We start from the raw sequence: 72,089 nt of genomic DNA on the forward strand, positions 1-72,089 counted from the left end.
CAACTGTACAGTATAGAAATTCCCCTTATTTTACCAATTTTATCACTACAAAGCCTACCCAAAATGACGCATCGATATCCCAGCGGGAATCCGCATTAGGACCGTGGTGACGGGTCATGATGGCTTCAGTACAAATAGGTCACTCTTCGCGTCAGAAATGGCATTCGCGAGGACGATAAACAAAGAGGGTAGACTAACATTTTTAATAAACATAGATATATTATTAATTCTTGTTATAAGGATATTATAAGAAAGAGAGGATGGATAATTGTCTAAGTGCAAATATGTAGATATGTGCAAGTAAATTATATAGCGAGTAGTAAATTTACATCTTCTTGTCAAACAAGCTAATTAGCCCTAAGTCAAACTACAGAGTTTGCGGATTACAATCCAAATTTCCATAGCTGTGTTGTTATGGCGTTGTTTACCCCTGATTTGTCTTTGCATATGAACGCTCATGGCTATGCGTTTGCGTTAGAGGGTATTATTTTGGAAAAGGTATGTCACACCTTGAAATTGACAACTGCTATATTAAGGAGAATTTGTACCTGCGAACGTATAATACAAAAGTTGTCAACATCTCATTGTTTTCTGTCTGACAGTTTTTCGTTTGGCAATTTTTTTTCATTTTCCATTTGATAATTGTGGTTTTGAGTACACGATGGAAGGCAGAGGAAACATCACCATGAACTTGATATAAAGGTTAGCGAGTATATTATTTGAATGAGAGGCTATTTGTTCGTGCGAAAACCATTTTCGCGATCTACTGATGTTAAGCCTAATTCTTTTCAAACTTGGATAAGATTCGGTAAAAATTTGTAGATTAGATTGGTGATGTAAACATAACTGACTTACTAATTTCATACCCGACATGGGCGACTTTCTTATAAGCAACTGGTTGAAGTAATCATACGGAAGCATTAAAAATTAAGTTTAATCAACAATTCATTTCGTGAAAATTTCTCTTTCCGCCAACTCATCAAACATCCGACAGACGTTTACCGAACTCGACTTGCTTTATTTATCATTTTTTGTTTCTTTGAATTAGATTCCCATTTTTAATAGTATTATAGTATCACGTGAAAGAACTGTAAGACTCTCGATATTCATGGTTGTCAGAGCAAATCTGCTGGCATTTTTATAACGTTCTATTGAGGCATTTCAAATTAGCGTTGTGGGTAAAAAAAAGTTCATTCTTTGTTTGAATCATGAACTTAGTAAATAGTGAACTTCATGAATCATTCTCAAATACAGCAAATTGATTCGGTTCACTTTTAATGTTTTAAATCATCTGCAGTTAATCAAGCAAAGTGCATTAGGGGAACGTATAAATTTCAATGTTTAAAATACCAAACTTCATAAATATATAGGAAAAGTTGTTGCAGACGGGTGCTGAAGCATAATGTAAATTAACAACGGAAATTCATCAATTTTTCAAGAACAACAACAGGAACGCCATGGAACGATTGTTATTCTCCGTTTTAAAAATACTCCGTATATTAAATATAATTTCAAGATGACTGTTATCAAAAATCTTTTGCCTTATAATCAGAGATATTCGCTCAACACTTGATAGCTGAGTTCGATTACATTGAAATTTACACATAGACTAATTCAAATACTTGCTGAGAGTATTAGTTTTCTGCTTTCCCAAATACTTATTCTGTGCTTACAAAAACTTGGAATTTACATGCCATATATATTCAATGACTCTCGTAAGTTACACTTGTCTATATACTTACTTATAAATTCCACTGAAATATTTGGTTTTTAGCATACCTCGAACAAGACCCGTGTTTCCACCGTGAATAATTTATGCCTTTAGACGGTAATATTTACAATCTTTCTCGAAGCGTTCAAGCACGAAACGCACGTATTTTGTTGAGTGGCACGTGCAATATTTTCTTGAAATATCGCCATTGTGCTGGTACGGCCTCGGTAATAAATCTTATAAGAAATAAATTTTCAAACTTGACTGAGCATAGATACTCTGATATTTTTCAATTCAATGTTTTGATGTTACTAAACTTTTTTCTAATAAACAGGCCATTAAACCGCGGGTGCATCTTACAAAAGCTTTGTTAAGCGCTGAATCTTGTTTATTTGCGACACAAAAGCCTTGAAAAACTTTTCAAAACATCTGTAAATAGTATGTCGAATGATAACAAATTTTACTTTATTTCCAGAAGTAATAATTTCTGTGCTGTAACTGTATTTTATTTTTAATATCCAATACGTTTTTATTTCCAAACTCACAGCTGAAATATTTTGCGTCTCAAATTTACCCTTATTTCTTAAAATTATATAAATGCAAAATTGTACCTAGCTTGGACAAAATTCATCTATTACAAAAATTCCTGAAGCCATAATAGTCATATTTTAGTTTCTAATTGATTTGTATTCACAAAATTACAGTTAATTTAACCTCTTCAAAAAAATCAGCTATTTCCATACAAATCGCCTAAAAATATAAGAGTGTAAAATAAAACATGTGTATACCTAGCTCAAATGAAATATAATTGTTTCTCTACTTGCTGGCATATTTTGTTCATGAGAGTAGATAATTTCCATCAAAAATTCCTGAGGGTTTTTCAATGCGTATAGCTTTAGCGTATGTGCGCTCAAGAAACGGGAATACATTCAAGCATTGAAAATCATAAATTTTAAAGCCAATATTTCAAAACCGAGAACGAATCTAATTCTAGTTTGAACTTTTACTTCCCATCTGATGTTTTTCCGATTATCGAGAACTCGCAATTTGTTTTTGTTCTTTGAAAAACCTCTTTATCCCAGACCACAATAATCATCCCTTTTTAGTTTAGTAGACTAATTATTTCTGCGCGGAAAGTCGGGTTTGACATTTCAAATCGATTTCCGTGATGTAAAATACATTTTGGAATTCTGGCATTGATTTTTAGGGAAACAGGTTAGACTGTTTGTTCAATTAGTAAATTATTTATTCATTTCAAATAGACTTATTTTTTCGAAGACTGTTTGAAGTAACGGTGAATTTGTGACAAGGCCAAGACTGCACTCTTAACTTAAAGCCTCAATTATGAACGGAAAGCATCGGGAATTCCCTAACCGATCAGTTTTCTAACTTTAACTGGTATGCGAACTTCTAAATATTTGTAGGAATCCACGTAATAATTTGATCAATTTCATTTTTATATATTATGACCTGCATTTGAAATTTTCATTCCAATTTAAATTATTATATTCAGGCTTTCTGAATTGACCTTTACTCTAACAACGCTTCCACGTCGGGTCACTGAAAATTTTGACTGAATCATCAAATGTATATAGAAAAATAGAAATAAATAAACACACTTACACTCTTGTAAACTCAGATATATAAGTCGTACGGATAACATTTCATTGTCGTTTTTGTCATTGTCGAAAAAAATTTTCGTCCATTTTGATTGAAATGAAGCTAATATTGTACCTTGCACCAAGAATGTTGGGTATCATAACAGTTTTATAATTTTTTACTTACAGATATATAATATAGTTAAGTATTCAGTTAAATTAGTTCAGTATTCACAGTTGGAAGGGGATTCATCAACATGCTATCTGTTCTGTTTATCTTGGTTCTGATGACTGGAACGTCTATGGCAGTTGACGGTAAGATGAATTTTATTATATGAATGTACAATTGTATATCAGAACTGCTTTCTTTGGGGCAGAATCAAAGAGAACTACTATTTGACTTTTCAGTTATTTGCAAAAAAACACACTTTTCTATCTAAATAAATTTTATTAGCCAAGCACTAACTCATTGTCTTGTTATGGTAATAGAGCATTCCAAGACATTTCGGTCTGATTTTAGAACTGCTGTTCAAACCTAACGTTCATATTTTACTTGTACCTAAAATATTGAATTCCATCCTTTAAACTTATATTTAAATACAGTGAACTCCAAAAAGATTTGCTTTAATAATATACCTTTTCAATTTGGCTCGTAAAGAGAGCAAAACTCCCTATAGAATCATTCATAAGCAACACATTGCACAATATTATGAGTCCGAAGCGAATTCGTGTTCTTCCTATTTACTATACATATTAAAGTGGCACATGGGACATTTTACCCTCATTTTTTCATGCCGATACATAATAATAGTAATTCTAATAACTTCGATGGTAGCATTTTTCAATACTAAGTTTAGCTTGTATTTATTTTTTCTGCTCTGGATGTCAGCAATTCTAAATATTTATTAAATTGGGTTCAATACGTGATGGATATATTACTGATGGTAAGTTTTATTTGTACTCGGAAATTTTTTTTTTAACAACCACGCAGAATTGCAGAATTCTTAAACATTTAGCATTTGTACTGATATCATTATAAATATATTTCCATTTTTTTTTATAATTTGAAATACTCGTTTCCATTCTTAGCATCTGCCATTTCTTATATTTCTTCCAAGAAGTGATATCGTATGTTAGGAACGAAATAACCACAAACATACGTCTAATTCAATTCCGTCTTCAATTTATCGCTTGAAATATCTGACTGACTTTCCCACACCTTGGTTTTACTCCCAAGAGCATCGTAATTCTTATATAGAACAGATTGTCACGTACACTTATATTATTTTAATCGCTCCCTGATGGATTCTTTTGGAATCTATCAGTATTCAGAGAAATTTGTTGAAATATTGAAAATTTGAAATATTACATCGTCACAGAGTTATGAGAACGGATCGTTTACCGTGTGAACAACTGAAAATCAGCATAAACATTCAGACTAAAACCCACTCTTTGTGCAATTTGGGATAACTGTTTTGACCAAGGTGCTTTAACCCACGTTGTAAATTGCTCTAAATACAAAAGTAGTAAGGTTTTCGACATTACATGCGCTGAAATATTACCACACATAAATCCTCCATGCAGTATTCGTGCTTAATAAAAATGGTAAGCTAAAACAATGAGAGGCTTGGACAGGCCTGCGTCTACGAATAATTTGTGAATTTGTTTTTTCCTGGCTTTAAAAATTAGAGCTTTAACTTCAGTACTCAAATGTTTCGTATTCAAATCCGACTTCGACTTAACTCAAGAGCATACATTGAGTTCAAATTCGGGATAAAACTGTTGTCAATTACTGGCTTAATCGCGCATGTCGGTGCTCGATAACCAGTATTTGTTCCCTCGCCTCCCTTCAACATAAATGCCATTATTACTTTTACTGCATTCTGTGTGCAGCGAGTGCATTTTATGTATTGTGGAGAAATTAACTACTGATTACAGATTGCTCAAGATTAAAATCACATAATTTATCATTTTTAAAGCATGAGTGTAATGCACTTTTGTTGAGAAATAAATATACGCTAATTCAAAAAGGGCTCAAAAACAGAAATACTATGAAGCACATTTATCCATATTGCCATTACTAATCCACGATAAAGCCAATTTAAATCTTTAGTCTAGAGTTGGCCAATTGACCAATTTTACCATTTCCATAACGTTCCAACTAATCACATGGGACTTACAAACAAATCGTCTCGCTCGTTTAAATTTTGATTGACAACGAAACTCAGCAATTACATGAGAAGTAGGGAGAAAACAATGATGAAATTTCACGGAATAGCGATTTCATGTATTATTAAAGAGCGGATTAAGCGATTTCGTTCTGCGATATATTGATTAAAGTCTGCAGTATCTGATTACGTGGATTCTGCTTAAATAGTTTAGTAATTTCAAGAATTTTCATCTCACTCGAGGTAAAGATGTAGGCGCAATTATTTATAGAGTGAATACCTCATACGTTGCAATCATAATTATTCATCAACAAAATATAAGCAACAATTAGAAAAAAAATTGTAGAGAATCACACACAAAAACGATGCAATTTCCACAAATTAAAGATAAATAATAAATGTTTTAATTCATTCAAATAGTATTACTGAATTAGATATTACTCATTTTATTATCACATTGTTTTATTCAATGAACACCAAAAAACTGCTCTGAAAACTGTAATAAAGTATTCCAGTGACAAAGGGTGCCTGAGAAATATTAACTAAATAGTACGTCTGAAAAATTCAACTGGAAATCCCTTCTTATATTATTTCTATTAGTAAAACGGTTCGATTCCCACTTTTGTCCAAATAATCATCGATTTTTCATCGGCGTTGTAGACAAAGCATAAATAAAACTCGAGGTTTCAACTATTTCTGTTGATCTGAACCATAATAGAGCTTTTCCATAATCAACAGAGGCAAATGTATATTTTCGATTTTATCTGAATTCAATTTCAAGCAGAGTAACCGTCTTGTTCATTTGTTATTGGACTATTTTAAAAATTATATTTGTATAACAATAAAGATATAGAATGACCATTTTTTTTTGATTTTACCGAAATATGAATGAATATGCGCCGTTGATTAAACTTTATTATTACTAAGAACTTTTCTACGCAAAATATATTAATATATTATCTTTACGTTTGGTTTTTCATTTCTCTTCTGCCTATTAGAAAGAAACCGTGCTTATTCAGCAAAATTCAGCACTCCAGCACCTCGGAAGCAAATTATTATGTATTTTTGGTAGTTCTACCATGCAATTCCAGAAAACAATACTGAAAGTTTTAAAACTTAATTTTGTGACTGAGTTAATTTAATTCACATTGATTTCAGCGAATGACTCATCATTTGGGAGTAGTAATATAGTCGCAACATTACATTTGCTAGCAGGTCTAGCCACAGCAGAATCATTATACAAGCATTAAGGGAACATAACATTTTAAAAGTTGATAGGACTAATCTACTTCGATGACATCATCTCAAAATTACTTTTTGGCTGCGCGATAGCCTAGCGGTGAAAACGTTAAAATTAACTTTGTTGGCATCGCAGTTTACATACCTCACCTCGGGTACAAGCCTCATGCTCCCCACGTCACCCATGGTTGTGATAATTTGGGTAGACAATGCTCAACTGGAGAGATATCTTGTCTTTAAAATAACTGTTGTCCCCTACATATCGTGCGACATCAGTGACAGCGTGTGCAAATCCTTGTTCCTAGAAAAAGGTGCGAGTAAACGTTGGATAAAAAAAAAGCCAAACTATTGACAATATCTTCCTAAAAATGTTGGTAAATTTTCAGATTGTGAAGTCACTGAAGAAAATACAAATACGTTTAAAGTTTACTACGGATGGCCATTTACTTACAGATGTGTGAATATATTCACTGATATCAATTATGATTATGATTTGGAAAATTATGGCGATTACACGGTGAGCATCCTATTACAATATTGCATACAGATTTTTATTTTTTTAGGAAGTGATGTATTTTCAAATTTAAGGATTGATAGATATTTTTCTATTAGCGATAAACTATTCGACCTTATATAAATGCGTTACGCATTTGACCAATCATCAGCACTGGTATATAAACTACTTTATGTATAATCAAAAACAATTAATTTGAGTTAAAAGATTCAGGGGAGAGTTTAGGGACTGACTATGTGTCTTGCGAGAATCATTACCTAGGTTGTGAAAGGATCAGAACTACCAAAGTATTTTATTGTTTTGAAATGTAAAACGCTCATATTGGATCCCATATGACGCATATACTGTTGCCAAATCACATAACATCGTCAAATTCCTTTTATATTTTCCACAATGTCTAACCTGTCCAAATTTTAGCTATGCGGATAAATAGAACAAATACCCTACAACACTTTTATCTAATATTTCAACATTTTGATGCTAAAATGTTATTTCTTATTTTAGTGTGTCATTACTGAGGTGGAGTCTGGTAAAGTATTATGGAAAACAGCATTCACTGGTTCTCTCTATGATGACACTTTTGAGGGCGAAGTTGATTTTACATTTGATAATATTGATCAAACCACGCCAACAGAATACAGGACAAATCTGCAGGTAAACTAGAAGAACAAATCATATAAAATAATATGTTAAGGAACCTGATCTACAGGTAAACTAAAGAACGAAAATAACACGTTACCAAATCAGAATTTTTTACCACGACCTAAATTTTCAAGTTTATATTAGTTTGTTTTAGAAAATATTTCATAGAATTTTTCAGAAGCAAATACAAAAGAGTACTCGTCACTACTTATTGGCAAAAAGAGTCATTCCAGTTATCAAATTTGTTTCAGTGAATCTTTCATAAACTGATAAAAAGCAGCATTATCTACAGTTGTTGCTATACATCATATAAGCCAGATTTGTGTCAGATTTACCATAACTGGATGGTAAGGCAAGTTGATAACAGTTTAGTGCTATAGCACAGTATGGATCAGAATTCGTTGCAGGAAAGTGACTGTCTTGGTGTTTAGAGTCCGTTTAGCTTTGTTTCCGGGGCCAGAAAGCGTTTGCCCCAGTATTGGGAATTTATCCAAGTACTATTGGGGTGGGAGCACTATCGTCCGGCGCAACGACCCGGTGCAACCATCAAATTCATTATATAACATCCGCTTTTTTATACTCAAATCTTTTCCTTACATTTCCCTCGCGGGTAGCGTAGCGACCTTCCCCTGGATCTTACGATCATGGTATTCTTAGAGTTCATGCTAATGTTGTATGACCATAAAAAAATTGTTCACTTTAATATTAATATAACACTAAATAAATTAAGAATTTTTTATAATTATCAATTTAAATCTTAATTCTTTTTAATACTTTTGTATGTACTTTGGTATCGGTTGCTGTTTATTTTTTCAAGAATCTACTATTATACTTCATTGTTTAATTCAGAATGCTTCATCTTGTTGGATCGAACATTTTACCCTTGAACCATTAGAACTGCCGATAGAAACTTGCGAAGAAAATCTGAGTTATAATTTCACTCATAATTTCGATAAATCGGTTGGATCGACGTTCAACTGTCTCTGTGATGGTAAGTGTAACTTATTAAAGTGTTCTTCTTCTTCTTCTCTTGGGATAAACAAAAAATCAATACTTGATGCCAGTTATTCTTCATTAAATTGTTGAAGCAGAAATACTTAATATATACATATGTATTTTTTATGACTAGAAAAAAAATGAAACTAGGTAACAACAAGGGATCATGTACATACTGTGATTTTGAATGCAACCATGCTACAAGTGCCTGAGCCATGAGTCGAAATTTAGTCAAGTACGGTAACTGGCACCTTTCAGTGTTCAATCGAGACATCGCATTCCCTATTACATTGTCCCAAGTCAAATCGAGTGGCTTCTGTTTAAATTCATAAATCGAGTCATAAATGATTTTATACACAATGATAAAATGGATAACCAGCTTTCGTTCCTCACAGTTTCCCTTCCTCGGTTGAAATGTATGATTATCTTTTTTTCTTCCTATTTTGGGTAAAACTGACTTTTTATGTATTGGAAAAAATAAAACTGAATTGATAAATATCAGTTACACTGACTCTAATGACTTGGAATCGTATTGCGCCAAACCAGACATTTTTCTGAAATTAAACTAAAATTTGATCATGTGTCGACAACTTTTATCTTATAGCATCAACACGACCTCTCTTAATATATTATTTTAAAAAACTATCGACTTTTTGATTTTTGTCAGCTCAATATCAATTGGTGTGACGGAAATTTCTTAGCAATTTTAAAGATTCTTTTAAACTTATCATCATTTTTTAATTTTAAGTCAAGCGATTCTCTTCGTCAGTTTATGAAGTCCGACAGAAGCCGGGTCAATGACTCTCGAGTATCTATACCTACTATAACTATTGATCTATCTGACAGAACACAGTTAAACATAAGTCATGCAGAAGGTAACGCATGTCGTTTGAGGTATAAATCTCTCAAACAAACCCACGAATTTTCAAAGGTCAGATGAATAACTGGTTCAGATTTGCTTGACTTTTCTAATTAACAATACGTTATTTATTTCAGTTCCGCGAGATTCCAATGCACCTATGGAGTTGGTTAATGACGATACTGTAAGTCAAAATGGAGGAACACGAATCTACTGGCTTTACAATTGTGGAAAGGAGCTTCCAGACAATGCTGCTATGAACTACGACAAAACTTCACTGGTGAGTTGATGAATAGCCATCGTCAAATATGACAATTATGAAAAATTTCCTTCAAACTTAGAACAAACAACCAAAGTCTTGAGCAAGCTACAAACAGCGGAGGATTTACTAAATATATCTTAATTTTTCATTTAAATATTGTTCGTCTAAATCTAGTTAACGTTTGAGTCACAAAATTAAAAATAAACAGCTGTTGGAAATATAAGACTGATGCCCGAAACGTCAACTTTTTCTGTAAAATTCTGAAAAATGAGGTTTAGTATTTTTTTTCTTTTTTCTTGAACTGTAATTTAATTTAATTATTATTGTCTTGATTTGCTGAGAGATTTGGCACTAACTGTTCTCCATATACTGGTTTATTATTTATATGAACGTAATTATTTATTTTATAGATTTTAACAAATATTTCATACCAAGCCAATCCGGGAGTTTATACTTGCGTTGTCGAACACAATAATATGAAAAGATACAGAATTCATCGCAAGATATGCGTAAGAGGTATGTATTCGTTTCGTAACCAAAGAGAATCCCAGTTCGGGAAAAACTTTGATGTTTTCGAGAGGAAATACTAGAATATTTCTTTGCAGTTTCACTCACATTATCTAGTTTTTTTCAAGTATTATTTATAATAAATATTTGTGTATTGTAATACATGTGTATTACGCACATTATTATAAACCATTGAAACCAAACAAATATTATATTTTATTGTAATTGTAATGGAAACAGACGAAGTTATTTAAAGTCTTGGCAATAAAACAAAATACCAAGGGTTTGATCTTTAGTGAAAAAACTGTTTACAATGACAGTATTCTTCTTCGCAGGATGAATATGAAAATACTATCATATTAAATTGAACATCTTCGGAAATATTTACTTTCATATTTTTATATATATAAAACATTTTTGTGTGTTGAAATAAAAGGGGAATACACACATTGTTAAGTTATATACTAACTAATTATAAAGTGTTAGTTGCATTAAAAACTGACTAAGCTATTGAAGAATGAACAAATACCAGAAACAGAATTTGTATGCATAGTGGAGAGGGGGATGAAAAGTTTCAAAATAAGCAAAAGGGGACATTATCAAAAAAGACAGGAAACCACTGTCTTATGTGCTATCAAAATAAACATAAAATAATGAGGATAATTTATTACATCTGAATCCTAATTCAGAAAAAATATCTCGACCCGTCACAATATCATGTGACAATGGGAGAGCGGTGATTGGTGAAGACATCGAAATCGTTTGCCACGTTGATGCGGGAGTCGGACAAGACACGAGTATTGCATTCTATGGGAGATTCAATAAGGTCAGTATTTTTGTATTGCAGAGGTATAGTATGTAATTCCTGAGTAGCGTATTCCCAACAACTCTGTTCTCTCTGTGGATGTGTTAATAGGTCCCTAATTACTGACTGCATGAGAGTAGCCATGTATGATACAAAAACAAATACAAATGCTTTTTTTTTACATTTTTCAGGGAGTGGTTGTCAGAACTCCCAAAATTTTCGTAGTTTGAAACGCTTATTAGACCCTTAAAACTCTTGAAATCCCATGTTTGCCGGTCGGATCCGCTAGCTATTACGTTCGAACTTGGCTATTATAAATTTCAGAACCTGGCTGCGTTCCTGGTACTGTAGATATAAGATACTGTATAATCAAAACTGCTATATACAGTGGTTTACCAACCTCGCATCACTGTTTCACAAATTTTATTATGTGACGATTTGTCTCACCTAAGTTAGACTTTGTCAAGCAATTTTTAACAATCATTGGAAACTGCTGTGGAAAATTTCTGATAATGAATGCCAGATATTTGAGTCATGAATTCTATTGCTATTTTTATCCCCAATTTTATTTTATTTTTATAGTTGAATGTGACCGGAGAGATCGATTACACTAAAAAGAATTCGTCATGCGTATCGTTTGCCAACAGAGGTTCACACAGTTCAGAAGATAAAAGATTCTCATGTGTGCTGTGAGTTTTTTAATGTATTATTCGAAAAAAAGTACATATATACACTTAGGTATAAATAACATAACGCTACTCTCAAGTAGCTGAAAACTTAGTCTTAAATGTATATTTGAAATTTTCACTTCCATCCTTCAAATAGATTACAGTTGAGGTTCGCAAATCTCGACAATACAAATGTTCTAATCTTTCCAAACACCCTAAAAAGTATTAATAAAATACACAATATTATCTATATTTGGGGTGGAAAAGTAAAAGCAATATTCTATAATAAATTATGCGAAAATCCTTACACTTACAGAGTTTCCCAAAAACTTCTCTGTTCACTAATTCTTCTGACATACTTTTACAGTACAGTTAATTGTAAGAATCTGCGATAACGATATCAATTAAACCAAATTAAAATTAAATTATATTAAATCAGGTATATACTGTACCAGGTAGAACAATATTGCCATAAATTGTAAGACAAAACACAATTAAATAGCTAACTGCAGAAATATGAAATTTGTATCAATTTGCAGGAACATTGACGGCGAAGGGAAAAGAAAATGCTTTTATCGACCCCCATCTGATGAAGAGATAAAACAACAACGAACTTCACTCACGATGCGCTATAAAATAAAGTACGTCAAGTTTCTAAATCTTTTATTCGTTCAACAACGAAATTCGTTCAGATGTCGAATATTACGAATTTTTAATGCGTCGAATTCATGCAACACCGTGAGAGATCGGGGTGATAGAGTAGCGAGAGTAGCGACTCCGAGTTTAAAAAGTTTTAACCCAAAACGGTTCCATCTGGGACTCATTTTCTTCTGTTTAATTTTTAGATACTTTATATAGTGAATACTTTTGCATACATTCCGTTTGAATTTGTATGAAATGAAAATTACGAATCTTCAGTTGTATTCATGCTAATTATTTTTTGTCAATATAAGAGTTTGTACCTTATATTTATATTGTTGCAAATGGCAAAAATGTGGTACTCGTAGTAAGACGTTGTGATATGGGATATTTTAAGGAACTACTTTTATTTACTTTAAAATGGATAACATGATTTTGCAAATAAGTTTGCGAGTTCCTATTTCCTGTGCAGAGTCCTATAATAAATTTAAGTGGTCAGTTTATTTCTGCATGAAGATACAGATTGTTTTTATAGCTACACCATGGCTTTATATTGTCTCATGCTTAAAAGTTTGTCGTAATATTGCATTAATTCTACTCTTCTTTTTTACTACAGGAATGTCCAACTGTCGGATTTTGGAACATATCGTGCACAAATCAATCGTAATAACTTGGCTCAAATCTTCAATTTTACTATTTCACACAACAAAGAAAGATTTCTTGCAAAACATAACGTTACTTTAATAGTTTGCATATCAGTCGTTTGTGGATTTGTTCTTTTCTTCGTTATGCTCTGCGCTTTATGCGGTGTGGAATTGAGATGGTTCTGGTTCAAGTTGTGTGCTGCACAAGAAAAGGGTGAGTATGAAAATTCCTCACTCAAATCTAAATTCTGAAAATCAAATAAAATTTTGAATTTGTGCCATTTTTGGGATATAGCGAAAACACACTTTTCTATTTTGTCAACGCACATAAATTTAATATTCATAGCAAGTCATATAAATATACATATCAAATATACGCATTTTCGTCACTTCAAAATGAAATACTCAAATGACGCGAAGTGGACATTTGTGAGCAAATTACATGCTTGGATCAGCCAGCTTAGGCAATAAACTATTCCTTTATATATTTATCTCTTATTAAATCATGGGCACTATTAACTGTAACCTAATCTCACTCTCGTTCATGATAACTTCACTGTATATGTTTTGTACGAGTGTCAAAAAACAATGTGATTATGTGAGTCCGTTTTGTCTCTAATCGATTTATTTTAATAATATAAATTAGAAGCTTACCACGTTTTTTATTATTTTCAAATTTATAATGTTGCCATTAATTATGCTTCAGCCACTAGAACACTTTTTATTTTAGATTCTGACTACTGAGTTTATTAGCTAAATATAAACCAAAATGTTTTTACTTTGTAAAAACTTTTTTACAAAGGGAATGAATATTGACAAATACTTTTTTTATTCTAGTTTATGACTGAGTCTAATATTGCAAACAAGCTAATTGCAGCAGAAACATGGGGATAATCTAATTTTCTCTCGCGAACAAAAGCGTTCACTTGTTTACTATACTTAGAACTTGAGCTTATTAATTATGTATATACTAAATTAAAAATTTCAGTTTAAATTCTTGGAAGTTTACAGTGTAACTTATGTGAATAAATACCCCTTTCTTTTTTCCCCTGAATATTAACTCTGTCTGCTTATTTTTGGAAGTATTTACTCGAAGTAAATCATTTGCTCGGAAATTTAACATAATGATTCCTGAGGAAAGCGACTGGCGACTAAATGCCAAAAGCTACCGTAAACAGACTTGTATTATTCTACTTAATCTTGAATCCGTCCTCCATTTCCTTCAGAAAAAAATACCACAATCTATATTTTGCAGAGATTAAAAAGTATTCATCATATCTTGCGTACTACTACAGTAGAGACACATCACAAAACCAGTCGCCACAACTTGAAGCATTTATAATGAATCTTTCAACTAGATTGCAGCGAATTGGTGGACCCGTATTTGACAGATGTAGAGAACCAAGCACAGAGCAATGTAAATAAATGGATATAATGCAATGCAGTATTAGGAATTCAATATTTACATTAAAAACGACACTTTTGCTAACTGAATTAGATCAGGACTACCATTCGAAATTTTTCTTTTTGTATTTTGCAAATTGTATTTGCAGAAATATTAATTCTCATATTACTCAAATAGTACTCCTAATCAGAAAAATTAAATTAGTTAAGTTTTTGATTAAATTAAACTTTTACACATAAATATTTGCATCAAATGCAATTTGGAGTTTTGTACAAACTATAAATCACAATAAATATTACTTAAATTTGATTCAGAACACATTCGTGTTCCTCCTATGAAGACTCCTTGTATTTCAGATAAAGCTGAAAGTATATACGCAGAGCTAGGTCAATGCCATCGTGTCATTATTATACTTACTCCAGAATACATCAACGACCAATGGAGTGTGTATGAAGCGTATGAGGTAACTCAACTAAACTTCGGTATATGTAGCGTTGAAATTTCTACCTCCCTTTGATTTAATCTGTTTACTATTTCATTATTAATTTTATAACAATAACTCCATGGATGTAGTTTGAATATGGACTTGCAAAGCGCACGTGTATGGGAGAAAAACCTTATATTGATGTCACGTTTGACCGTATTGAAAACTGCTTCAACTTTTTGAAAACTTTAACGTTTGGATTTAAAGCCCTTTATATAGATATATTGATTGTATAGGTACAGTTAATTGCTGTTTACTTTTTCACGCTTGAAATAGATAAAATCAAATGTTGTACTTATATCCGAATATTTAAATTGATTTATATTCTCTTTGACAAATATATTTATTTTTTATGCAGGCATGGAAAAACGTTATTGAAAATGGAATTAAAATTATGTTCATAACGTTCCCAAATACAAATTCTGCAATCTCAAATCTTCCTGACGAGTCAAGAACCGCATTAAAGAAAGCTTTGCAGGTTAGATCGATGTAATAATCAGTATAAATGTTTGATTGATGTTGAACTTGCATGAATACCTGTTAATAAAATGATTTACCAAGATACGATTCTTTCACTGCTCGACTGCACCATAACAATTACCAGCGCTGGGATTTAAAATTTGAATGCGAGTTCTCTTTTGTGTCCGACTCATTGACAACAGTTTTTTTTTTTCTATCAGAAAAAATTCACGCACACTCAAAAATGAACTTTCTTGACTCGAATTAACAAAAGTGATCTAAAGCGGCAATATGTGACGGAGTTTACAAAACTAAAATGCGACCAAATAATTTACTACATTCCAGAGACACCAAGTGATTCACTGGACCGGAATTCTGCCCTTCACCAAGCGAATGAGAATGCAACTGGAAATGTTCATGCCGAAGCTACCACAAGCTGACGCCATGGAGCTGAAAGTTTCAAGGCTTGATGACGATGACCAGCTGTTGACTTCCAAGCAAAATGGTTAGCAAACCTTCGGTATATAGGAAATATTTCGTTTAAAAGACGTTTGAATCCTTTGTCAAAACGATCTTTATAGTATGTCAGTTGTTCACAAATTGTTAAATTTGCCGAGTATCCCTTTTGGACCTTACTTACTCAGCATCATGTTTTAAAATTGCAAACGGAATTTATTGATATTAGCCCAGATGCATTAAATGAGGTAAAAATACTTAAAGAATAACTGATTGAAAAACAACAAACCTGGTTAAAATATATTGAGAACTGACTTCATAACAATTTGAATTTGTAAAGGGACTTTGTGAACACTCCGTATTTTTATACTAACGCCGCTTAATTACAGTGTCATCTAATTAGGTAAAATAATTTAATTATATTAGCTAATTGGGCATTTGAACTGAATCGTTTTTCAGGTCACAGTGTATCTACGCAGCAGAAGGATACCAATGGAAACGTCTATCACAGTTCTCTCAATATATAACAAGATAAAAATAACCTATGGGTACTCCAGAGGTCGAGGAAAACATGGTAGTAGTCGGGCCAAAAATGAATGCACGACACTAAATAGAGAGAAGTATGGAACAATGCATTGCACCACTTCATAAGCAATTCAAGTCCATTTACCTGGAACGAATGAACAGTTCGCTATTTCGACATTCATCCTAGACTGGCAAGCTATGGTAGCTAACCATATGGATTTAACTGTTTACTTAGTTTTCTCATCTACAGTCCAGAATACCAAAAATACAATTCGGTAAATTATCAAAGGAATGTATTGTTATTGATACATGAAATGAAGCCAATCGCCTAAGCCATCTTGCACGCAACAAACAAGTTAAATAAAACAAAAAAGCAAGCACGATAAAATCTATTTTTCTTTCCCCTTTCTCACGTTTCGAGTCAATTGAAAAACAGCTGTGTATTTTCAAAACATTGCGCTCAATAGCAGAATATTGCCGCCTAAATTTTTCGAGATTCAAATTTCTCACGATAAACATCAATCCAATTGAACCAATAAATCAGCAAAATGATTCCAAGAAAAGCGTGGTTTTTACCTAATTGTTGTCTGAAGTATATCACATTTATAATTCGCATTTGCACTTTCAAAAACTTTTGAAAATTTTTAATTTCTGTTTAATTTTAAAATAAAATTGCCGTAAATTGTATTAAATAATATGGAGAGATAGTAAGTTTTAATCATATCTGATTCCTTTTAATGCCATATTCTTCAAATTTATTTTAAACCACCTAATCAAAATAATACATGTGCATCAAATAAAGATACACCTCAACAAAGCTATTTTTAAAGGACTGTAATAGTTTAAATATATTCCCAAACTTGAAATAACGTTGTTGCTGTTCACAGTATGTCAGATTTCATTTTTAATTCATTGATTTTCTTCATGATGTTTTAATGTGGCATTTTTGCAATGTGATTGAACTTCGTGCTTTTTGCTATTGCTAAATTACTTTCCAGTTTGTTGTTTTTTTGCAATAAACAAACAAAGAGTGAGAAACATCATACAATTTTTATATATTCACAGTTTGGTTCGTCACATTTTAGGGTGTTTGCGTTTCGGGTACTGTATAAGACGTAAGTGTTCGTTCAATATTTGCTTTGAGATTGGAGGATTTAAAATTAATTGAAATTTCAAAATTATACATATTTCCTCGTTCTTTGTTAAATGGAAACAAATTGATAAAAAATTAACAATAAAATTTTGGAATGATCAATATGTCAAAATTGGATTAAATAAAGGCAAAATATAATATTGAATATACCGTCAGTACGATTGGGGTATATGTAAACGGTGATTTGAAAGACACGGGTTACTTTGTAAATAAATCTTTCCATAACAAAAGCAGTTCAACAAACGGTTCTCGATAACAATAAACGGGGCGGAATTCCCAATAGTCGTATCCTGTCAATTAATCATGTCAAAATGAAAGTGACTGTATCTGAGGCCTGACTTCGTGACATAAACTAAGTCGTTAAATTTGAATTTGATGTTTATCCGATTTGCCTGAATCACGGTTTAAATAAAATTGCCGTGACAGATTAAATACTTTTGGAAAATGAAAATTGATAAATTCTAAGTAATCATCATCAGCCATTAATTATACGGCTCATTAACGCATTCCAAGTATACACGGTCTGAAAACATCGATATTTAAACAGAAATTACTAGCTCTTGTCATTGGAATTCAGCTTGAAAAACGAATATTAATTTAACTTGACTGCAATTCCAGTATGAAGACAAATTGGTACGAATTATTAAAATTCATATAAGCAGATCACGTTAAATTAATTTGAAAACAAGCAGACAAATGCAAACAAACTATTCAAATTCAGTTGCAACATGTAGAGAGAAATAATAAAACATTTCTTTCGATATTTAATTAAAACGATTCGAGGAATAACTCAACTATGTATGTATGATTCTTATTGAATTCGCCTTGGGAGTTGAAATTAATAAATCGATTCGAATTTATTTCACTTCGGTCGTATTTATATGAGCATTTCCGTGAACATTTGTGCTTTGTCTAGTACTCCTATAGTATGTGTGAGGGTGAGGAAATAATGTTATTCCAATTTTCATTATTTTAGATCTGTTACGAGTTCGGGGACTGTCTGTGTTAGACAAGTGCAAATATCCCCTTTTTATAAGTTTCAGTTCCTTTACACAACTTGATGTAAAATAGTCAAACAAAATAAGTTACCTTCATATTGGTACACATACTTCTAGAGCGCCATTTGCCCTCATATAGCAAAGCGGTAAATGTTGTAACTAATATATTTGTTACAAAATTCAATGTTTCATTACATATTTTACGAATAATCATATTTTGGAGATCAGAACTTTTAACTTAAAATGTTCGGAATAAATAAACTTTTTATTTAGTATTTATAAAAATAGCCTATAACTTATAAATGGGAATTTACTTGTTTCATCTTTGATAACGACGAATATATCCGCAGCCTATTGGAAATAGTTAGAATTTAAATTAGAAACAGGGTAAAACCCCATTTATAACATAGTCACACGTTTTCCGCAACAAATACGAAACTTTGGAGTTTTTGAAGAGCTATTTTAAATTGTAATCCCTTTTTCAATGTCTCCACGATCACCTGATTGAATAAACAAATCCTATTATTTGTATTCGAGGGAATTTCCTATCGACGTAAATGTACCTTTGCACGCGAAATTAAAATTTTCCCAAATGAAACAAAAATTCGTTTTAAATAACATGATGTAACACGATTAAAAATTGTGTAAATATAACTTGTATTTGGGTTAGAACACAGCTGAAGAATAAATTGGTCTTAAACGTGAAAACCAAACATAGAAATATATAGATAGAATGGATCTAATCATGAAATTTTACCGCTGCTGGGTTAATTATGCCGTCGCAAATGTTATCTGTAAAAACAGATATACCTATATAATTCAGTCAAAATAGCCGGCTTTTTTTCATTGTGATAGGTAAAATTCCGCTCCACCTTTGATTCAGACATACTCGACCTGGCCTTTTGTTAATTTCGCCCCGCTTGAGCGGCTTTTTATACGGGCTATATTTATAAAAATGAACTGTAGGGAAGGAAGTATCTTATACTGCATAAGGTGGATAAATATGGCACACTTATATACAGCCAGGTAACTGCGATTTTATTTACAGAGGCTTTTACAGGCAGAGATAAAGAGTTTGTGGGCAACTAGAGACGTAGTGTTAGGATTACTTAGTTGAACGTTACAATTAGTAATATTCAAAAGTAAATTACATTACGCAATTCAATTGTCCTGCTGCACACATACACAAATATGTAAAAAAGACATGGTCACCAACACAATGTGTTATTGTGCAATGGGGGACTCTTGAATTCAGTAGTAAATGATATCGTTACAAATATCATGGATTCATTCTAAAATTTGGCGTGTGCCATCGTGCACTAATTGCGCTTCTCCCACAAGAGAAGTGACGAGAGTGATGCGTATTTTCTTCTTTTATGTATACCGGGCTTTTCAACACCCTTATTGAAATAATTGCAAACTTTGTTGCATCTACTATTTATATACTGGTGCAATAAGTCTAACATTAGTATACAGCGTTCGCGTAATAAATGTGTGTATTGAAGAGAACTAAAAGTTGTTCACGATTCCATAGCTCACTTCATTGTTTAGCATCAGAATGTTGTACCTTTACATACTATGTCGAAACATAAGCAATGTGATAAAGTTTGGCTGTATGGCATACATGCATGAACAAAAAAGTACAGCAAAGGTCGGTGTTGTATACATATTTCATTTTTCAGCTGAATAAATAATCGTCACGCCACAATTCTGACGCGTTATAAAACTTTTATTTGAATTAATATACTCTATTATACCGTTATTTATCTTTTTGCGGTGGCATGGTAGTTCGCTTTCCTAAAAGTAATGAAATTTCATATCTAGCAAGCCATCTTATTGCAAATTGTAAATTTCTGAAAGCGGTTCCTGACCTCATTTCACTAGGCTGTCTCGATGTCATATGTCACCGTTTGTAAATATTTTTCGATTTTTGCACTCGATTTCAAATGTAGCAATAACGATATATATAGCTTTTCTGGTAACGATTCCACCGTATGTCGATCAATTCAGAACAAATATTTCGGCTATTGTTTGAGAAATCGCCATATCTTTTTATTATTTTATGTGAACTATTATTACATTTTTTCAAGACCGATACAAGTAACGCTATTACATAGAATTGATCTACCAGCGTAACGCGGCGACAAAAACAGTTTATTCGACGTTATGTTTTCATGGTGTAATGATACTATTATCGAATATACTCATGTGATGTGCGTACAAAATAAACTTGAAAAAAGCTAAAAGTCGACCAATTTATTGCATTATGAATTGACGTATTCGCTTAGGAAACCTATTACTCTCGCCTTTAGTTTACCAACGTCTCGCTCGGCTGATTAACGCGAAAGTCGTGGTGAATCGTCCTTACCACATTTAGTCAGTACTCTCACAATATAAAAAAAACATCTACCGAGCGATCGAATAATCGCAGAAAAGAGAAATTTTTCGTTTTGTCGAACATAAAGTTCAAAACAAGGCAACGTGTCAGAAGTCAAATACGGCAGAAGTAACGTAACTAGATAATAGCCCTGTTTTATGAATTCACATACGACGTGTACTTGAACTTCCATTAGACAACGGCTACGAGAGAATAGTTCTTAAATCACAGTAAATTCTTGATTGTGAAAAATTGAAACCTTATTTCTTATATATATGGCAAATTCACTCAAAAAATTAAAATCATGGCGTTCCGAGAACATAATTGACACAAAATATTTCGTATTAAAAATATCTACATCTTTTGGATAAGCCACACTAGATTTGCTTTCGTATCTTATATAAAACTAAAAATTTGTGTTTTCGGCTGATGTAAAAATACATCGATGACGTAGTTTTATTACGTCACATTTCCTTAAATCATTGCATACTAACGCTCCCCCTCCCGCCCTGTGCGTGACACTGGGTATCCACGTAAAACCTATAATAAAGTTTTTATAGCAATATATTAGACATCATCTTGCAGTGTCATACGACATGCAAAGAGAGGTTAAATACGCTCAATTAAAGCTTACTTGTTAGCCTTGGATACTGTTCTAGTATAAACCAACACCATACGCAACCAATATAACAAATCCTGACACGAGACTTTGTTTTGGATGTAAATATTTGAACATGGTGATTTAATCGGTTTCGCAATCATTCCTTTCGTTTAGCTACGCGTCAAACGCATCAAAAATTAGAATTGGCAAAATTTCGATCCTCCAATCAACTAATTATACTACACAAAAAATGGGAAAAATAGAAGTGCCGAATGAAGTCTCTTTTAATCACCATCTCAACAGATCCTATCTTAGTGCAGAATAAGCAGGTAGAATATCATATATGTGTAATACAGCACAGTCAGTGAAATAGCGTCCTCTTTAAAAGTGACTCACCATGGAAATAGTTTTAGTATAGAGTGACAACTTTCAGCATTTGTTTTATGTTCTTTATCTATTAGCTTGGCTAGAAAAGGGCGATTCTCTGCTGGGGCATCAAGACGCAAGTACCATGGTTTTGTTTTGCAAGCGTTTACTGGTAATCGGACGAGAGGCCGGGGTACGCTATATGCTTAAGGATTTACTTTCCTCGGGATAATTTTGATATCTTTTGCTTACATTTTCCGTCAACATTAAACACAACACCTAATTTGCTGATAAAAATCGATTTGCCAGTATTCATCGATCTAGATTCTAGGTTTAATGAGATTCTATTTGGTGTTAATTATCTCTTTGACTTTCTGTAAATTTCCTAAATTGTCTCTGTAAATTTTCCTTTCAAACCTCGCCGTTATTGTTGTTAGCTTCAAGTTGTTTTCATTAAAAACTTTGCAAATATTTGATAAATTTTACTAAATAAGCTACATTCACTTGTGACACTTCTGACATCTTATAGATAAGTCAATATTTGTCACAACAAAAAGCAGTTTCAACATTAAACAATGCCACAGTCGAGGAGGCAAAATAAACACTTCAAAAGTTTTCAGTAATTTCAACTTGCATAACAGCATGATTGTTAATTGTCATTTTGCGGTTTAAGCAATATGCATATAATAGTGGTATAGACTCTCGGATTTGAATGTAAACTTAATACCTTTAGAGCAGGGATCGGCAACCTTTTGTCGCTCGCGGGCCAAATTGAGGTGGGCAAGTCATTGGCGGGCCGCACATGATTTTAGAAAGTTGAAAAACCGAACGAATGGTACTTTTTATAATGAACATCAAGCAGTGATACATTTCTCGAATAGAATATAGATTTATTTTCTCATTGCATCTCATAAAATTCCATTTGATTATTTTCAGCGCCATTGAACCATTTGCACTTACGATCAACTTTTCTGCGTTTTGTTGCCATTTGCCTAATTATAATTGAATTATATGCTCATTAAACGAGTAATTGTGAAATATATAATTGTTAGGTTATAATAAAATTTAGTTTAAACTATATATTCGTCAAAAAAGATGTGTTGTTACTATAATTTAGTGAAGCATAGTGCTCCGGGTCGTAGGTTGCCGACGCCTGCTATAGAGTCTACTCTAGACTGCAATGGCGGAATCCCGGAGTTCAGCGAAACCCTGGTTGAAAACCAATGCTCTATAAACTATATTTTCACCGTGTTCATTGTCATTTTAACTAAGAATTAGATATAACTTTCTATCATGATTCACTTTATATTATTAGCCAAGCTGTACAGATTAACTATATTTCAAGAAGCATTTAATTGAATGCATTCATGAGACCTGGCATAGGATGGATAGGATTTGCAAAAACGATGAGCCGACTACAAGCCTCTCGTTCGGTTACGTGTCCATGTCGGGTATGGGAGTAGTAAGATAGTTATTAGTTTTAGATACATCTGGACTTGATGGTTGAGGAAGTCGTAACCGACCAGTGGGCCATGAACCACCCTACAACCCAACAATCCTCTCGCGCATAATTATTGCCCACGGGATTAGAACCTGCGAACCCATGAAGATTAATTAAAGATGCGCGGCAAGCATGTTAATTACAATTTGCAAGATGCGTAATGTTGCAAACATCTGCTGTCTGGTTTGTATTACCCACTTATGTTTAGTCGATGACTCAATTTTGGTAACCACGGAATGATGTAAATTCCATTACAAAATTCAAGGACTATTAGAAGTGCCAACTATCCATCCTGACCTATTCTTTAGCATTTATACCCATCTGATTCACAAGAAAGCGAGAAAGTTCTCTTTCTAGTTACAATGAGTGAGGTATGATATGACCCCAAACTTTAGAATTACTTGCTTATAAGCTTTGTTTTACGGTATTTGTAACAGTTGATCAGGAACAGAAATGGCGACGAATTTAATTATAAAATCTATGATTTATTTATTGCTCATGGGAATCCTGCTTACACCTACATATGCAGGTAAGTTTTTTTTTTTAAGTTTATTATGGTTTATAGTATATGAAGTTGTCAAACTACTAAAGGAAAAAAATGGGTTCGCCGATGTCACGCCATTCCTAGAACACATACCTTATACCCGGTTGCAGTATATGTATAATACAGTTTATGTATTATGGTGCTTATGCTTCGAATTCATAGAAATATTTGATACAGGTTACCCTGTGCGTGCCTCTAGTATATTTTTGCTTAAGGTAATTCGACGATAATTTCTTCTACCACATTTTCACACATCCCATTGTAAATATTTGATCTCAATAATATGGAATTTTCCAACAACCTAAACAATAACGTCACTGTTTCGGTCAATATTTCATGTGATATTACGGTGATAAATCCAACAATGAAAGGATAACATGGAGTGCTAACTTTGACAAGATTTGAAATTAAAAAATTCCACAAGCATTCTTGATCAATAGAAATATCATATGTCTTCCAGGAAATAGCAAGTAGTAAGCATTCGTTAGATCATAGTGACCTAATAGTGAAAAAAGCTGCTAATCTTATTTGTTTATATTTATAATATTATCTCATCCAAGCATCCTCGTGCACATATGGATTCCAAGTAGGGAGTAAACAGTGAAAAGGACCCGTGGTTCAATACTAAATACCCTATTACCTTGCGGAAAATATTACCTTTATTTGTTTTATTACTATCAATTTAAGCCTAACATAGCATAAATACGAAAGTCTGGTTATTCTCAGTCTATAATATATGTCATATGTCTTTACTTTATTTTGTTCTTCACTCACTTTTGAGACAAAATCTAATGAATTAGTTGCTCATTTGTTTTGTTTTCGTTATTATTTTAAATCAAATAATATATTTTTTGATAAAATATCAAAAAAGCATATAATATGAAAAACTCCACGATCAAATTTTTTCAAATTTTCCAATACTTTTGAATTTTTATAATTCCAAAAATATAATGCCCCATCAGTAATCATTATAAAAATATCAACATTGGCATATGGCGTGTAAACAAATAATTATGTTGCCACTGTTTGATGGGAGAAACAAAATAAAAATAACTCTTGGATTAATAATATGCTAAAAATATTATTACAAAACCACTTTTTTCAAGAAAAGGTTCAAATTCCTATTTCTCTATACTTGATTGGGAATCAGTATCACCACAATTATTCGAAATCAATTTCACGAAGTATTTGAATGTTTCTTAGATGCGGCCACTGCTTGACGGAAAAAATAAAATAATGACATATATTGTGAAATAAGCACACTCTCAGATTAATAATATGTTAAAAATATTATCACAAAACCATTATTTCAAAAAAAAAATTACATTTCTATTTCTCTATAGAATCAGTATTTTCTCAATTATTTGAAATTCATTTCACGGAGCATTTAAATGTTTCACAGAAGGATGTTCAACAGTTTTTAATGGAACTAAAAAAACCTACATTGGATGGCCCGTTGTCATAAGTTGTTCCGAAGCCTACTCCATGTATTACGAAGCATTTTACTACGATTTTGACGACGATGAATTTGATTTGACGGTAAGAATTACGTTTATTTTACATATTGTTGTGTGATATTTTACATACACACACGCGCGCACACACACACACATAGTCATTAATGTTTAATTTCGGTTCACGTAAATTATGAAATCAGCAAAACGCATGGAATAAAAATTTAACACGAGCTGAGAATCGGTGTTACTTTGTTGCGAATAATTCGAATTTAAGCGATCTTTTTCGTGCCAATAGACACTTTATTACTATCATGTCATGCAGATGTTAACTGTAATTTGTAACTATTTTAAATACATTTTAAATATCTTCGAGATTATAATCAAAAATAGTCAATCAAAAACAATATTTTTTTAAAATGAAGATTGGCCCTTGTGCTACCGGATTGATAGTCGGTCCTGTTATGTTTTTTGACATAAGGCGTGCAGTTGAAAATCCACCAGACAACGCCGCGTAATACTTTTCGTACTTAAAACACAGTAAATTTTTGACTGCAATTTTGTATTGAGTTTAATTAACGTGAATGTAAAAATACATTGTCTAAAAATACAGCATTGCTGAGCAATAAGATATCATTCTGTATTACTGTGCAACATTTCATTTGCTTTCTATATACAAATGAATTCTTTGCAATAATACTTTAGAATCAGCAGTTATTAATTAAATTTATAATTATACCAATATATTTTATTTCAGTGCATTATCCAGATACCGGAATTAAATAAAACACTACTAAACGAGACAACATCGGCCTATGATATTTCGACTTTAGAATATGATCTGCAAGTTAACGAATCCACCCCCACAGAGATTGAAATCACAGTGCAGGTTAGCAATGTTGAAATCTATTAAACAGTTTCATTTTTAAATAAATTGAGTCGCGTTGACAGAATTTTATGATGATGAAATTTTGAAAAAATTTGATTTTGGAACGCGTAAATTAGAAGCATCTTTATAGATAACTAAAAACTGAAGGTTTTCAATAACATTAGTTTCATCAGTACGAAATGTCAGCTGTTCAATTTCACATAAATATAGACAGATTATCTGCAAACATTAAATAAAAAAGAAAATGTCGTCAATCCTTATTGTATCATGATTTTTTAAATATATAAATTAATTTTTATTTCCTAATATTTAGATTTCATAATTGAAAGCTTCATTAACATGTGTATAAACAGCTTTCTTCAGAAAATTGCGTAACTGAAAAATTACAACTAACTACTTCAAAACTTTCCAACTACGATTGCAATTCTGTCCCTAAAGACAAAACCAACGTAGTTGAAAGAAAAAGAATTCAAGAAGCTACAACAATTATGTATTGCGAACGTAAGTATTTACCTATCAGTTGGGGGGGGGGGGGGTACGCGAGACCAACTCTCTCACCCTCAGACAAAAACTTTAGATCATTTCTCCAACTTTCCACAATGTTGGTTTAGTATCCCATGTTTACACAATTTGTTCCTTTTTTAAGTTACAAGTCAGTCCGAAGAACCTGCAATTAATGTGAGAAATTACGAAGTTACCTGGTATCACAATTGCGACACAAATTTGCCGCCTAATGTAACGGTGACGAATGATCAGGTACTTGTAGTTGTCTTTATTCATATTTTTTACATCTTTATACATATCTTATTTCAATCTTTATATACAGGGTGATTCCAAAAACTAAACCCATATATTTCCTATTTCCTTCCCCAAGAATTAAAAAAAAAATTTACCACTTGCTTTTATGTGCATGATTGTCCCCCAAGTTTCAAACTTAAACAAGAGTGATCTTCCCTCAAGAATAGGTTTCATTTGACGGAGTTCTGTTTTTTTTTTGGATAACCAATATCAATGATTTTAATTTTTTTTGTTACAATTAAATTAAAATTAGTTAACTCAAAATCATATTTTATTTCAATGCTTTGATTATTTTAGTTGACCATCCCTGTAACAGACTACAGGTATCATCCTGGAGAGTATTCTTGTTCAGTGATTGATAATAATCAAACAAGATATATCGTTTTCTATGAATTGTGCATAGAACGTAAGTATATATTAAAATATTTTCCATTTATATCAAATTTCTTTTTAAAACAATGTATCTCTAACTCAGGAACTTTTGACCTTCTTGGTAAAGCGAAACCCCGATAAACATATCAGGGCCTGTGCAATAGTTTAATTTATTCAATACTGAAATTTAGCGTCATTACAAACTTGTGATTTTAGACCTCAAAATTCACTCACTGTGCATGATATACGGAATGCACAGCTGTAACAATTGACAGCAACATTCTGTATGAATTTTGTTAAATTATCCTACATTGTTTGAATTGTATGATTATGAATTTATATAAAAGCAAATATATCACTGGCAAAACAAAATCATTTTTAAAATGCAGCAAGTTTAGTAAAATAAGAGTGGCATTCGATTATATTTAAATTTATACCTGTATGTAGACTCTCAGAGTTAAATGAAAACTTGCAGAAAATACCTGGACTGTACTGGCGGATCCTTATGGTGCCCTTTAACCATGGTTGAAACATACTGCGCTAACTGAACAATTGGTGATCGTACATTTGAACCCATGTGTATATCCGCGGGTTCAATCTATATGCGGGTGCTAAATCCCATGGGTTTGTTAGGGTTAGTATGGTTAGTTAGTTAGAAAAAATTCCATAGGTGCAATCGTCGTGGGTTCAAATGTAATGGAACCAAACAATTACTTTATAGCTCGACAATGGTCGCCGATTGTGCAAGTGTCTGCGCCTGAAGAATCAAAATATCGGGTTGGAGAAACAATAAACATAACTTGTGACGTTAATATTGGATCAGGAACTTTTGATAGTACGGCATACAGCATGAATTTTAACAGGGTAAGTAAGAAGGATAGTTTCGCTGTGTATTGGCAATGCGAAGTAGGCATCGTTGATCGCAAGAAATTGGAAGAAAACAAGTGGCCTGCGGAGATAAGTAATATTAAATAATGTGAATATTAGTAAAACATAATTAATGGAAATCGACGCTTTTGTTAGGCAATATAAGCTGGTTTCTAAATTTTCTATTGATTCTCAATAAGTATCAAAACATGCATAAAATATGTAACCCAGTACATACCCATTGCGTTGAATGGTGTGCGTAAAAAAATGAGAAGAATTTTTGAGATTTTGCAATTTTTCTGTTTTGGTAAATTCTATGACTAGCTAGGGATAAAATTTAGAAATAGATAGAACTTTCCTCGTAATTTTTTGTTTTGAAAATTCTATGAAATCCTAGGGATAAAGATAAAGGATTTTGTAAGGCTATATAGTAATTTCTATTACTCTTTTCATACCTTTCATAGCTCTTACCCAATGGCAGCATCGATGAGTCAAAAGATAACATTTCCTGCACTGCTAATCTTGGTGGCGGAAGAGAGACGTCCCCTGACGAGAGAGTGACATGCGTTTTGTAAGTTATTGTTATATTTTTGCTAGTACAATTCTGTATACTGTTATTAGTGAGAATGTGCTAGTATTAATTTTGATCGGCTTTACGAAATACGAGTTTGAATTAAGACTATGTAATCATTTAAACATCTGACTGTGTAACAATATCCCTAACGCTATTTTGCGTTAGAGCGTCAAGGATAAAATTCTAATCTGATAGTTTGTGTTTGAAAAGACGCTCACTTGGGTATAAATACATAATGTTTTTAATGTTTTTTTTTGCTTATTTCTCTGCGTTGAATCGTTTTGTCCGGTACTTCTATTACTGTAAGGGCTAGCTAGCCACATTCTCTTCTTTTAGCGTGGCCCATCTAGAAGTTTAAAGTTGGTTATATGGACCATCAACCAAAATGTTGCACACCTAGTTCAAGCATGTGTTGAATATCTATTCTATTAGTGTACTCAATATTTGACACTATATGCCATATCCTAATACTTCAGAATATCATTTATTTTCACTACAATTTGCATACTATATTATTTATACTTATTTTTTTTTCTGGCAGTTTGTATGGAAGAAATGCTTCAGCAGATCCTTTCAAATGTTTCGCTGAAATTCCTACACAGGAAGAATGGGAAGCAGAAAAAAATAAAACGCTGAAAACTCTACATATGATATATGAAATGAAGTAAGTATAGTGCATTGTACTTTAATGGACACGAACTATGGTCAGTTTTGTAGAATTGTTGATTTTGTTCGTGTGTTCGGATTTTTGATATATTTTTGGTATTTCAAATTTTCGAGTCCTTTTTTACCCAATGTGACTGTTTTAATCCGCGGAAACACATTCAAATACATTCGGCTCAATTTTTTAATTACATTGAGCTAAAACTTTGGCGCTATTGTGGTCATTTGACCATATATACATGAGCATTGGTTTCTTATTATTGAATACCTTTATTTCTATTCATAGAGACATACAAAAGCAAGACTTCGGAAGATTTCAGGCCTTCGTCAAAAATGAAATCAGTCAAATTAACGACACAGACATTACCATTGTAACAGAAATTGTAAACAACCCAGAAAAAACAATTCAAATTATCTGGATTGTCATTGGATCTGTATTGGGTGTTGTATTTATTGTTGTACTATGCGCCATACTTTGGTTGGAGATCCAATGGACGTGGAAACATTACTTTGCCAGTTCTGATGAAGGTTTTTAATATTTTGGTTTTAGCAATGAAATTAGAATTCGTGTCAGTTTGTCTGTATATTTGTGATATATAGGCATATAAATAAAAACTCACATTTGTATGATGGAATTACTTAAAATCAAATAATTATTTTAACTGAATTTTATTGTCAAAAATTCGTTATTCATAGCTCAGGCCGCGAATTTTAGAAACCGTAGTCAACATTTTAGTTAACAATAAGTCTGCAGTCAGAACCATATTCCGTTGGCGACGGATTTAAAATTATAGACAAAGGAAACTGTTCTTAATCCTGAACAACAAACTTGCTTTTTTAATCTGGATGATGATTTTAATAATCCCATTATTGTAAATATATGTATAATTTACCTCCATTATCCCATTTATCAGATCCTCAAACATATATGTAACAGATTGTATTATTGGGTTCAAAATTCATATAAAATGATCGGAGTTTTAGGTAAAAAACCAGTCACACATAGTAACGTATATATTCTGTATATATGCAGACGTTCGTAATTTCGGAGCATACTTTGCATATTTTTGGACGAACGATACACAACCAAATCCAGCATACGATGCACTGATTGAAAACATCAAAATCGAATTGGGAAAACTGAATTCACCGATATACGATCCTCACCATAATCCTGCCAAGTTTGAATGTGAGAATGATTATATGATGGATTTTGACTATTGAAATATGTATTGGTTGCAGACGGCCTAATCATACAATGAAACACAGTCTCTATCGTGGCTCAGTGTGAATGATGTTGCGGGTTATTAATTCAAGTTTCACAGACATCTAAAAAAATTATTAATTTACCTTTTTATATAATTTTATACAAAATGTATTCTGATTTAAATTTAAATTTTCAAATAAGCATAACGACTGAATAATATAAAAAAAACGATCGCATCTCGCCCGGTAATCAGTTCTGGTTTATTAGGAATATTTTATTTTTTAATAATTCCAGTTGCATAGACTTTTTTTAAATGTTTGATTTAACTTTTTTCAATGATTTTTATAATGTAAAATAATCTGAATTAAAAAATAATTTTTTTGTCCTCATTTAAACATACTATATGTAATTTCATCCCAGAATTACTATTTTTCCTTCCATTGCGCTCACATGAGAAATTCATATCCTTGAAGATTGAGTTTCTCTTTTGAGAAAAGCACTTGATGTTGTAATTCTATCACCCTTTGAATCCGTTTTACCATTTTATGTTTGTGAGTGTTCTTGATTGAGATCTGGAATTCTGTTGCAAAGACTCAGCAAGATAGCAAGATAAAAGCATTATATAACGCTTATTTGGAACAGAACTTGTAAATATTTATCTTGAATTGTATGTAAAGTGAAATATTTATGAGAAAATGTTAAACATTTTATGTAAGATAAGATAATTTATACCTCCCAACATTTAGGGAACATAGAAAATATCAATCGTGTTCAACAAATGTGTGATCGTATCATTATCATCTTAACGGAAAATTACCTTGAAGATCCTGAAAATACATTTGAAATATACAACGTGAGTAAAAATTTCTATTCTCCAACAGACTATACTTACTACCCACTGGCTTTAGTAGAAAGTTATGGTATCAGCTATTATCTTCGCTTGGCAATTTATACTAGATATTAGTCGTTTCGACATTTTTTTTTTTATATTTTTACACAGAATTTTCTCCAAAGTTCCTTCATTTTCATCAAAACACCTGGCATCGACCAGGTTATCCAAAACTTAGAAGATGAGAGAAGGCATGGAATAAAAGCAGCCTTGAGAGTAAGTAGGCCATGTTATTTTAGATAAAATAGAAACTAGAATTACTAGATGACCCCCAAAAAGAACAGAATTTAGAACATCATTTGAAACGTATATTAGTGAGAACAAGATTTTTGTTCATATCATCCTAAATTACTGAAACCTATGGGTATAACCATGCACCAACAAGGGTTCAAGTGTAGAGTGTTTACAAAATTTTCAACTTCCGTAGCTGCAATAAAGCATTTACGGGTTCTTTTTTTATTTTATTTTATTCTATTTTTTTGGAGGGGGGAGATGGTCTCCACTGATAAATTGTTTAAAATTCAAAAGCTATCACACGTTGTTCTTAAGATTTTTAATCCAACGCTGGCAGACGCGTTATAAAAACTTTTCACAATGCGTTGCAAATCGGGATAATTTACTAAATCATTTGATAACATTTTGTTTAACTGATTGTGAAGTATCCAAACTAAATTAAATCATTTTAGTAGGATTTTATTATCAGCACCCATACAATGTAATTTTAATAACTCTTAATTTAATATTCAGCGAAATTTCGTCATTGACTGGTCTGGAGAAGAATTATCTCAAAGATTCAAGCGACGACTGGAACTCGCCATGCCGAAGAGGAGGCCTGCTGAAAATAGAAACGGTGCTGTAATATATGAGAATGATGCGGTTGTCTTCCATCAAAATGGTGATTTATAATTTATATATATAAACAACTTGGAAATTGGTTAGAAAAAGAAAACAAACGATATTTTTGTCTTTAGGGAACGGAAGTGCATTATGATACAGAGAAAAGTAGCACAATCAAAAAATATTTGAAACATGAGGAAGACAACAACGACGCGATTTCTTAGATCAGTGTTTTTCAAATTTTTTTCATTATGACCTACTTGGCACGGCCGATTTTTTCGCGATTTTGAGGGGCTAACATAAAGATGTAGTAAAATTCAATAATACAAAAAGTATTTACAAAAAAATGAAATTGAAAGTACATTTAATAATGAGACCGATGTGCGTGGATATTTTCACGCGACAGATTGAATCTAGAGCCTATTTCGATGATTGTGAGTCTCAGTATGTTTTTTAAATATTTCAAATTCTTATCGATATTTTGTTTTAAAAAGAGACTGTCTTAGATATATGTAAAATAGTAATTTGGTAAATACTCTCAGCCTGTTAAAATAATGGCTGTTTCAAGAAAAAGATGACAACAGATTTTCATAAGCATTATTCTCAGTGCTTCAGTACAAAATGAACCATAGTATGAATTTGTAAATTCTCTACTTTCGAATATATGCTTTCAGTATGTTTTCAACGTATGTGAAGTAACCGTTTGTTTCCTTTTTCACGATAAATACCTCTCCGTATATCCACCAATTGCAGTAAATTTTGACAAACCGGAAACATGCGGACAGAGTGTTTCAATAAGCATAATCAAACGTTTGGGCATGGAATAATAGGGATGTAGAGTCGAGAGTAAGAGTTTGGATGGTTCATGATGGTCGGTTTATGATGGTTTGTTCGCAGCTGGAACAAAATTTTGTCAGACGTTGGGATTCGAAAGTCCATTGTTAATATTCCCCTACACCATAGCTTTAGTTTTGTCCCCGTATAGGGATCTTCTTCCCTAAAAATCATTTTTTGTGAATGATAAAGTACATATTTTACTACAAAAAAAAATCGAAGGTTCAGGTAAACTACCTCTTGTATGTCGTTGTTCATCTCACTTTTCAATGTGTCTGACTTCAATATTACATTTAAATTTGTAAATATAGTGATAATTTCAGCAGACGAATGTTCAGTATTTTATGACAGCATAATGTCTTTAACAATTTGCTTTTTCACAACTTACCTAAGTTGTCAATTTAACATTTTAGACTTGTAAAATGCATTATATCCTTGATTTTCATGACAAAGTTATTTTCTGTTATAATATTATTGGCATGAAGTATGCTCTTGAAAATTGTTTCTCGTGTAACCAACGAAAGAACTGATATTTGAATAGGGAGATTAAACAATAACAAACTGTTTTATTTCATATATATACTTATTTTTCTTACTCTTCATTATAATACTTCAATAACAAATTGAAAAACAACCATGTTTATCTTTTTTGGTGGAATTTAAGAAATACGAAAGGGTTTAGATTGCAAAATTAATTTGGGTTTGATAGAGAGAGATGCTTTAAACTGGTTTGTTTTATATGATATATGTAATGTTTCAAATACCTGCACATCATTATGTATTGAGTTGCAAACTTTCATCAAGGAAGCATTATAGAAAATACATGGAAGTTGAAGTAGTATATGAGTTTTGTCACATTGAACCGAAGTAAAATAACGCCGCATTCTGAATTCAGATTTTTCATCTCTATTTTCTTCAGAATATGTTTAAATTTATTTTACAGAACTAACGTTATACTGAAGCATAATTCCTATTTTTCTTACATTCTACTTTCATTGTTTATACATTACTGGAGTCCAGTAGACGGAAAATGTTAGTAATAAGTTTTCGTGGCGGTTAAAGTTAAAATCAGCATTTTAAATATCGGAGGTTTCCACACTAACTGAATACCCGAATTTATAAAATATTAAACGAGAATATCGGTCAGAGACCGAAGACTTATCGATCGAAAGTTAGGGATCCCCAAAACAGCGCCCTTACTCCATAGTGACATCTTGTGTCCCATCACTAATTAATTAATACCTCGCTAATTATACAAAATCAATAGACTTCTGGTCCGAGATATGATGAATACACATGCAAAATCTGGAGCAGATTCAATCTTGCTTTTGTGAGATATCGCGTGCATCTAACAGACAAACAGACGAATACCTATCAACATACTTACCGATTAAAATCGATAAGTAATAAAGAACGTCTACGTGTATGATATTACATTGATATTGATTACGCGCGTTGTTTTCATTGGAGATGGAGATACTGCATTCTTAGTTACGAGTTTCTTTATGATATCAAATTTCTGCACACTGATATACTATTGGACAAACATCTAGCTTTGCTGCCCGCTAAAAATACGTAATTATGGAAGAATCGAATAATTGGTCGCGAATAATTGATCGAATAATTTGCAGTGAGACACAAATTCGTATATTTCTTTCAGTACTATTTTGCTATATCCGTGAGCGATTCACTGATAACTCGCGTTTTTCGCTTACTATCAATCCTAATTAGAGCAAACCTACCGAGTACCGAGGTAGATTGAATTGCGCGCATGTACAGTTTGGATAACTTTGACAGCAAAGTAAGTCTGTGTGCGTATTTTTTAAATATATCATCAGGTATCAGTGACTAGTATTACTTGACCTTGTTGGAAACGAAAAGCACGAATAAGCGTTATTCAAAAAAATATTTTGACCCCCATCGACAATTTCGGCCTTGTTACGCCGCCTGAAAGACATATTTTCAATTACTTCAATTGCACTTCATAAATTTGCATGTAGGAAAACCTCTGATTATATCTATCTACTTATGTATATGCTACTTCATTTATTTCATGCGTAAAACCGAAATTGATATCTGGATAACCACACAAACCATACGTAGCGTGTTATTAACATGTCATCAAAACTTGGAACAGCGATAATATTTTTACGAACAGAAGAACATTTTTATCAACATATATCTTTCCAATTATCAATATTATTCAAAATTTGAACGGGAAATGGCTTGAAAGGCTTTGTATTTTGTGAATGGTATGAACTATTTGAATTTACTTTTATTTATAATAATACCTCGATGTTTTTTTCGAATACAGCTTTACCCGTGTTTGCTATCGTTTTATTTTTCTGACTAGAAAAATAAACTTGATTCTGACTATGTCTCGCAACAATATGTAATATAAGTAATGTCAGGATATGGTATAAAAACATGATAACGCGTATTATAGTTTCCGGTTTCTAGTCCATTCTACAATTGACTTCTCAAGTCATTGCATGACTAATTTGGTCAGATTCAGTATTGCGCTGGGATGTCAAAACATTTTGTGAACTACCACTCAAAGCACGGTTACAAGACAAGTCTCACCACGTAGTGAACAAAACGAATTCATGAGTAAATTAGACATCGACTACAGAAGAGAAATTTGCAGTGATACAAAACTTAGAAGTTATTATTTCCAAGAAACTCTGCATGAAGATCTTTGTCTATGTTCAAATCTATGTAGTAATAGGATCGTCTTATTACAAACTAATATAGAATGTTCAAAATGATTTTCAGTGAACAGTACACTATCCACACTATCACTAATTGTTGATTCAAGAAAGATGGCGTCCTTTACCACTTCCTTACATACATTCATTTTCTGTTATAGTATGACAATATATAAGCGTTAGGAATACATTATTAAGATTGGTCATCGCATTTCTCCGATTACTCTGCGCGGGTTTTCAGGTTCGCATCTCGTGGGGGTTAATTATGTGCGAGGGGATTGCTGGAAACCACCTCAAAGTGGTTCACGTAATCGCTGATCGATTACGGCTTCCTCCACCATCACATCTATACATCAAAAAAATACCTAAAAACTGGCCAACTAATCCCATACTTGACATGAACTGACAACCAGACGTGAGGACATGGTACGCCATATGATTGAGCCGCCTTATCGACTTTCCTTCTCCCGGGATAAAAATGCTATTTTATCGTTATCCCTATATATCTGTTGTCGGCTTATGACTTGCATAACCCCTTCTAGGATATCATATCACAGTACCAAGGTGCATGCCAGCAAGCAATTTATTCAAATTTTGTTTGTTTTGCATCCAATAACGGCTATCACAGATAATTAGTCACGCGATCAAATTTATTTTGATAACTTGGTAATATAAAGCAAACAAAAATTATTGCCATTTCCTGTGACAGTTTACTTATGATAAAACACCAACACATCTATCAATACAGCCAACTACGAAACCGACTACCAATTACCAAACTGTTCCTCTAATATCGTGATGATCATTATATTTGGCGTTTATTAAGTTATGTATTGTAAAGCGTTCCATGTTAAAGGAGATTCTTATGAAATGATCTAGCAGTATTTGTACATCACCTTAATGGCTGTATTTGTATATTGAGTTGGCTATATATGCATACGGGTATAGGTATATTTGGTTGGCTGTATATGTACATGAGTTGGCGGTACATGAATATTCTTGGCAGTTTATGTATGACACGTTACCAACTCTATTGAATGTAGGAAGTGCTTAAGAAAGCTATTTCTTTAGTGAAATTATTCGAATGAAGCATTGAATGGTATCTAGACATCTGCTGTTACGTACCGTTGGTATTTTGCTGATTAGTCAATGTTAGGAAGTAATCAAGGAAGTCGATGCTCGATGTTTAGTACGTTAAATAATAGCTATTAACACAAAGGTAACGTACTCAACACACCAACGCAAGCCTGCTAATTTTGTGGAATTTATCGTTTGCAAGCATGTAGGCATTTGAAGTTTGATTATGTATACTGAATGTGGAACAACATAATAGAAACTAATACGCGATCGATTTAAACCACGATAACACTAAGTGAATTTATCGAGGTCGGTCAGATTATTTATGAATTCTTTTTAGAAATTGAAATGAAAGCATGCTAATCCACTTATATCAAATAAAATGCAAAGAATGACGTGCCGTAAAGCGTGAGACTATAGTCAAATTATCCTGAATTATTTGATTTCCCAAGATATTGTTTGAAAACGAATGTTAAATATTTTGCAGCAAAAAGAGACAACACCCATTTTAAAATTTAATATACCTTAAAAAAAATTAAAATATATTTCAAACAGAGTGAGAAAAAAACAAGACTTATTTACAAGGATGAGTAGTTGCATCAAATCGATATACAACGTTTGAAAAACATTTCTGTATTTCAACCAATCTCACATTTGGTGCAATATGGAAATCAAAATATATCGGTATTTATACAATTTATTGTTGGACTGAAGAATATTTCACAGGTTACAATTTTATAAGCAAAACTTAAAATAGAACACACGCTGCTAAGCTAAAATGCAGCGCTTAAACAGTTGAGATCAAATCTATGACAAAACAATACAAAAATCATGAAAAAACACAAAATTTGCAGATGCAAATTGCGGCTTCAAAAACTTGCATAAATTGGTTTTCAATCATTCAAACTAATTCAACACCTTTCAAATTGGCGATATAAAATATATCACCATTTATTCATTCGAAACGAAAGAAATAGTGTTCAAAACGAACTTTTAATATATTTTATAATTCAGTTTTAAATTCTCCAAACTAAACAAACTTATAAATTGTTCAAATTAAATCAACACTTTTCATATTAATGAGAAAAAATATCATTTATCTATTCGACACGAAAGAAAATGGTACATAGAAAAACTTTAGGAAGGAATATAATTCATTTATCGACTATAGTTCATCAGAGAACATCTAATAAAAAATAGTTAAAACTATGACAATGACTTCTAGAATCGAGGGACGCTGAACAATTAAAGCTAACAGTGCTGCGGCTGCAATATGTATATCTTAATAACACAATAAAAAGATTTGTCAAATCTAGGATTAACATCTGAACATTCTCATTTCACCTAATGCATAAAATATAACAAATGACGAGAATGGGCAAGACCCGGATAAAAATAAATTTCAAAACCTAATCTAGAAATACTATATTTTATTTAGAGAGCCCAACTCTAAACAAATAGTAAAAAATGATAAATACTGTGTTTTCAGTGATTTGTGTTTCAGGAGAGCCCATTACAACAAACAGTCACATATAATAACGTTGTTGTAGTAATTTAAAAACCTTCGAATTATCCAAGATTCAATTCGAATCTGAAATCATCTACTATTCGAAAATGCCCAGCCCTACATCTTATACGAGTTGAATGATTGTAAATAAAATACATGTTTGCAATTCACATGGAATGCTTAGAATCACATCACAGTCTAAAGTCACCCTGTGCAGCCCCATCATCCGACATCATATATGATTTGTGGTTTGGCTCACAGATCTAGTATAATCAGGATTACAACCATACAGCTCGAATTCGAACCATGTAAATCTTAAAATCTCCGAGCAAGTTTTGGAAGTCTGTATTCGATGTTTCTCTTCAACTTATCTTCGTTCATTGCTTCTCTCCATTTTATAACATGGTTTGTCTGTTAAAAATTATTTATTGTTAGAAAGCAGTATATTGTGGGTACTGATACTGCCAACTGATTGGTATTGCCAAACTTCAAGAATCATAAATATCTACGTTTAGAATCAATAATTTTATATAGACCGTGGTTGGCAAGGTTTTTGGACCTGGAGTCAAAAATGTTGTCCACCTGGATAGGTGGGCCATGTGTGTGTGTGGCGTAAAAAATTAAATTTTATGAACATATTTACAGTGTTATAAAAGCAAGCAAGTCGAAAACAATGAACTAAATCAAACAAACTAAACTCAATCGCAATCTCAACGAATTCCTTGGGGTCTTTTTTAGTTGAAACGTAAGAATTTGGTTTTAGTTCGGTTGTGGCAGAAGCAGGCGGGCCAGATTGAATTACCCAAGGGCGCGGCCGTTAGTTTGCCCATGTCAGGTCTAGAGTGGAATGAGTTGAATGGAGCTTAAAGCTTCGTTTGCAGTAGAGATACGCATTACATACGATTATGTCACTTCAAATTCGTCAAAATGTTTTTACTATAGGCATTTTTATAATATTGTTTGATTAAAATTTTATTAAATTCAACGTGATTTAAAATAACCAAAGTAGTACAAAATTTTTTTTAAATAACCTTGACTTTAATTTTCCTGAATAAGCACATAAAATAATTATTAAATCATAAAATCTACTACAAGAAATAAGTTACCTTGATAGCAATCAGAAGCCTTTCCCAAACTTTGTCTGTCCTTGCTAGTTTCTTCAGCACCCTTTTCGTTCCCGGAGTGAGAATAAATATTAGGCCCATTTTAGACTCGAGAAGCCCATGAAAACCCTGTGAAACAAAGATATAATGAATACAATACATACATTTCAATAGTTTTGATGAAAAAAATTGCTTTTAAACGTGTTTTTAACATTAGAGCATCATTCTTATATCTATAGCTAAAAAAGGTTTTAGTGGTTTCACTCGTAAAGTAGTCTTTAAGAGGAACACCAATAAAATATATCCAAGCCATTATCTGTAACTGGCCCACTCAGTGAAGTATTGCCCACCTCTGATCTATCAGACATGGTAATTGCTTGGAAAACACACTATATCCGACTGTAAGGTGGTCCGTAATTATAACATGATCTACAGTTGGCGCACCGTACTTGGCAAAAGTAGCACCTTTGCTATCCCCGTTACACACGTTCAAAGTGTGCCGCGGTGGCCTTGACAAGCCAGCGCCGGCTCAAGTTCATCTTGAGAAATATCGGGTTAACTATTTTTATGCCACATCTAACTGGTTAATCGAACATTAATTCAGACAGTCTCGACTTGTATTTACTCAAAATAAATAACAAAAAAGCTTGTAGCGAATCCCAAACTTACCAATTCCGCGTGAAATCTCATCCAGCGATCATTTAGATATTCAGGAGTTAGGACAAAAACCATCCGGTGACATCTTTCTACAAGGTTTGTGATACTTTCAACTTGAACTGAAAAAACAAAATTGGTTTATATGAGTTGCACCAACGTAGATTTCTTCGATGATTTTAGCAAAGATTACAGACATAAAACGATGCACAAACTATTGTATATATAAGGCAGGGGTGAGCAACATTTTTGTCGTTGAGCCATATAACCAACTTCGAACAACTAGCTAGGCCACATGAAAGATTTTGCGGTAAAGGTAAGAGAAGAGAATGCAGTTTATCGCATATCCTTACAGTAAAACTACCACGAGACAAAAGGACAGAAGATTTGACACAGCGACATGAATGAAAAAAAACAATATGTATTTTTATCCATGTGAGCGCCGTTTCAAACATGAACACAACTTCCCATTCTGAATTGAAAATACTGACAACTCAAAATTGTATTGTATCCACAATAAGCTCCATACCATTACAGATAACATACGATTCATACACTTTATCACTGCACCTATCAGACAATTCCAAATGAAATAGTTCGCTAATTAAGTATATTTTGTAATGGAAATGTAAAACCAAAATGTAATTACTAATACAATAAAAAGAAATATTTCTATTTCACCTGTAAAATCAATCTGCCTTTGTTCATCATAGTATGTATAATTCGAATCTTCCAACAGGTTGTGAATCGCGTATACGATGGTCGATGTAGCCCTGAGAATTTCATCAGAAAGAGTGTCAGAATCATATAGATATGAAAGATAGCAGACATATTGCTTGTCGTCTGTGGAAATACAAAACTAGACATTTAATAAATTTACATTACAATTGAGTGAGGTTGGTTACGCGATATACATATACAGCCGAAATATACAAATACCGCCCACCCAATCGATACAGTGCGACGATAAACAATTACATTACGTCCATGGATGTCACTGGGTGTTTATTTGATTAAATTTGAATATTCCTGATTGAACCAAACTTATAGGGATTTAACGACAACAAGAATGTTATGCAAATCGTGCAATCTCACACGCCAAAACGAATAAACAACATGACTTGAAAAGACAAGACGTAACTAAAATATTTTACAGCCGTACTAGGTCTGAGAGTGGCCTCTCATTTAGCAGTTTCTACTGCAATTTTGTTTTGGGAATATGGGGCAAAACACGCCAAAAAAATCATAATTTTTGTGATTTCAAGTTGTCAATTTTGATAGCAATGGAAATCACTTTCTTTAAAACATTTATGAAGATAGTTACATTGACTCCGATGGTACGATTTAATCATTTGAGAATTAAATTAGAAGCACTTTACGTACAATGGACGCTAGATCAGTGGTTTCCAGAAGCCCCCGTGGTTCATGAGAAAAGTTTGAGCGTCTATGAGATTCATACGCATAAGATATGAAAATATTGCTCATAAAAAGTACAATGTTTATTCACGTTCGAAACCTCCTGTTTATCACCAAATTGTCCAGTTAGTTTTATTTGAAGTATTCCACAACTTCGTGGCTAATCAATATAGGGGTTGGAAATCAATGAGCTAGCTAGAGTCAGTCTCAGTATTCGAATATTATGTAAATTACTGTATAAATATCCAACCCTATCAAAATGATGCTGAGTTATTCATAGAAACTCGAAGACGACATGGAAAATAATATATTCTATAAAACATTTTTCGATAAAGTACAGAAAATGAAAACAAAACGATTGAATTTACCTCGATCATATTTCCATAGCCATGATCTCTTGTACGCAACAAGAATGTAGATCTCAAATCTTTTATAAAGCAGGACCAGCATTATAATGAATATCAGCACACCCAGGCATATACTAAGAATCATGATGAGTCGAAGTAGTCGTGGCGTATTGTCTTCATTTAGTTTCACAACCCAAGTATCGTTCTTCCACGAGCCAGATGATATATCGAAAAAACCCAAGTTGACAGTATATTGTCCAATATCGTTGCTTTTCAGGTCTCTGTTGTCAAAATATATAGATGAAACGTTTGAAATTATTTCCGAAAAAAACACAACAGTAGAAGTTTAATCGTCTTGAGAAAGAAGTCTGAACTCGGTCAGATGAAACGTTACAAAAATACATTTGCGTTAGGGTGCAGCAAGACTCTTGAATTCAAATGAAATTTAAGAACCGCATTCAAAATGTAATGCATGTATAGCAATGCGCTATTTAAGATATAACATATTGATGATATAAACAAATTGTCGTGTATCTCGCAAAAACTTCTTGTAGGAATCAAAGTATGGAGTTAAAATGTGAAAACATTTAGGAAAGAGCAAAGATGATTCAGATACAAATAACTGGGTGAAACAGCGAGACATTTTTTTAACGTATGTTTTTAGCATTGATCTCATGACATGCGTTGCTCGTTTTGCACAAGCTCGGGTATAGGCTTTGCAGCGCAAAATGTATAGAATTGCTCGTAACGTAATAAACCAAACTAAATTTAAAAAAAAACGTCTCGTAGGCCGCACACTATTCATATTGGTACTTCTTCACGGGCCGCACAGTTTTTGCTTGTGGGCCACATTTTGCGCGCGGGCCGCAAGTTACAAACCCCCATTATAGAGCACAAAAAAAACGTGTTAATAGTAATTTAAAATTAGTCTGTTGCTAATGTTGTTGTTGTTGATTTTCAAATAAAGTAAGAGAAATGATATAATTATGAATGAATGGTATTTACCGAATATACAAGTTTATATCGATAATCTTTTTTCGATTTTGTATTTTTTCACCGTCAACGACACAACCAACGGAGTCATTGTTGCCTTTCCTGGAAAATATAATCAGTCAATGGTAATTTACACAAAGTTACATGTATTAAAGCGTGCCTGTTTTTTAATAGTAAATTTGTTTAGCAGTCCTAATGAAAACAGGATTGAGAAAATTCTCAGAGAACTGGTCCACAACCGGGAACTCACAGAAATATTTTGCAGTGGCAAAATAAAATTATTTGACTACAAATTAATGGCACCTCCGTGAACCACATAAACTATGGTTTTATACTCAACAAAAAATTGTGCAAGTTATAATTTGTTCAAGTCAAATGGGGCATCTGACTGTTTTCTAGTATCCCATCTATGGGAATTGTATTAGGCAGAGCACATCTTATATTATCCACCAAACGCATGGATAGTGATGAGCTAGTGACTGGTAGAAACCAATTGTGAATCACAATGTTATTTCATTCAAAGGGTCTGCAAACTCCACGTATCAAAAGAGGCCACACCAATACGGAATTTGAATTGTATGTAGTATAGTTGAATTATGTATGTCTGGAGGAATTCTGACCTTGGTCAAATGAAACGTTACAGAAATACATTTGTGTCAGTGCGCAGCAGGATCCTCGGATCACTTAGACTAACCTCGCACCTTCAAATTGAAAAATACACCATTTTGTCATTTTTTCAATTCTTTCGAATATTTAACCCAACAACCTATTTCTTTCCGTTTTTCGACGATGTAAATTTAAAAAAATCAAAATTAGATTGTCGTCATTGAATATTACTCGTTATTATACTTTTACTAAATCAAATTTTCATTCAGTTGAATCATTTAATACACGAAGCATCACTTTATTTGAAAAGTCTGTTTTAGATAGATCAATAATGAAAGCGGATTATACGGTGCGCAATTTTAATTTTGATGACGTCATCACACAAAATCTTAAAGTGAAAAACGAATGTCATAGAGCCCACAGAAATATTTGAAATATGAAAGTGATAGCCGACTAGAGACAACAACGAGCTTTAACTACTGAAAAATTCAATTGGTCCAGTAGTCAAGTAGAAAAGCGATTTTTCCACAACAACAAAAATACCAAGACGAAGAAGAATACTAACAACATCAATTAAACAAAACGATCCATAGGTCCAAAAGGAAGTTTCACAAATATGGATTAAAAGTTCACGTACACGATGCATGATTGTCTGTTGTCAAAAACTCCAAGATTTGTCTGGTTGAAAAAATTATTTTCGCAAATTGTATCGCTGTTCTAAAAATTAAAAAGAAGATTAGTTATAGTATAGATTATTATATTGGGAGAATTGATACACACATAAAAGTTACAGTATCATTGATGAAATTGGCGGGAACCCGTTTTTGTTTTTTGTGTTGAACGTTAGACTACCTTATATTTGGCCTTTCGAAAGATATGTATTATATTTATGTTAAACGTGCCATATTAATTTAGCTTAAGTAGTGACATCTTCTGAATTAGCGAGTGCAATTCGTATTCAATTCGTTTGAATTCACAGAAATATTTTCACGATAGAATATAGAGATTGTTCTCAAAGTTTATATCTCATCACTATTACCTTACTTATATGATAGTACTTCCAATGCTAATTTGTAAAAAAAAAAGACCAAACTCGCAATTTGTTAATCTTCTGCGAAAAGTAGCTATATTTAAGAGTTTACCTGCGGAAGAATGCCTTCCCATGAAGGAGTATATTTTTTAGGGGAAGTGGTTTTACACTGTTTATTTACTGTAGTACTGTAGTATTTATGATATTCTTTACCGATTAATATTATTGTAATAATTATTTGTTATATTAACAATTTTTAACTAAACTGTAGAAAAGCCGAAATGCACCCATCACAATATTAAATTAAATATCGAGAAACAAACGAAAATAGAGTTTTGATATATACTGAAGGAAGTTCCGTAATTGCAAAAGAAGAAATTTAGCGAAAAGGTTGGAAACCACTTATTTAAAAGAGGAGAAAAAACAACAACATACCCTTTTCCATAGGACTGCAAAATGTTTTGACGGAGTGTTTCCCAATACTATCTGTCCTTCGCAATCAAGTACAGCAGTATCACCGAGTGCTTTAGTTTCATAATTGACACAGGTGATTGTAGGATTGATGGACTCAGTGCGCTCTGTAAAAATTAGAATATTAGAATCACATATAGCAAGGTGAATAACTTTGTTCTTTATGAGAAGAAGGTTCAATGTATCTCTGGTTACAACCAACTTAAACATGTACATTATCATACTAAAGTTCAAGGTTCTACAAGAGTTTTAATAAAAGTTTCAATTGAGCATATATGACATTTTATGAAATATGAAACACATACCCTCGTATAATTAAGTGAAAAATTGTTTCAAAATCGAAATTTAGAACGACGGAATATATCGTAAAAATGTTTAAATTAGACAATTTTAAATTAGTATTACATAAATGAATTAATGAATAAATATTAATGAATTTGAAATCGTGCATAAATTTAATCTTTTACTTCAAAGAATTTAGGCTCTGAAACGTTTGTTCGGGATGTGCAGAAAAATGCTGGGTCGGAAAGAAGTCTAAAAAAGAGGGAAGGAAAGTACACTTGCAAAGAGCACAAAATAGGTAAAAAAAAATGTAATTTTGTAATAATTAACTTACGTTTTATACATTGTTGGTATGTAACAGCATACAATATTTTTCCTTCGTATGTTACTGTACATGTAAAGTCTGCGACATCGTAGAAATCAACTCGTGGCATCTAAAAATACAAAATGTTGTCAACGAAGTTCTATTGAACACAAAACGACTATTTTCTTGTTTGTACGTCCTGCCTTTTGAAGACGTATATTGAATTGAAATCTATTCTGCATTCTTTTAGATATTTACCCATTTTAAATAGAACATTACACAAAATCGTTGGACGTTATAAAATATATGGAAAAATAAAAACATCTTGATTTTGTCACAAAGATACATAAACATTTAAAAAGAATTGGAATTGAGAAACTGAAAAAATAACGAATTTATATTTCAGTGTCCAGTGTTTTTCTTGGTACGGTGCCATAATATATGTAGCAAAGCAAAATAAATACTACTCTTGAATTCCATCTGAGATATAAATAATAATTGACGAATGTCAGGACGAAACGTTAACCAGTAAACAATGTTTGAAAAGAACCAAACTGAGCGAATAAAACTTACCCATAAATCGAAAAACCCTAAGCTCAATTATCCCTTTCATAAAAATAGAGTTTTCAACGTGTGCAGTTTTGCAAATTTATTAACAACAACAATGTCCTGATTTAATCTCAGTGAGAAGGATGGTAATGTTTTTAATCAAAAAGAAAGCTTTGGTATCATTTCTTTGCTAACCGTGCGACCGACTACATTGAGACGTAACAATAGTCATATACTAGATCTCAAAACTTCACAACCAAATTTTCTGCAGGTCAGCAAAAAGAACGTGAATTACATAAGAAATTGCTAATATAGTGTACGTATGAATAACTCCTAAAATGTCAAATGACCCTTTTGGGGGTAATTATACCAGTTTGGAAACAAATGCTTTATATAATATGACAATACCTTCTCAGTAATATAATCTGAAGAAATATAAAATAATACCCTACTCACATTCAATCCATTCGGGTATCCAGGGTCCGAAAATTCAGTCCATGGATCATTAGTTCTATAATCTTCATCTTTACAATTAACGTACCATTTAGTTTTAAACTTAGATTGATCGGCTCCTGCTGGAATTATATCTGGATCGCCTTCTGGAGCTGTTTATTAGAAGACAATTAACAGATATAATCAGTGGTGAGATCAAAATGTTTAAAAACAAGTTCTATTTTGTATCTACCTCACTAACGACAGTCATTGGAGGGATTCAAAATTTGGAACGGGTTCTCTTCCTATTGAACTTATTACAACAGGTTCCCTTATTTCCAAAAATGTTTGTATTGCACTACGTAAGCTGCATTAACATGACGTTCTTTACAATACATAACTTATGAATCGCCAAATATAAAGATCATCACGATATTCGAGAAACGCGTGCGAATCCCCATAATTCCGCCACTCGATATATTTTGGAGCCGGCTTCTTAGCTGGCTCTATTGATGCAAAATATGATGTTTTATCTGAGTAAACTGTCGCAGGTCGCAGGTAACCTGTTTATTTGCTTTATATTAAAATAATTTTGTACGAGTAAATAATTATCTTTGATAGCCTTTATCGTATGCAGAACAAACGAAATTAGACTAAATTGCTTGCTGGCATGCACCTCGATTCTGTGATACGATATTTTAAAAGAGGTTTTGCAAGCTATAAGCTGATAACAGATATATACGAACAAAATAAGGATAAGGATACGATAGCACTTTTTATCCCTTTTATACCAGTATATGACGGGTTTGGTATTAGTTGGCCAGTTATTTGTCTTCAGACGCAATCTGATAATCCGCGCAAGGTAGTCAGAGATACTATAACAAGCATATTTTTAACGCTTATAAATCGTGTAACAGAACATAAATATTAAGGTATAGTTTAAGTACAATTGCAAATTTAGTTGAAAATGCTTCAGCGTTACAGTGTTACAAGTACAATAACATATAAGGGTTTTTTAATACAAGCGATTGTTCAAGAAACTATACTCACGTCTGCAGGTCAAATTCACGCTATCCCCAATTGTAGATTCACGGGAGATGGCGTTATTTACCCCTTCCTTGCATATTTCCGGGAAAGGTCGAAGAACAACTTGTACTTTATTTGTCAAGCAAATAGTGTTATTGATAATCTAAAAATTGTAAAAGAAAATATTATAATCATGAGACAAAAAAAAAACTAGGTAAATATATAAAACTATCAGTAGAGGTTACACGAGACTAATTCCCAATAAATCCTCAATGCCTTCACACTGGAGGATAAGAACGCGTATGATGAAAAGATGCTGTAGCAGGAATAAACATACCATGGCATATGCGATGCAATTAAAGAGTCCTGCTGCACACTAACACCAATGTATTTCTGTAACGCTTCGTCGAACCAAAAATTAACCTCCCCAGAAAAGCAGTTTACAACAACTTAACTTAATTAAATTTGATCTTCAAAAAAGCTTACGAACATGAACACCCCCGTATAAAAGGGCAACGGAAAATATATCAAATAACCTAAACTCACAAGTTTAGCAGTATAGTTCGAGTTATCAGTGAGTGATGCTAGTTCTAGAATTGTGTCGTTGATCTCAATGTCTCCCTGAGTTATGATGCACTGTAACAAAAAAGTATGAACATATAGAAATAAGCATTCAATCAGCTTTGTTTATAATTTATAATTCACTGAGAATCATTTTATACATTCTATATTAAATTGTGATACAACAATACTATTACAATTTAGATTTCAACATACACGAAGATCTTAATGCAGCGTTTCTTCAAAACAATAACTTCTAAATTTTGTATCACTGCAAATTTCTTTTTCGTAGTCGATGTCTAATTTACTCATAAAATTGGGTTTTGTTTACTCCGCGGAGAGAGTTATCACATTTTTTTTCTATATCATGACAGTATTAATATTACATCTTGATATAATATTATATTGCGAGACACATTCATAATCATAGTCGAGTTTATTTTTTCAGCCAGAAAAATAAAACGATAGCAAACAATTTTACTGGACGAGGGAAGCCGTGTTCAAAAAAAGATTGAGTTATGATTATAAATAAAAGTAAATTCGAAAAGATTATAATATTTCCAAAATAAAAAAATTTTCATGAACATTTTTTTAGGACGAATATTTGAGCTTTTCGTTCCGTACAAGTTTAGGTATAGGCAGCCACGGATATCTTCAAAAAGATTAACACGGACTTACTTCGCTTTAAGTTGTCTCAGGTATACATGCGCGCAGTTCAATCTACCACGGTAGGTTTGCTTCAGGAAGGATTGACAGTATTTAAAGCAAAAAAGGTCGGGTTATCACTATCAGTGAATCGCTCACGAATATAGCAAAATAGTATTGGAAGAGCCATACAAATTTCTTGCTCCGTGTGGTATTAAGTTTTATTTTATACTCACTTGAATATTATCATCATCAATATAATGTGTTTTCGTTACCCAAATAGATTTCAAATAATCACAGTTGACGCTGAATGGCCAGTTGACGTACGATTGCTTTGTTTTTGATTTTTGGCTTTGACATGTTCTGTTGAAAGCTGCAATAGAACATCAAATCTTGTTTACGTAAGTCTTTATTTCATTTTTACAGTCACCAATCATTCAATTCTTTCATAATTACGTATTTGTAGCGAACAACAAAGCTAGATGTTTGTCCCGTAGTATATTTAAAGTGTAGAAATTTGATATTATAAATACACTTGTAACTGAGAATGCATTATCTTCACATATAAACAGAACGCGCTGCATTTAAATACTAATATTAGTGAAATATCATAAAGGTAGACATTTTTTGCAATGCACGGGACGAGGTGCAAATTCATGCTTTCAACCTTGAGTAAATTAGTGGCCAGATGATGTGTTTAAATGTGTGCGTACGTACCATTTAGTATTTTGCGCGCAAAGGTAGAAATAAACATAGATAAAAGATAATCGATTCAATGAAATGTAAGGAAATACATATATCAATTACAATAAATAAAGGATCGCAAATTCCTTAATTACGGGCGTAAAGTAAAATAAATATGCTATGGTATGAAGAATAAGGTGGATTGAGATAATAAAAGCGATAAGGAATTTGTCCTACCGCGCGTAATATTACAAATAGCCAAATAAATCGTTTCTTGAATAAGACACCAGTCTTTTTAGTAGACCATCACAATCCTACTTTTACCTATTTGGGTATATATAAAACCTTTCAGGATTCCGATTTCAAGCCATAACGTTTACAAAAAAACTACGGTAACTTTACGACCAAGAAAAATATTACTAACCTTCTCCGTCTACTGAATTCCATAAATGCATATACAATGCAAGTAAGATGTAAGAAAAATAGGAATTATGCTTCATTGAAACGCTGTTCTGTGAAAGGAATTTAAACGTATTTTTGAGAAACATAGATGGGTAAAAGAAGGGAACAAAATAAGTAGCGACATTCTTTGTTTGGTTCTTAGCAGGTTGGTGATTATCATTGGTTCATAGGTCATGTTCTACTTCATCTTTCATTTACATACTATAGCTTCATTTGCGAAATTATAGCCCGATGTTATGCAAGTATTCTGGATATCTGGTAACATTCATTTAAAACGACCCAATTTGAAGCATTTCTCTCTTCAACTCAAATTGTTTTAGCAAACTAAACCCGTTTGTAATTATTTCCAAATTACACCGATAATCACTTTAATGAAGATAAAATTGGTTGTTGTTTCAATTTGTTTAAAAGTATTATAATGAAGAGGGAAACAAAATAAATATATGAAATAGAACAATTTGTTATTGTTTCACTGCATTATCCAAATATTAGTTCTTTCGTTATGTTACACGAGAAACAATTTTCAAGAGCATACTTCGTGTCAATATTATCATAACAGAAAATAACTTCGTTAAGAGAATTAGGGATTTAATGCATTTTACAAGTCTGATTTGCGCTATTGAGAGTTATACAAAAAAATCCACATTTTTCATGAATATCAATTTTTATTTTCATTTTTATTCGTTGGCAACGGGAGAACTACTTAATGGTTCTCAGGCAAATAAATTGAAATGCATTTCTGCTTACTGTACTATTCCAATGCTATCTTCAAGTCACCGAACAGTGAAAAGAAAGCTGAATCACTCTTGATCGAGTCTTTTATTCATAAGTCCTGGAAAGCACCATTCGATTTCAATCAGTAAGTTCGATTTTCAATACGGGGGAATTCTATTCAAATAAGAATGCAATCCTTAAATCATTGGTACTTTTTGAGCAAAACTCAGTAATTATAAAGTATGTTGGAATTTTTTTAAAAAAAAGTCTACAATTCTGGTCACTGTAAGTACCGGTATGTAAAATTTTCTATGGTGGGCGAAAATGATTGAAAAAGGATCTGATTTGAAATACCATTTTGGGTTGAAACAGGGTTGCTGGGAATGTGTCGCGTAATTGAAAAAAAACGGAAATCCTCAATTTTTGGTCAATATTGGTATGTAAAATTCTGTGATAAGCATAATTGTACAGTCTTTGAAAACTATCGAAGACCTGATTAAAATCATCATAAATGAAAATGAAAATACCGAAAAAATTACAGTTAAATTGCAATTCCACACTGAAGTAACTACCAATAATTTCGACAATTTTGAAGTGATGATATAACAAAAATTTCAGTTTAATGATACGTTGACATGCATGGCCTCACGTCTCTTTTTTCCAGTTATTAGGAAAATTGGGAGGATTGTAATATAATCATATAAACAAATATGATAGACTGTTGTGATATGCATCAAAGACGTGGTTATTTTTTAAAGTGGATTTTAAAACGAAGGCTGTGTACTTTCAACCTTTCTACTTTATCTGTTGATTCGGTCATTGGCAGTAATGGTTTACCGCAAAGATATAGGCAGCCTAAAGGGCGTAAATGTACAGATTCTTCCAAATCTTAACACAAAATGTTACAAACAAATTGTTTTGGCTTCTGATCTCAATCCGAAACCACTTAGGCGAAAATCATTAGAAAAGACTGTAAAACATCGTGCATACAATTACGTATCAAAATTCAAAAATTCCAGGTGAAATATTGGGCTGCTTAGCTTCCTTGCGACTCCTATCTTTGAGTACCGAAAATTTGAAAACGACAGGTATATTAGGAAAAAACCGATTTTTCAAAACCCCCACCTGCACATCAGCAAAACAACTATAAAGTGTTAAAATAAAATAGACCATATGTCCAGTTCGTGTCGAATATGCAAAATATTGATGTAATACAATTCTATTATTTCTCTCTCTCTCATTTCATATATACAAACACATTCAATGTTATCCTGAAATTATACAAAAATAATATTATCAACTAAAAGTATTCAAAAATTGAATTCTTCGTACTAACTGAATTGTTAAAGTATGAGAGACTGTTTTAACCCTATCTATAGTATGATATTGATTACAATGGTCGTTATTAATTTTGTCTGATCCGCTATGTACTCATGCCAAATTTCCGAGTTGATGGACTGACCTGCCACTAAAAAGAACACAAAGCACTAAGAACATCGCTGTTATTCATAGAATAGAGGATCCCCTTCTCCAACGTGCCTGTCTGTTTTTATCTTTTCAATATTTATTCGTAATAAAGCGTTTGATTTAACGCGTTTTTGTGAGGCTTTTCTCCTGCAGTCTTGGGAAAGTTTGTGCTTTGAGTCAAGAATTAAGGTATTTTGTGGTTTTTGGAAGAGTTTTGCTTTGTAATTGCTATAGTGTTGCTGATATAATTTAGTACTTTATTATTACTATAACACTTCTTTAAACTTCCTATACTGCACAAAAGCGGGACCTTGACTTGCGTATAACTCTTGCTAAAGAACTGAAGATTGAACAAATGAAGTAGTTTTTTGAGTACTAGAGAAGGAGGAATGAAGAGTTCTAGAATGGACAAAAGGTCAAAAAAAATTGGGGCACCACTGAAAAATCGTATTACGTGACTTAAGAGTCTGAAGGTAAACAGACACGCGGCCTAAATTGATACCGAATGAATAACTATCTTTGCTATAACTGACATCACAAATGAAAACGCAATTAAACCGTTAAACGAATGACCCTAAATACTACAAAAGCTCGTTTCCAATTTTATATGTCTATTAAATTTTATTTCCGACATCCCATGCCTGCAAAATATTTGTCTAGGCTCTTTAAGTAAATAAGGACTACAATGCGCACTGATCAATTTACAATAAATTCTTTAAAATTCAAGTTACTAGTGAAACGCGATGGCCTAGTGGTCAAAGCGTTAAGACATTTCGGGTTCATCAGTTGCTGTTGTGTAGAACAAAGGGCGTGAATAAGAATCGTATTTACTCTGTAGTCGAACGGGTACTCCCGTAGTATGTACCAGGTTAAGGTTAGGCCTTAATTTTATTCCGATTTTTCCTATTACGAGTTCGGGGATTGTCTGTTTTAGCCAAGTAAATATACCACCTGTCCATATGTGTCAGTCCTCTTACTCAACTTGATGTAAAGTAGGCGAACAAAACTAGTTACTTCCTTATTGGTACATACACTTCTGGAACGCTGTCGAACGTACATCTGGTTAAAGGAATAATCTTTTTTCTTTTCAAAAAGCACCTTAGTCCACAGCAAATATTAAATTTTAACTCATAATTCTAGGTACTAATACGATCTGAATTGTAGGCCCTTATATCGTATTGAGAGAAACATCAATATAAACAGAACAATTTCTCCCCCTTGTTTTAACGCTAAATTTCAGTAATCAGCGTCACACCGTCCGTAAAACCAATACACACCGATTTCTGTCATTTGTTATCAACCCGACCTATTGACGTCATTGGATTTGTTGTTACATATCTACCAACATATAACGTCGTGCATCCTCTCATGATTTAACAGTCAACAGATCGAAGCAGTCGAATTTATTTTACTTTATTACATGCCGAAAGACGTTCCCATGATTTCTTTTCAAGAACTCATTAAACGGAATTATCAATCCAAATGCTTTAAAACAGACGGTTTTCGGTTTTGAGAATATATATTTATCTAAATGATTCTTTTCTAAAACAGAAACGAAAATAACAAGTAGGGTTGTCTGAAGAAAACGTCTTCGGAGAAAATTAGTCCCAGATGAGATAACAATATTACATAGAGTAGTTTCAAGCATTACACGGTAAGAACCAACCGTGAGAACCAACATGATATCTCTGCAATAAAATCATATATACCCAGTGAACTAATAAATTATTGACAAGTAAAATATTGAAACTGGAAATTCTAGAGAATTGTTAAAATGAATAAAACGAATACCGAACTCAGAAAAGATCAGATAAAACATAAATGTTAGCGAGCTAAATATCCATAATGTAGAATGCAACGCAAAACAAATTGGAAATACTTTCGAAACTTGTGCTGGTATTTGATCTGTGAAGAAAAACGACCACAGTTGTGTTTATTGTTACAATACTTTTGTCATGATAGCTTGGTTAATCCCCTCGCAACTCGGCGCAGATCAGCGATATAATTATAGCAGTGTTCTGTTAGTCACGAATCAAGATAAACAATAGCGTGTCCCAAAATGAAGTTATTGTAAAGTACTCACTTGAGTATCATCATTGGTGAATCGCGAACTGTTTTTTCTAGGACACTATTAAAATGTGTGAAGTCATTCACATAGGTTCATTTATTTTACAACTTATCATAAACCGTACATCGCTCTATTTTGACACGCATTCTGACCCGAACACATGATCAATTTCACACAAAAAAATCCATAGCGTGAATAATATATCCGAGAAAAATTGCACGTATGTCATGTGGAAAATTCAGTGCGGCCTCGCTATTTCCGCAATGAATGGGTAACCATTGATAAATCGCACATTGATAAATTCTAATTTTATTATGTCTCCGTGATTGTATGTGTGTGTGTGCGCGTGCGTGTTTCAATTAATTTGGGTGAGCGAACACGTACCTCTTCTTTCGGCAACACTTCATGAACGCAGCAGTATATTTGGCAATAATTTAATTTAGAATCTTCTCTAGTAATTTGTAAAACGTGGTAAAGTCCAGATCGAAACGTAAAGTAATATTTAAATTTACGAATCACTCTACGCATTGAATTCATTTATATAAAAACCACAGGACACGATAGACTCTGCTTAAATCACATTAAAATGCAAATGAAATGACAACGGTTATTTCCTGTGAATGTCCGCGAAATATCATACGTAAATGGAATTGACGTATCTGGTTTTAAAAGCCCTCTGGATCTATACATGTCCAAATACATAAATATATATGAGTGCTTATTATGATTAAACTTCTAAAAAAAGTCGCAGTTTATCACTGATTTTCGGAGTTGAGCAAACTTCCGGGTTCGAACGAAGAATTCCATTGTTAGGAATGGCATTTATTGACATCATATTTCATGACGTCATCATGCTACTGCCATAAATATTAAAAACGGCGGCGAATTTCCCCCATTCATCGACATATCACACAAATCTTGAATCACACGGCTCGCAATACTACAAAAATAGCTAGAATTCTTCTGGAACTGTTACATCTTTTGAATTCCTAATGATTCGAAGGTCATACTGTGGAAAGTGGATTTGATCTAAATTTGGTAAATACCACTCTGGTTTGAAGTGTATTATTGTCCCTGTAATGAAATGTTTTACGTATAATCTATTTTTTTAGTTTTATGTCTATAAGGTTCTTCATCTGATTTTTTGAAACAGTTGATTTGGTCACATGACTATAAAGATATCGACAAACTCCTTTGTAATTCTTACCAATTACCAATTCATTAAATTCATATGTTTCTGCCTGATAACCTCTAACTTGAAGCATACACTATTTATCTATTGCGGCCAGGGGCGGACACTTTCCATAATTCTGGGGGGGGCGAACTTGGATCGCCTACCTAAAAACACCGCGCCGTGTATCGTCACGTAACAATCACCTGTCGATGTCATTCTCTAAGTATTAGAATGTCATTTTGCTACTCATATATCGAGCACCTAGGATGCTTCGCTTAGACACGGACCTTGCGCGTCACAAAACCGATTTCTTGAATTCCGCGAGAATTAGCCCACGGCTCTTGCTAACAAACAAAAAAATAACAAATTTGAGGAGTCGTATTAGGTTATTGTTTCAATTTCTAGTTCTGCATAAAGCGCACTAACGCCGTTTCGTAAAATTAGAAATGCAAAACAAGGTAACAAGCTATTGTGCGAATTTTTTTCCTAAGTTTTACCAAGGAATTATCATTTGACTAGCAATATTTCCATTATTGCCGATTTAGGTCAAAGTCGGAACTTCCCATTGCCGTCTGCAACAAACACCGCGATTACGCACTCGTTAAAAAAGCCGCCTATTAAAGCGTATAATAATTTTTCTGTCGCGTAAAATATTCAATCCATGACAGCCACGAGATTCAAAAATGTCCTTATATATTAATTTAATTGTGTGCAACGTAACTCGCAGTTGCGACTTCTTACGTCAGAACAAAAATATTACTAAACTAAATACCACGGCGATATGGGGACATAAAAATATGAGATAAGCTGCCTGATGTATTTAATTTTGATACGTATTTTTGCAATCTTCAGAACTCGTTATCGCCGTTACAAAAATCTCGATATCTGATATAAAATCCCATTTAGTACAATTTTACTTCATACAATGAAAATAATTATAAAGTATACTAGTAAATCAAAAATACAAATTCACGGCCTCGAAATCCACGCGGAACAGTCGCCGCCATTACGCCACTTGTTAAAAGAGCCGACTTTTTCAACAAAAAACGATTCTTCACTTGTGCAAAGTAGTCAATCAAAGACCGATACGAGCATATTCAAAATGTCTTGATTTAATAATTTAATTGTCTTCAATTTAAACTGCGGTTGAGTCGACAAAACAAGAGCCACTCTAAAACACTACGGCAATCCGCGGACATAAAAATGTGTGGTAAACTGCCCGTTTATATATTGTTTTGATCCGTATTTTTGCTATTTTGCGAATTCCAAACATTCGAGATGTACTTGTAACACTGGCTCCGCTCAATCGCAATGTTGTCACTCCGATTATTTTTAAAGATAAAACCTTTCGAAAAATCCGTAAATTTTCTGTCAATTCTCACATAGTATAAGTTATTTCAGTACAATAAAAATACATAAATAAATATAAAAATTGATCGATTATACTTTAAATATCTTATATATCATCACAAACCGGGAAAAAGTCGCGTTCTCAGCTTTGTTTAATGTTAACACAAAAATTTTCGACGTCAATTTAAAATAATGGATAAAAAGGTAAATCCCGCTTACAATTGACCGTGTTTTGATTTTAGTGACAAATGTTTTTTAAAGGTCAAGCAAACATAATTTGTGCCTAGCCACACGGAATTTTGCGATTTTTGATGCCTAGAAAAGCGTTTTTAGATTAGCGTTTTTAGATTAGCCTCAACAAAACTTATATTGTTCACAGTTTTAATTTTAGTATTTTATATTGCCGCTTTTCAACTTATGGTCGTCGTGTCACAAATTTGTGGAAAATTTGTGATTTAGAGAGGATAAACGCCAACGTAAAGGCGTTTACGACCTAAATAATGGGTCACAATGATGAAAAACAATCGGCGATTTTAGCAAAAGGCAATTGCACGCGTTATTGGCGACTTTTTCAGTTTTCAAAAAAATTCAGAAGGGGTGGGGGGTATCTTTTTTAGATATTTTTTGTGATCTGAAAAGTCAAATCGGCGTTTCCACACAGTAAATGCTTTGATCTTTGCCCGCAAATTATGCTGGGCCTTGCACAAAATCCATAATGTGAAAAGATACGTCCAGCGTTGAAAATTTGTCCATAACAACTTTAGATCTAGTTAATTTTTTAACGATAATAATTATTTGTTGTAATGAAATACAGTTTGCCACTTTCACTTCTCTCGCAAGTGCCAACAATAACACTATTGAAAGATTTTGACAATGAGGAAACCATATTAAATTGTACAAAAATGAATCAGTTGTGCAAAACCGTGGCGCGTGATCGGCGGTGCGTTTGAAGACGGAGTTTTACCCGTGCGGGCGCGCATGTTTCACGAAAATGTGAGGTGCTCCGAAGGGGCCCTGGTCTATATTATTGTAAGGAGTTGTTATTGTAAAATTTTGTAAGGAGGGAACAACATTTATTAAATTTTCTTTCGAAATTATTTGGGGGGCGACCGCCCCTCTCCGCCCCCCGGGTGTCCGCCCCTGATTGCGACGCCAATACGAGTAATACGTTTACGGCGAATGAGCCTCCAAATAAAATCCATTCTATTACCTACGTCCTACACAGTGATCAAAGTTGGTCATTTCAAGACAAGGAACAATTTGTGAGAATATAGTCAATATCAGATTAACAATATATGTTACACTCTTTTTTTCAGAAGTATCCTTTGCTAATCCTTTGATAAGTATCGTACCGATATTTGAATAAAAGTCTGATAGTAGTATTTTACCGAATAATTTGTCAATGTATCATAGTATCCATTGAATCGTCAAATATAATTCACGTGACACATGCCTGATGTGATACCAAGTCCTAATCAACACGGACTCGCTTTCTTATGCTTTAGGAACTTACCTCAAATTTCAAGCGCGACCATAGCTGGAGAAAGGCAATGCCTTCTTCGAGGCTCAACAACTTCGCGCTAAGCAATCTGGTAACAGTTTAGTGAACAGTTAAAACTGAACCATATAACACAACTCGTTGCAGCATTGAGATTGATTTTTATCAAAAAAAAAACATATTTTCACCTCCGTCTTGTAATATATACCTTCTAAATCTAACAGAGTCATTTCCGCTAGCGATCTAACTTGCTTAATCTTTGCGAAGACGATTTCACCATCGTATTTGCCGCATCTCAAGCTGAACTACTACAGTCTGACAGCACTAAAACCGTACAACAAGACATTTGTCTGGGCTAGTCTTCAACTGAATAAATTAATATATATATATATATTAATATATATATATATATATAATAAAAATAATAAAATTAACATCAAACTTTACATTTATATGTACATAACAGATCCAACCTAATCAAAATAATCTGCCCTTTACGCTACCAACTTGTAACTAAAAATAAATGTCTATTGGGATACGCAGCCAACTCATACACTTTACCAATCTGCTGTGCGCTCACGCACTGCGAGCTGAACTTGATAAATGAACATGCGTTCATTTTTCCGCACGATTGGCTTTGTTGTGTCATACAATATAAAAAAGAGAATAACAAAAAAAGTATCCACTGTTCCTTACGGGGAGTTCCCAACGTTATGCGTGAAACGTTATGTGTGGCTCACTGGATAGCTCAATTCTAGTTCCTAGAATGTAAATAGTATTTTCACCGACTTGCTAACCGGAAAAATATTTGGATAGTTTGTACAAAGTTCCACCATTAATGCAAAAATGTGATATTTGAGAAAAACACCACCGCCACGTTTTTAAATAGTAAATTAGTAGCCTAATTATCCAGTTAGGGTTTTTTGAATTTAAACCGCAATCTGCATTTCTAACCCTAACTTGATAATTACTAATTTCTTCATTTTGATCGTTAGCGTTTTTTTTTTTTGTTTTTTTTTTGTAGGACTTTGGTACAAAAGATCCAAATATTTTTCCAAAGCGTTAAGATCAGCCTTATCTAACTCAAAAACATTCCAGAACAAATTATAATTCAGTTTTACCCAGGTTCGCACATTAAATAACTTGTCAGTTGTCACACATCATGAATCACAGTTTGATATTATAGAATACGGCGAATGTTAAAAACAATGAGTAGTTTAAAGTAGTAATAAGATATTGGCAACAAAGGCGATTATTTCTCCAACTAGGGCAGGGGTTCTCAACCTGGGGTTTGCGAATCCCCAGGGGTTCACGAGAAGATATCCAGGGGTACTTGGACGGCAGTCGGGTTTTTGTGTGTTGCTGTTTTTTAATATCCTTTATTACTATCAGAGGAAAATGCGTGTCGATTAAAATTAAATGCCAATTGAATCGTAGATTTTTCCTGATGTTGCGTTGTTGCGATTATGGCGCAACAATGTGAAATTCACGGCTTTGCAACCAAACTGTGAAATCTTTTACGAGAGCGTACTGCTATCATTGGAGAAAGTGATTATGCCTATTAAAACTTGGGGGAGATTTTAAGAATTCATTAGTTGGGCGGAGGACAAGGGCAATAATATCAACACGAAGATTTAATTTAGTTACATCTGGTCAATAAATTGCTGTTTCAACAAATCGTTAGTCAATATATCACAGATTCAGATGATTTATTTCTATCATGCAAGAATCAACACAAAAGCACGGAAATTTACAAACGTGTATAATGACAATCGTAACAAATGTAAATATACACATAAGAATTGATACAAGTGAGAGATTCATAGCAATAGATAAGTAGTCGCAACAAAAGACTGTGACAGTCATCAGGTCAGCGACATTAATCAAAACTAACAAAAAAACAAAATCACAACATATCACAGAGTCATAATACAAGCGACAGCGCCCTCATGGAGTTCAACTGTGCGTTCAGGGACTGTAACACGAAGTTTGTTCGATGTCTGATTACCGGGAGTTCGCGTTGATTGTTTCGTGACTCGGGGGGTACTTGACAAAAAAAAGGTTGAGATCCCCTGAACTAGAGCGTAACCTGTTTTGGAATGTCATTTATAAACTTTTTAATGTTTACTGACATCTTTGATACTGCGCAACGCAATCGGATAATCATATACCATTGTAAAACAACCTGCTATGATGAGTTTAGTTTCAAATTTTAACTTATTCCACTTGTTTTTGTATGTCATTAATTTTCAATTACAAGAGAATCCTATAAAAATATGCGTGAGAATATAATACAATAGCGAATAATTCCTTGATCCAATGACATCATTTATAACATTGTTATGTGGAATATTCTATCTCCGATCTTAAGATCGATAAGTAACAATATAACAGCGCTACACAGCAAATCCTTGTTTACGGCACAAATCGATAAAAAAGATTGCGCAGATTCATATACAAACATGTCCGACATTTTCTCCAAAAGTTTCAGAATATTTCAGAGGAATAAGTTTATATGAATAACATAATCTCTTTCCACAAAATAATAAGTTTATTTATGAGCTTTCGTCAGATCATAGTCTAACTTCCTCAGATTGTTTTATTTGAGGGAAGTTAGACTATGATCTAACAGAAGCTCATAAAAAAACTTACTAATTTGTGGAATGAGATTATTTTATTCATATTTATCATCATAATACTATCTCGTTCAAGCATCCTTGTGGCAACTGACACATATGGATCGGCAAAAGAATGTGAACAAGAAGAAAGGTCTTGCAATTCAGTACGCAATACTCTAGTACACCCCCAGAGGAATAAGTTTATATGAATAACATAATCTCTTTACACAAAATAATATGTATATTTATGACATTTCGTCAGATCATAGTCTAACTTCCACAGATCATTGGGGGCTGATGGCGATTTGGGGGGCGCTGGCTGTCAGACTGAGCAGTTGGGTTGGGGGGGGGGGGGGGGGGGGGCGCTGACATCAATACGAGAACTCGTATGATATATTATGCTATATAAGCCTAAGTTTTGATTCAAACTAGTTTTCCTATGATTTCGGTGTTAGGAATTTCTCACTCAACGTAGAATATTATGACTTTTACAAATCCTTATGACTTTTTCAAATCCTATTTGTTTCACAATTATACATAGCGCATACGGCGCTGTACGTTGCATGGTACTGTTTCGAATAACAACTTCATTTTACTATCGGGTTATATGATGCTTTGGAGCGATAGTGTAAGTACAACACCCTTATGTTATAATTTTGGTTTTGTTAAGAGCAACACGTGAGAGCTGGGCATCTGATTGAACTGCCGTACGTCAGATAGGACCACATCATGTTGCGACTTAACTGGTTCATTTTTATTTCTTGGGTCATTGAATAATAAGGCTACATAAGTAATACATAAATTGGCGAAAAGTAAAGATATAGTCTGTTGTTCTATCATGTTGTGTCTGACATTGTTTAATGTTGGTTTATCATTTGTATTGTGTAAGTTCAAAATATGGAATACATTGACTTAAGCAGCATATTTAACCGATTTATATTAAAAACAGTATTATACAGCGTGGTCCCCAAAAACGAAACCACCAATTCCTCGATTACTTATACGAAAATGGAGTGAAATATTTAATTTTGTTTACACTTGAACTTATGTTTGCGTATGATTGTACCCAAAAGTGTCGGTAAATCTGGGACGTTTCGCACAAAAATTATGTTGTTCCTAGAATATGTTCCAAATGCCCGACAATTGCATACTTTTGCAACATTGTCAATCACCCTTCTTTGGGTATTTCTCTATTTTATTTCCGCAATTGCAGCCTTCACTTCACCAATCGTTTGATGATTGTTCTGATACAAATTGTCCTTCGAACTCCCTACATATCAAAATCTTAGTTCGATAACTAAGGTGCCCACTGGATGTCACTGCTGACTTCTCTCTCAGGAAAGCAAGGGTCTGATTTGATGTATGGGGGGGTGTCACCACGTCATGCTTGAACCACTGCTGGTCACCTCTAGCAATCCCTCAAGTAATGTCCAGATTTTTCTCAGCACAAATGTTCTGTATTCACCGTTTGGACTCTTTCATTTCTTTATCTTGCTGAGTATAATCATAAGCAGAAAGAAGTTCAAAAGCAAATAAAATTAAATAATTTTACTGGAGATAGTAAAGAAATTTTTGGTTTCCGTTTCCTAGATAGCCCTGAATTTCCAGAAGCAAAAATGCACCACTACCATTGGGTTTATACTTTCGAACTCATGTTCAATGATCCCTCTTTTAGGAACAGCAGCAGGCTGAAGTATCCTCACGAGTGAGATTGGGTTAAAAGTTTTTTTTTTGCTTTTGCCAGCTCATTCTCGGTAGAGCGAGTATTTAGTGCAATGACCGCACTTTTACATATCAAGAGATATTCCCTGGACAGTGTCAGACGAGGAGACTTAAGACTGTTTTTGACTGAAATGAAGCCAGATATTATCAAACTGGTGGCATTTCGCTAGGCTCAGCCTTCACATTATACTAATGATAAACGGAGAATTGAGTTGCTGTGACTTTTTTGTCAGGAAGCGTTTGCTAGGTGAAAAGTCGTCCAAGGGGGCGCTGGCAGAAAAAGTTTGGGGAACACTGATCTACATGCAAAGGTCTTCTACTATAGTAGGCTAGAGTAGCCAGTGTTTTCTCCTTAAAAAGCAAAGACAAAAATTATCGACTGCCAATGTGGTGCATTTATGTTAAGGTATGTTACGTAAAGACTGTTATGCAAAGTTTGTCAAACGTGAGTTATAAAAAGTTGGTTCATTCAAAATGTGAGATGGACAAAAACAGTGTATACTAAAAGCGCAAATAGGAATAAGGCAAATGCACCAAACCAAATAAAGTGGGACGAGACAGCGCTAATTTGTTCAAGTCATGTGAAATTTATTTCAACCCAAGCAATATACACTCCGGGGAATAGGATAAAACTGTGAAGGACAGATAAGTAAATGAATCAATTGTAATTGCAGCAGTAATTTTAAAAAACTGAATTGACAATTATAAAATTCGAAATTTTCTTTGGTGTTTAAGTTGTAGAAAAAATACATTTTCCAATTATTTGACTTACCAACGAACGGACTGACTCATTTATTATTTTCACAAAAATTGCTTCGTATATCTTACCATTGCAATATTTTGATAGTGTTTCAGACTAATAAAATGCTTCACTTATAAAAACACCAAATTATTTTATATAATTAACCGCCAGCAGCCATTTAAAAGTATCACAGCTTTTACGCGATTAATTTTTTATTATTGCAACTAAATTAAACCTCTCCGGGAGACAAAATGATCATTGAGTTATTTGATTTACGGTATACTTAATTTCGGGAAGATCACTAATAACTGATAAAGTTCTAGCAAAACCTAAAAAACTATTCAATGATTACAACCATACCAGAAAATTTGTCTGAATGATAAAGTGTCTGAATGGAATCTAAACTTCTGTTGTCACGTACCGTTGATATTTTGCTGATAAGTCAACGTTAGGGAAGTAATCAAGGGATTCGATGATTAATACATTGAATATTAGCTATTACCACAAAGGTAACATACTTAACACACACAAGTCTGCTAATTTTATGAAAGTTATCGGTGGAAGGAAGGAGGCAAACACATGATGATGGTTAATTTGACGTTTGGGTACTGAATTTGGCACAACATAATAGAAACTAATATGCGATTGAACCTAGATTTATACCACGAGAACAATAAGTGAATTTAACAAAGTCAGTAAAATTATAAATAAATTATTTTTATAAATTAAAATGAAACCATGTGAATCCACTTATACCAAGTAAAATTCAAAATATGACGTACCGTAAAGCGTGAGGCTAGTCATATTATCCTGAAGTATTCGATTCCCAAGATATTGTTTAAAAACGCACGTTAAATATTTTGCAGCGAAAAGAGACAACACCCATTTTAAAATTTAATATATTTCAAAAAATATTTCAAATATATTTCAAACAGAGTGAGAAAAAAACGAGGCATATTTACAAGAATGAGTAGTTGCATTAAATTGATATACAACGATTGAAAAACATTTCAGTATTTCAACCAATCTCACATTTGATGGAATATGGAGTTCAAAATATATCAGTATCTATACAATTTATTGTTGGACAGAAGAATGTTTCACAGGTTACAATTTCATAATCAAAAGTTGAAATGAAACGCACGTTGCTGAGCTAAAATGCATTACTTAAAAGTCTAGAATAAAAGAACACAAAAATCATGAAAAGAAATTTTTGCAGATGCAAATTGCGGCTTCAAAAAACTTGCATAAATCGATTTTCAATCATTCAGCCTAATTTAACACTTCTCAAATTGGCGATATAAAATATATCACCATTTATTCATTCGACACGAAAGAAATAGTGTTCAAAACGAACATTTAATATATTTTATTTATCATCTAGGTCTCCAAGAAATATTTCATACAGATGTGACGCCAAAAAATTGTTGTATAAATCAGTTTTAAATTGTTCAAATTAAATCAAAATCTTTCATAATAATGAGAAAATTATTATTTATGCATTTGATATAATGAAAAACGGCTTCTCACCCCCTGTAAATATGAATCATTTATCGCGTAGTTCCTCAGAGAACATATAATAAAAAAGAGTTAAAACTATTGCAATGGCTTCTAGAATCGAGTGATGCCGCACAAAGTTTTGCGGCTGCAATATATTGAATAACACAGTAAATAAAAAAAACTTTCAAATCGATAATCAACGTTTAAGCTTTCACATTTTAACTAATGCATAAAATATAACAAATAATCAGAACGGGATTAAATTTCGGATAACAAGTAATTTCAGAACCAAATTGTGGTATACTTTGTAACCAATGATTTAATATTTGCGATACTTCACCAAACCTGTGATCGAACCTATGCAATACAAGCTAATAAACTAAGGCTTTTTGGGGGGCAAAGCACTTAAGTATTTTATTTAGAGTGCCCAGTCTCATAGAAAAAAGAAAAGAAAAAAATAGGATAAAACAGTATTATAATAAACAATGCGAAATTATTGAATATCAGTCCGGCTTAACCAGTATAGCAAAGTATACCCTAAATAAAATAAGTCCCTTGGAATGCCAATGTGTTATGGTGAATATCAAGTCTTTGAAACCGTGCGAGAGAAATTAAATTGAAAAATACTTCACAGATTAGGATGGTGTACAGAAAATGTTTTACGGAAATAAAACTTTTTCCAAGCTTTTTTACTCTCAATTAAAATAATAATAAAGATAATACTCAGTCTCATATAATAAACAAATTTCAACCATGTTATGTAATGTCAACATATAAAAATCTTTGTTCAGTCTGCATTGTATTAGGGCTGGTGATTTCGAATTGAATAATGAATTATTAGAGTCATCTCAGACGAAATTCAAATTCCGCCATCTTGTTTAATTTTTGTTCAACAAAGGTTGAGGTGAATCTCCCGTCGGTAGGTTTCAATCGCTGCTATGTCCAATTCTTTCATAGCTATCAGCGCTCTTTGTATTTTCAAAGTGAGTCCCGCATGGTTGTGTGAAAACTCAGCGAACAGACTGAGTGATAGATACTATGTTCTCAGTGCTATTTTGTTTCTGTATAAACCCATTACAAGAAGGACATATAATAACGTCTTTGTATTAATTCAAACATTCTTTGGGTATTTGAGATTCGATTCTTATCTGAAATCATCAAGTATTCGAAAATGCCCAACCCTCCCTTTCATACAAGTTTGCTAGAAGATTGTAAATAAAAATACATGTTTGCAATTCACATGGAATGTTCAGAATCACATCACAGTCTTAAGTCACCCTCTGCAGCCCCATCATCCGACACCGTTGTATGAGTTGTGGTTTGGCTCACAGATCTAGTATAATCTGGATTACAACCATCAGTCGAGCTCGAATCCGAACCAGGTAATTTTTTAATTCTTCGAGCAAGTTTTGGAAGTCTGTATTCGATGTTTCTCTTCAACTGATCTTCGTTCATTCCTTCTCTCCATTTTATAACATGGTTTGTCTGTTGAAAATTATTTGCTGTTAGCACGCAGAATATTACGAGTTGATACTACATCTGTGGTGATATTGTTAAACTTCAAGAATAATAAATATAAACAATTTAAATCCATAATTCTATATAGGACTCTCCGAGGGTGGGGAAGGTTTTTGGCCAAAAATGTTATCCACCTGGACTGGCGGGCCATGTAAGTGTGACGTAATAAGTTACATTTTATGAAAAATTCTTACAGTGTTACAAAAGCAAAAGTGGAAAACAATATGCTAATTTAAACAAACTAAACTCAATCGCAATCTCAATAAACTCCTTGAGCTATTATTTCAAGTAAAACATCACTATTTGGTTTCAGTTTGGTTGTGGCATCATCCGGCGGGCCAGATTGAATTACGCAACGGGCCGGATTCGGATCGCGGGCGTTAGTTTGCCCATGTCAGGAATAGAATGTAATGCGTTACGTGGAGCTTAAATTCGGTGCACTAAAAACTTCGTGCGGTGTAGAAGTACGTATCGCATTAAATAATATCAATTCAAATTCGTTGTAATGCTTTTACTATGAGGCATTTTTTATAATATTGTTAGATTTAAATTATTTTAACTTTAAATTGATCTAAAATAACTCAATGATCTAAAAAAATATTAACTTTTAAAAAACCATTAACTTTATCGTAATAAGCACATGAAATAAACTCTTAAACATCGAGAAATTTATTACCTTGATAGCAATCAAAAGCCTTTGCCAAACTTTGTCAGTCCTTGCTATTTTCTTCAGCACTCTCTTCGTTCCCGGAGTGAGAATAAATATCAGGCCCATTTGAGACTCGAGAAGTCCATGAAAACCCTGTGAAACAAAGATATAATGAATACAATGGTTTCGATCGAAAGTTTGTGACATTTGTTCTTAGAATGTTTTTTAGAGAGCATCATTCTTATACTAATATCTACGCAGTGGTCTTCAAGTGCAACCCCAATGAAACATTCAGAAACAAACAGAATTACAATCGTTTTTTATTGTTTGAATTATGTAAGTTATAAATGTATATAAACGCAAACCTAATAAGGACAGAAAAATATTTAGAGTGCAGCAAATTTGATGAAAGTAATAACCCTAATAGGCCTAATAGTGTAGCACTCTATCCAAAAGTTATAGTTAATAGCTTGAAAAACGCACTATATCCGACTGTGAGGGTTCCGTGATCACAATATGGTCTACACTTGGCGCAGCGTGTTCAGCGTAAATATCACCTTTCTACTTTTTGTGATTGTGCTGCGGGAGCTCGTTGCCGAGTCAGCGTCGGCTTAAGTAAAACTGGAGCAAATGCCCGGTCAACTATTCTCATACCAGATCTATCGAACATTAATTCTACCAGCCTTGTCTTGCGTTTTCTTGAAATAAATGACAAAAAATAATAAAAATTTATAAAAAATCTTAAACTTACCAATTCCGTGTGAAATCTCATCCAGCGATCATTTAGATATTCAGGAGTCAAGACAAAAACCATTCGGTGACATCTTTCTACAAGGTTTGTGATTCTTTCAACTTGAACTGAAAAAACAAAATTGGTTTCTGGATATGCACTAACGTCGATTTTTTCGATAATTTTAGCAAAAATTCCAAACATAAAACGCTGCATAAACTAATGTATAAGGCAGGGGTGTGCAATATTTTTGTTGATGGACCATATAACCAACTTCAGACATCAAGCTGACCACACAAAACGATTAGTAGGAAAGATAAGAGAGGAGAATGCAGCTTGTCGCATAGCCTTACAGTAATGATAACACCGGACAAAAGGCGGAAGATTTGACGCAGCGACAAGAATAAAAAAACTTTATGCATTTTCATCCATGTGAGCACCGTTTCAAACATAAACCTAACTTTCCATTCTGAGCTCAAAATACTGACAACTCATTTTAGTATTGTATCCACATTAAGCTCGCTGCAACAATCAGCCACTCCAAATAAAAAAGTTCGCTAATTAAGTATATTTTAGAATAAAATTAGAAAACCAAAATGAAATTACTAATATACAAGTAATGGAAATATTAATATATTACCTGTAAAATCAATCTGCCTTTGTTCATCATAGTATGTATAATTCAAATCTTCCAACAGGTTGTGAATAGCGTATACGACGGTGGATTTGAGACTTTTATCAGAAAGTGTGTCAGTATCATATAGATATGAAAGATAGCAGACATATTGCTTGTCGTCTGTTGAAATACATAAAATAGATGTTTCATAAATTGCCATTACAATTGAGTGGGGTTCGCAACGCGATATACATTTACAGTCAAAAATATACATATAGCGCCAACCCTGTTGTTACAATTTGATGATAATCAATTACATTACGACCATTTATCAATGTACGTTTATTTGATTGAGTTTGAATATTCTTAATCCAAATTCATTGGGATTCAACAATAACAGCTTAACGTCAAGACAAATAAATAATATAACTTGAAAAGACTGGACAAAACTTAAATAATGTATAGTGACTAGGTCTGCGAAAGTGGCGTCTCATTTAGAAGTTTCTACTGCAAATTTATTTTAAAAATATGTACAAAAAACGCCATAAACTATATAAGATTTCCGATTTTTATTTTTTTTATTTTCAGTTGTTAATCTCGATAGCAATCCAAAATTACCTTTCTCTAAAATGTTTATGAAGATGGTTACATTGACTCCGATGGTATGAATTATTAAAAAAAATTAGAAAAACTTTCCGTACTATGGGGGCTAGCTAGGGTTCACTGAACCCTGTGGTTCACAGGAAAAGTTTAAGCGTCTATGAGATTCACACTCATAAGATTCTCACGCATTTGATGTAAAAATATTGCTCACAGAAAGTAGCTTGTTTAATCGCTTTCGAGACAACATATTTATTGTTAAATTGACCAGTTAGTTTAAGGATTTAGGATTTCGCATCTTCCAGGCAAATCAATAAAAAAGTGTTCGAAATCATATTATGTAGATTAACGAGACTATTGTGTAAATCTCTATTACTATCAAAATGAGGAACACTGCTAAAATATCTCAAAGACGATATAGAAAATATTATATTCTATAAAACATTTTCAATAAAGTACAAAAAATGAGAACAAAGCGATTGAATTTACCTCTATCATATTTCCATAGCCATGATCTCTTGTACGCAACAAGAATGTAGATCTCAAATCTTTTATAAAGCAGGACCAGCATTATAATGAATATCAGCACACCCAGGCATATACTAAGAATCATGATGAGTCGAAGTAGTCGTGGCGTATTGTCTTCATTTAGTTTGACATCCCACTCATCCATCTTCCACGAGTTAGATGATATATCGAAATAACCCAAGTTGACAGTATATTGGCCCATATCGTTGCTTTTCAGGTCTCTGTTGTTAAAAAAAAGAAATGAATCATTTGGAATAAATTTCGTGAAAACAACAGTAGAAATGTGCTCATCTGAAGATGTTACAGAAATACATTTGTCTCAGTGTGCAGCAATAATTGAAATGAAATTGAACCGCATTTAAAATGTAATGTATGTCTAGTAGTAATGTGCTATTTATCATATAACATATGAATAATAAAAATAGTTGATGCATATCCATCCAAAACTGCTTGTAGAAACCAAGTTATGGAATAAAAATGTGAAAATACGAAATACGAAAAAAGAGCAAGAGTGATGCTAAGCGAACGTTAAAGAGCAGGGTTGTGTAACTGGTTGAAACCGCGGTCCACTTGTATTCAACATCGGCTTTCTAGTAATTACAGGCTGAAAACGGTTATTGATGTTATGACATGCGCTGTTCGATTCGCAAAAAAGTATATCCTTGCAATGCAAAGGGATTGGAATTACTCCCAGCACGTAATAAATTAAAACTCGTCTCGCGGGCCGTACACCATTCAAATTTGGCACTTGTCCACGTGCCGCACAATTTTTCTATGTGGGTTGCATTTGGGGGGCGGGCAGCAGGTTGCACGCTCCTGTTACGAAGCACACGTCGTGTTAATTATAATTTGAAGTTAATCTGATGCCAAAGTTTTTTTATTTTTATTATTTTTTTTTTTAATAAATTAAGAAAAAATGATATAATTATGAATAGTATTTACCGAATATAGAGTTTTATACCGATTGTCTTTCTTTCGTGTTGTATTTCTTCATTCTTCGTATTTTCACCGTCAACGACACAAACAACAGAGTCATTGTTGCCTTCCCTGGTAAATATAATCAACTAATGGTAATTTACCTAAAGGTTATATAAATTAAAGCCCAGCTGTTTTTAATAGTAAATTATTTCAAGAGGCCTAATATGAAAAGCTTAAAATGACAAATAGAGCCAACATAGAAAGTATCAGTTAAATTACCACTAAACGCATTGCTGGTAATTAGAAGTTTTTTCGCTGGGAAGAAACAATTATGCATCACAATATTATTTTATTTCAGTGGGTCTACGTAACAATAGCAGCCATAGCAATATGAAAAATGATGTCAAAGTGAAAACACCATAGAGCCCACAGAAATATTTAAAATAAATGTTCTTCTAGAGACAACAAAAAGATGAAAATTCAATTGCAACTGGTCGAGTAGTTGGAGATATTTTTCTACAACAACAAGGATACCAAGAAGAAGAATACTAACAACACCAATTCATAGGACCACTTCGTGCCCAATGACAAAATGAAGCTTCACAAATATGATCTGAATATGGAAATTTACTTACACGATGCATGATTGTCTTTGGTCAAAGACTCCAAAACTTGTCTGGTTGAAAAAATTATTTTCGCAAATTGTATCACCGTTCTGAATATTAAAATAAAAATTAGTTGAAAGTAAGTACTATATTGGCAGAATACTATTGATACACACATAAAAGTTATAGTACCAATAGATGGATTCGCGAAAGCCTGGAATGTTGTAATTTAATTTTTTTGTTGGACGACCGCAGATAATGGGCAAGTGCACCACAGCTGATGACTAGCGTTATGTATGACGTTTCGAAAGGAATGTATTGGATTTGTGTAAAATGTATCATATTAATTAGCTTACGTATAGTGAAATACAAACATTTTCTGAATTAGTTCAATGTAAAGAAGAACCCGTTCTAACAATTGATATCTCATCACTATTAATAGTAACCTTCTTCATAATATAATACTTCCAATGCTAATTTGTAAAAAAAAAACAAGAGCATACTCTTCCAAATTGTTAATCTTCTACGAGAAAAGGTAGCTAAATTACTGGAGTAGTCACAAGCAGAGTTTCCAACTGGGGGAGAAATCGCCCCAATGAGTTTATTTTTTAAGAAGTAGGTGTATTACATTGCTTTTTTAATGTAGTAATAATAATATTCTTTATTTATTGAACATTACTGTGATAATTATTCACCCAACACTAATTAAA

General features: G+C 33.0%; 4 protein-coding genes across 11 annotated transcripts in view; 2 read left to right on the forward strand and 2 right to left on the reverse strand.

Annotated features, from left to right (window-relative positions):
* The first annotated feature begins 3,496 nt into the window (after positions 1-3,496).
* Positions 3,497-17,187, forward strand: LOC120336473 (uncharacterized). Its single transcript, XM_039404159.2, has 15 exons — positions 3,497-3,624; positions 7,103-7,233; positions 7,735-7,884; positions 8,722-8,863; positions 9,865-10,007; positions 10,400-10,505; positions 11,186-11,322; positions 11,884-11,990; positions 12,509-12,610; positions 13,225-13,466; positions 14,508-14,669; positions 15,014-15,120; positions 15,500-15,619; positions 15,946-16,105; positions 16,516-17,187. Exons 1-15 carry the CDS (start codon positions 3,567-3,569, stop codon positions 16,581-16,583), a joined length of 1,935 nt encoding a protein of 644 aa, XP_039260093.2. The 5' UTR covers positions 3,497-3,566; the 3' UTR covers positions 16,584-17,187.
* A 6,050-nt stretch (positions 17,188-23,237) lies between these two features.
* LOC120336028 (uncharacterized) lies at positions 23,238-34,144 on the forward strand. 4 transcript variants are annotated; one of them, XM_078110065.1, is made up of 16 exons: positions 23,238-23,527; positions 24,015-24,106; positions 25,524-25,660; positions 26,333-26,464; positions 26,818-26,965; positions 27,111-27,220; positions 27,560-27,668; positions 28,356-28,498; positions 28,966-29,072; positions 29,617-29,739; positions 30,025-30,266; positions 30,772-30,927; positions 31,692-31,798; positions 31,946-32,050; positions 32,582-32,684; positions 32,806-34,144. In XM_078110065.1, exons 2-16 carry the CDS (start codon positions 24,031-24,033, stop codon positions 32,823-32,825), a joined length of 1,818 nt encoding a protein of 605 aa, XP_077966191.1. In that variant the 5' UTR covers positions 23,238-23,527; positions 24,015-24,030; the 3' UTR covers positions 32,826-34,144. The 4 variants fall into 4 exon arrangements, with proteins under 4 accessions (XP_077966191.1, XP_077966189.1, XP_077966190.1 ...); XM_078110063.1 differs by having other exon boundaries at positions 23,239-23,527; positions 32,582-32,729; XM_078110064.1 differs by lacking the exon at positions 23,238-23,527 and having other exon boundaries at positions 25,527-25,660; positions 32,582-32,729.
* Positions 34,145-36,823: 2,679 nt separating this feature from the next.
* On the reverse strand, positions 36,824-51,253 carry LOC120335406 (X-linked interleukin-1 receptor accessory protein-like 2). The gene is made up of 15 exons (XM_078110080.1): positions 51,110-51,253; positions 50,325-50,412; positions 49,453-49,589; positions 48,557-48,646; positions 48,035-48,173; positions 47,009-47,157; positions 46,034-46,133; positions 45,382-45,524; positions 44,554-44,633; positions 43,323-43,412; positions 42,339-42,598; positions 41,236-41,397; positions 40,570-40,676; positions 39,904-40,029; positions 36,824-39,208 (listed from the first exon to the last, which is right to left on the reverse strand). The coding sequence occupies exons 2-15, from the start codon at positions 50,398-50,400 to the stop codon at positions 39,113-39,115; spliced, it is 1,755 nt and encodes a 584-aa protein (XP_077966206.1). The 5' UTR covers positions 50,401-50,412; positions 51,110-51,253; the 3' UTR covers positions 36,824-39,112.
* Positions 51,254-64,150: 12,897 nt separating this feature from the next.
* The window catches only part of LOC120335405 (uncharacterized), a 21,016-nt gene continuing 13,077 nt past the window's right edge, over positions 64,151-72,089 (reverse strand). For all 5 annotated transcript variants that reach the window (XM_078110077.1, XM_078110075.1, XM_078110074.1 and 2 more), the window contains 7 exons: positions 71,410-71,489; positions 70,799-70,903; positions 69,818-70,077; positions 68,753-68,908; positions 68,134-68,240; positions 67,410-67,535; positions 64,151-66,700 (listed from right to left, as the gene is read on the reverse strand). In XM_078110077.1, coding sequence (XP_077966203.1) covers positions 66,476-66,700; positions 67,410-67,535; positions 68,134-68,240; positions 68,753-68,908; positions 69,818-70,077; positions 70,799-70,903; positions 71,410-71,489 — 1,059 coding nt within the window. In that variant the 3' untranslated portion in view covers positions 64,151-66,475. The remainder of the gene's footprint in view (positions 66,701-67,409; positions 67,536-68,133; positions 68,241-68,752; positions 68,909-69,817; positions 70,078-70,798; positions 70,904-71,409; positions 71,490-72,089) is intronic.

This window comes from Styela clava, chromosome 2 (genome assembly GCF_964204865.1).
Source record: "Styela clava chromosome 2, kaStyClav1.hap1.2, whole genome shotgun sequence".
Taxonomy (NCBI): Eukaryota; Metazoa; Chordata; class Ascidiacea; order Stolidobranchia; family Styelidae; genus Styela; species Styela clava.

What these genes read in the sequence shown, in the direction of transcription:
- LOC120336473 (XM_039404159.2), top strand. Translation starts at nt 3,567, where the DNA reads ATGCTATCTGTTCTGTTTATCTTGGTTCTGATGACTGGAACGTCTATG. An exon ending in AGAACCAAGCACAGAGCAAT is followed by an intron (nt 14,670 to 15,013) that starts GTAAATAAATGG and finishes CTTGTATTTCAG; the next exon opens with ATAAAGCTGAAAGTATATAC. An exon ending in GTTGACTTCCAAGCAAAATG is followed by an intron (nt 16,106 to 16,515) that starts GTTAGCAAACCT and finishes ATCGTTTTTCAG; the next exon opens with GTCACAGTGTATCTACGCAG.
- LOC120336028 (XM_078110063.1), top strand. Translation starts at nt 24,031, where the DNA reads ATGGCGACGAATTTAATTATAAAATCTATGATTTATTTATTGCTCATG. An exon ending in CTATGAATTGTGCATAGAAC is followed by an intron (nt 27,669 to 28,355) that starts GTAAGTATATAT and finishes ATTACTTTATAG; the next exon opens with CTCGACAATGGTCGCCGATT. An exon ending in GAATAAAAGCAGCCTTGAGA is followed by an intron (nt 32,051 to 32,581) that starts GTAAGTAGGCCA and finishes TTTAATATTCAG; the next exon opens with CGAAATTTCGTCATTGACTG.
- LOC120335406 (XM_078110080.1), bottom strand. Translation starts at nt 50,400, where the DNA reads ATGAAGCATAATTCCTATTTTTCTTACATCTTACTTGCATTGTATATG. An exon ending in GATACCCGAATGGATTGAAT is followed by an intron (nt 46,134 to 47,008) that starts GTGAGTAGGGTA and finishes TTGTATTTTTAG; the next exon opens with ATGCCACGAGTTGATTTCTA. An exon ending in GATATAAACTTGTATATTCG is followed by an intron (nt 42,599 to 43,322) that starts GTAAATACCATT and finishes TTTTGACAACAG; the next exon opens with AGACCTGAAAAGCAACGATA.